The following is a 61,693-nucleotide window of genomic DNA, read 5'->3' as shown; positions in this document are numbered from 1 at the left end:
AGGCAGGGAGCAGAAAGACAGGTCAGCTAGTGGCCTCTCTTCCTCATTAGTGAGGAAAGCCCCTGCTAAAGTAATGGTCTCTAAAGTGGGATGCATGTAAACCCTTTCTATAGGAGACAACCTATGGGGATGTGGGAGAACATAACCTAACTTACAGTTATATTTATTGTTGCAAAAGATTAACAAATCATCATTCAATCATATTTAATGTGGGGATTGGCCTTGAATCCCCAGCTGGGTCAGAGTGTCGGTCAGTAGCATGTTGAGTGGAACCTTTGAGGTGTCCTTAGGAAAGATGGAGATCACTTCACAAAAGGGAGGCCCAGAGAAGCCAGTGCTGGATGCTTGTGGCACCCTGACTCCTGTCTCTCTCTCTCCTCTCTTTTCTTTCCTCCTCCTCCTCCTCCTCCTCCTCCTCCTCCTCCTCCTCCTCCTTCTTTTGGTACTGGAGATTGAACCCAGTCCTTTTTATTTCTTAAATTTCAGACAAGGTCTTGCTAAGTTGCACAGGGTCTTGCTTAAATTGCAGAGGCTGGCCTTGAACTTGCATTCTCCTGACTGAGCCTCATGCATTGCTGGGATTACAGATATGTGCCACTCAGCCTTGACATTTTTTATTTGTTTGTTTCCATGCTTTTTGGTTTGCATGTGCCCAGTTAAATGGATGTACAGATTTTAAAATGTGGCTTTAACTCTCCAGCCCTCACAAGACACACAAGTGCCTTAAAACTATTCCTGCAAAGAAACTGGAATTAGAAGATAATTATGATAACACAATCACAAGTGAACAAAACCAAAGTGGCATGTCAAGTAGGCCTGGTATAAGCTCTTTGTCAGCTAAAATATGAGGCGGAAACAGTAATTATATGATTAGATTGGATAAGAATAACTTTTGAAAATCCTAAAATTATCTTGATGACTCTCTGAAATCTGGATTTACACTTTGACTGAGAAACTTTGACCTTTCTCTATCTACTGTGCCATGGGGTACTGTTTACTGTACATAAAGCAGCATAGGCAGAGGGATGTTTAAAAATGAGTGTGTTCATCTTTATCCCATCCTTTTATGAATTTCTATTCTTTGGGCCTGGCATGGTGGTGCATACCTGTAATCCCAGCAATTTGGGAGGTTGAGGCAGGAGGATAAGAAGTTTGGGCTAGCCTCAGAAACTTAGGGGAGAACCTCAGCAACTTAGTAAGACTCTGCCTCAAAAAAAAAATCTATTTGTTCATGATTGAAATATACAGAATTTTTAGTTAAAATACATATGCAGAAAGCACTAATTCAATAATTTTTTGTGTGCGTGTGATAAAGATGTGCAATTAAAGCAGTTTAACGACTACTTAGCAGGAGGGGGACTGGGATTGTCCTGAGGCTTTAAGAACCGATCACAAATTCCTCGGGGTTGTTCTTAGTGCTAGCATGGCACGTTGTTGGGAATCTTAACGTCTTGACCATATTCCTGGAAGCTTCTTGTGAGAGGGGGTTTGTTTCGCACTTGACTGGCCCTAGCCCAAGGTGTGATACAGGAAGCTTGAGAGCAGAGAGTATTCAAGTCCAAAAGCCTGAGCTCAGCCACAAGGCTGGGCTTTGGGAGCCCAGGGGCAGGATTTTCAGGAAACCTGCTGAGAAGCAAAGGGTGCCTTTGACCCTGAGCCCCTCTTTTTTCCACATTCCCTATAGGAAGGGTTTTGCCTGCCTTTCCCGGGTTCTCGACGGGGTTCCAGGGCAGTGCCCTTCCCTCTCCAGGCCTGAGTCCCAGTCTATGCACGGAGCTGATGGGCCTGGAGGCACGCACTAGCCCTGACAGTCCTGGATTCTGGAGCAGAGCCACCCCAGCCCCAGCCCGCTGAAGACGCGCTCCTGGCACTGAGCGAGCCACTCTAACAAAGAGCGGATTTTACTTTAGTTCCCTTCCAAACAGCATTTTTTGTGCGGGTCTGTCCCAGAGCTCAGGAAATGAGGTGATCATCAGGGTGAAAAAGGAAGGGGGATGGGTGAGGGTGATTGGGCAACCAGCTGCGCAAACACAGGAGGTCAAAGATTGCGCCCGCCCCGCGGCCCCCGCTGGGGATAAAGGCTCCCCGGGCGCTGAGACTCAGCGCAGAAGCAGGTGGTCTTTGCTCACCGCTCCTTGCCACACCGGGAGGATGAGGCTCTCCGTGGGCGCCCTGCTGGCCTGCGCCGTCTTGGGTGAGTGCCTGCGCGGGAAGGACCGAGTCTCCACCCCAGGCATCCCTTGCACCCTGGAAGCCCGGGTGCCTTTTCCGTTCCTCTTCTTTGCCACTCCTTCTGCTGCATCCTGCTTGAGCCTCTGGCCACCCTGCTGACCCTGCTTAATGCCTCTTCCCCCTCCATCCAGTAAATCAAATATAATAAAATAGGGCACCTCTAAGCACAGTTTATCCGGGCGCTTTTCTGCTGCCTCTTTTGTCAAGTCTAAACTCCTTGGCAGGGAATCTGAACTTCCCCTGGATCACTCATTGCCCCTCTTCATAATCTGATGTCCCGTGGGTGCTCTTGACGCTGGTGATACCCTACTAGGGAGGCAGGGCCATCCTGTGTTCAGAGGATGCCACTGGAAACCAGAATTCTTGGGTCCTCATCCTGGCCAGGCTCCTCACCTGTGAGAGGCGCAATCCTAACACCTGCCTGGGAGGGTCATGCAAAGATACCAGGCAAGGTTGGAGAATGCCACAGGTGACCAATGGCTTCCCCCAATCTGAGGTTGTTGAACCCTCTTCCTATATCAATGCCTCCTCCAGCTCACTCATTTTTTGCAGGGAAGGCAGGTACTGGGGATTGAACCCAGGGGTGCTTAACCACTGGGTCACATCCTGAGCCCATTTTATTTTATTTTTTCATTTTCAGACAAGGCCTCACTAAGTTGCGGAGGCTGGCTTTGAACTTGTGATCCTCCTGCCTCAGCCTCCTAAATCATTGGGATGAAGGTGTAAGCCACTAAGCCTGGCTTGCCGCTCACTCATTTGTCACACAGTTGTAGGCTTCCACATGGAGTTATATTTGCCTTCTCTGAAACTGTCAATTCTTCATGAGGGTGTGTGAGGTCCACACATGACTGAGGACTGAGTCTCCCTGTAGAAGTTGGGAGAAAGGTCTGGAGAAGTGGTTTGGGGAGAGTTTGCTACTGGTAGTGATGCCTCTTGTGAATTCCCAGGGCTGAGGTAGAGCAAGGCAGGGAGGTTGGGGCGGTCATTCCCCCCATGATCCTTTCTTTTATCATCCTGGAGAACTGTTGGCTGTGGCCCTGTTGCTCTGTGTCTTGTGGATCTTCCTGAGTCAGCGAGTCAGCCTAGCTGTGTTGACCCAGGGGGGTGGACAATACTGAGGGCTTGGGGGGTGGAGCCAGAGCTCATGGATAGGGACATCTCTCACACACATGGATTTTAATAGCTGTGGGTGTGGCTGGAGTCAGCTTGCTTTCTAAATGGCGGTCAAAAAAGAGAAATGAAAATTGGAGAAGATTTCAGTGGAAAAAGGGAAGACTGCTGAATAGATGGAGTTTTTAGTTATAACTAAAAAGAATGGCAGATGAATGTCACAAGCAAATTCGTGATCTTTTTATGCATTTCCCTCCCCCCCACCAACCCACCACTACTGAGGAAGAAGGGGCCAAGTAACTAAGAGTTTTGTCTTCCCTTGTGCTCTGAGCATCGGACCAAGTGTCTGGAGACCTGGGTTCCAAGCCTGACTTGGCCACAAACAAATGGGTTGACATTGGATAAAAAAGCAATGTTCTTGGGCTGGGGCTGGGGCTCAGCGGTAAAGCACTTGCCTGGCATGTGTGAGGCACTGGGTTCGATTCTCAGCACCACATATAAATAAATAAAATAAAGGTCTATGCACAACTAAAAAAAAGGGGGGGGGGGCATTGTTCTTTGAATCCAGCTCCCTCATTTCTAAAAGGTGGTAATTCCTCCCCTGCTGGCCTCCCAGAGTTGTACTGAGCCAATGGGTTGAGGTGGCTAAAAATCCTATGTGCATACCCAGGAGTATGTTTTGCTGCTAGCCGGGGTGAGGGAAGGAGGCAAGAAGAAGGCAGGCAGTTGGGAGATGGTGGACCGAATGCCAGCATCCCTCTGAGCAGCAAAGAGTGGTCAGCAGAAAACTGGGAAGCCACTGGGGTCCCACTCAGAAAGGAGGGGAGCCTGTTCCCTGCGGTGTTCATGGATAGGAGTGAGATGAAGACAGGACCGAGGATATGTGACCATCAAGGCCCTTCAGAGAACGATGCTGTCTCCCCCTGGCACAGGGAGTGGGTCCCTTATTGGTCTGGCTTCTCACCCCCAGGGCTATGTCTGGCTGTCCCCGAGAAAACTGTAAGATGGTGCGCTGTGTCAGATCATGAGGCCAACAAATGCGTGGCTTTCCGTGACAACATGAAGAAAGTCCTTCCAGCCGATGGTCTCCGCATGGCTTGTGTGAAGAAGACGTCCTACCTGGATTGTATCAAAGCCATCGCGGTAAGTCACTGCTGCCTACAAGAGAGTAGACGTTTTGGAAATGCACACACATTGCTGAATCACTTCAAAAATGGAATTAGGGGAGGTCATCTTTAGACATGTTCATCTAAAAAAAATCAAAAGCCAATGTGCTCTGAAAGTTGACTTTTTGAGGTACAAAGGTCTGTGAATTCTGGGAAGAAATAAGAAAGTGTTCTATCATGATAATTATATAACCTCATTTGGAAGCTGGTGTCCTTTGGTGGTGCAGGGGATTGAACCCAGGGCCTTGCAGTGCTAAGCATGTTGTTCTACCACTGAGCTACATGGCCAGCCCTGGAAGTTCTTGATACATCCTTGGGAAGAAAATGAGGGATGCACACAGGGAGGGAGAATAGTATCCTGATTGCAGATGAAGGCTGATCCCTTTGTTCTCGAGGTCTACAAAAATACTCTCCATCCCTCCTGTATATCCCCTGTGCAAATGAACGTGTGTCACATCTTGTGCGGGGTCATGGGCTGCAGAGGGGAATTCAACACACGTGGTCCCTACCCTGAGGAGCTCACATCCTAGTCAGAAGAGAGGGAAAACACATGCATGAGTAAATGACTCATTTCAAAATGTGGTACATACAAGGAAGGGAAAGAGGAGAGTGTTCTGACAGGGACTCACAGAGAAACCTGCTTTGGCCTGAGTGGTCAGGGACGGTCTCTTTGAGAGGCAAGCAGGGAAAATACACCAGGCTGTGTCTACCAGGCATTGAGGGTTCTACCCTCACACAGAGATAGGGAGACAGATGCCCTGTCCTTCCTGATGGTTATATCTCAAAGGAATGGCTCTCAGGTCCTTGAGAGATGCTTCCGGAGTGCAAGATATACAGATTCACAATTATAAGCCTTTTTCACTGATTGCTCTTAGAAAGGGAGGGCAGGTGTGTTAGTGAGAGGAAATGTGAACATTCCTGCAGTGTCGCACGCTCTCAGGCATGTTGAGAGGGCTGGGGTTGTCCTAGGGACATGGCCTCATGCTTTTAGAAGCCATGCTGGAGTATGGTTAAGCCTTTTGGTGCAGGGCTTTGGATGGGCTTGTCACGCGCAGAAAGTTCTCTAGTTCTCTGAGCAAAGCAAGCGGGTAGAGATGGCTGGAAGGGAAGCGGTGGAATAGGTAGGCTCAGCCAGGTGGAAATCAGCACTGGTTTAAAGAATTGGCCCGTTGTGTCCTACCTGCTCCTATATCAGTATCTTCTTGATGGCTTTGCCTCCCTGTCACCCGGCTTCTCCCCAGCCCACTCGCTGTGGCTCACCTTCTTCTGGGTTTGGTCATCTGAACTGTGAGGTCAGGCTTGACCTCTTACTGGTCCAGGTTGCCCCTGGGAATCGCTGCTGCTCTTGTGTTGGGGCTCCTGTTTTAGATCTGGGCTTCCTGACTTCTAGGGCCTCTGAGGCTCTAGTGACTCCTGTCCAGGGTTTTGGTGTCCTGGCCAAGAAAGTCCAGGTCCCTGACCACTCTCCAACCCCCAGCACACCAGGCAAAGCTCTTATTTGCTATTCACTTTGATTCAGTGGCATGAGGGGTGAGGTTGGGTGAGGTGGGGAAGGTACCAACAGGTTTAAACAGCCACAAAGAGCTTTATATCTGGAGTGTAGTTGTGTGGAGCACAAGAGTCCATTGTGTCTCCTGTTTATGACACTGAAAAGAGATGTATTGACAATTTAAAAATTCTTGATGTGTTTTGTCATATTAAAGATATGCTTTTATCAGGTTGGGTGTATAGCTCAGTGATAGAGAGCTTGCCTATGAGGCCTAGGGTTTGGTGGGGACCACAGCACCGTGAACACATGTGCATGCACACATGCACCCATGCACACGGATATGTTTTTACAATGCAACTGCCCATAGGTGAGCGGACAGATAATCAAAATGTGTGTGTGCAAGTGTATGTATATATATATTATACACACACACACACACACACAATGAGTTGTTTTCAGCCATAAAAAATTTATGAGATTCTGAAACATGCTGCAGCATAGATGAACAGGAAAGTAAGCCAGATACAAAAGAACAAATGCTGCGTGATTCCATTTTCATGAGGTGCCTACAACAGTCAAACTCATAAAGACAGGAAGTGGGATAATAGTTAGCAGAGCCTAAGGTGGGGGTGTGTGTGGAGCGGGGAGATGGGAAGAAACTGTTTCATAGGCACAGAGTCGTTTTAAGAAGATTAAAAAAGTAGGGGTGATAAACAACAATGTAAATGTGCCTAATGCCACTAAAATGTACACTTAAAATGGTTGAAATGGTGAATTTTATGTTACATACATTTTATTAAAATAAAACAATTAAAAATTCCAACAGGGATTGTGGCTCAGTAGCAGAGTGCTTACCTTGCCCGTGTGAGGCACTGGGTTTAATCCTCAGCACCACATTAAATAAATAAACATACAAATAAATAAATAAATAAATGTATTGTGTCCATCGACAACTAAAAAATATATATTAAAAAAATTTTTTTTTCAACCAGAAAAAGAGTTTGGCTTATGGCAGTTTTTGTTTCACTTAGAAATACTTGGTCTTATTACTTACCTGTAACATGGCAAAGATCAAGGTGCTATGTAGTTTTTTGCCTTATAATTTAATCAATAAGAACCGTTTATGGAGAACTAGCAAGTGCTTCTGGAAAAATCATTTTGATTAAAAAATATCTGAAGCAGAAAAAAGGAGTGAAAATATGTTTTAAGGGTATATAAAACATGGTTTGGCTTACTGTAAGAATTCAAGAAAAAAGAAACTGTAGATGTAGTAGGAATGCAGCTATAAAATTTCAAGTGACTTATTGATTTAAAGATGAGGATTCATAGAAGCACAAGGTAAACAAACAAAATCCCTGAAGAAATAGTGAAGTGGTAAAAAGCAAATCCAAGCTGCCTGAATGCAAATCTCAGCCGCTTGACTTACTGCCTGTGGGGCCTGGGAAAGTGACTTAACCTTTATGAGCCCCTGTTTTCTTACTTGTAAAATGGAGCTGAGATAGACAGGAAAGCTTCTAGGTGTCAGAGTAGACAACTATCCCCAAAATAAGCAAAAATGGGGTAATGATGATCACTTAGTTTAACCATGTAGTTAGATCCAAAGATAGTGCTCAAACCTTGAATGAAAGCTTCCTGCAGCTTTGTGGACCCAGGACAGGAAGGAAAAGTATTGAGCACTGAGTCGGTGGGGGGGAAGACAAGTGTCTTTGAGGTCTCCATCCCTGTCTAGAGGAAGGTCCCCATTAAGGCACCTGAGAAAGACCTCATGGAAGTCTCAAGATATAGGGGTCTCTGGGAAGGGAGCACGGCCATCCATAAGGTTCTGAGCTCTTTTTTATAGTTCCCTTCAGAGACTTCAGTGCAATGACTGTGCCCAGGTCTGGGACAGGGAGAGAAGATTTCTCCACCAGACCTGCCAGGTCAACCCTTTGCAATTGCCCAGGGTACAACCACATAGGATTTTTAGCCAGGAGTTGGACACTTCATCAGGGAAAAGAGAAAAATAACCCATTCCTTCCTCTATGCAGGAAAAGAAATATGGTGGCCAAGTGCTCATTTGAGGGCGATGGAGTCCACCAAATCCAGCAGTGTTGTGTGTAGTCTGGCCAAGTTGAGGGTTCTTCTGGCCCTAGGCCTATGAAGCCTTGCTAGTCACTCCCTATTGGCTGGGTTTAGGTGGGCCTTCCTTGGAAGTGAGGGCTTCATCCTCAAGGTCTGGCCTGTTCTCTTGCAGGCAAATGAAGCAGATGCTGTGACCCTAGATGCGGGTTTGGTGTACGAGGCAGGCCTGACTCCCAACAACCTGAAGCCTGTGGCAGCAGAATTCTACGGGACACTAGAGAGTAAGTCCTTCTTGGGCCTCTTAGAGGGAGTCTGTGGCCCTCACCTTCTGGTAGATAATGAGTCTTGTATTTCACAGACAGGCATTGGATATTAAACCCTAATAACTGTTCGTCTTTGGGGAAGAAGAACCCTGTCGGTCACCACAAGCACAGAGCACACCCTCTGTGGGCTTTGGACTGGTTGAGAGCTGGTGTACCTGATCTTGACCCACTGAGCCAATCATGTGCTCACTGGAGAAACAGAAGGCTGGGTGCAGCTTGGCCTGAGGGTCATTGGGGGCTGGTGCCAAGTCCAAGGTCCCTGGAGGTCTTCTAGAACCACAGGTGCCATGTGTGTGGGACAGCCCACTCTGGAACATGCCCTGGGACCTTAACAGCTCAGAAAGTGTGTTTTGAGATCAACTTGACAGTCCATGCCAGTGCCAGGGGACAGGAAATACTTTGAGAGAGGTGGGGAATGGGACCCTTTGTACCCACAGCTTCAGTTCCCTGGTAGCCTTGGATGGGTAGATGTAGGCAAAAACACTGTTAGGGCCAGGGTAGGTAGAGCACTTGGGACACTTTGGTGCTGGCCCCTGGAGTGATTACAAACACACTTTCTGTCTTTTCTTTCTCCTGAAATCCTAGGAAGCTTTCCCTTACGCCCTCTTCATTGCCACCCAACTCAATATAGACAACCTCTAGATTCCCCTTCTCTCCTCAAGAGCCTGGGGGACAGGTGCAGTGTTTTTCTGTGCTGGGTTAAGGATCTTCCACTCATGCCATCCCTTTGCAGATCCACAGACCTTCTATTATGCTGTTGCCGTGGTGAAGAAGGGCAGTGGCTTCCAGCTGAACCAGCTCCGAGGCAAGAAGTCCTGCCACACAGGCCTGGGCAGGTCTGCTGGGTGGAACATCCCCATAGGCTTGCTTTACTGTGACTTACCCGAGCCCCGGAAGCCTCTTGAGAAAGGTAAGCTGGCCTCTCTATCCTGGATATACCTACCTAGGCCACACAGGGGTCACACAGTTATGATCAGCTGAACAGGTGGGCTGAACTCCATGTTGGAAGGCGAGGTGAACCACCTTGAATCTGGCAGGTCTGTTGCACCAGCTGCCCTTGGGAAGTGGCGGCTGAGCCTTTTCTGCTCTGAGCTCCCAACATTTCAGCAGAGGCTTTTCTGAGAAGGGGAAGAAAGAGAGCATCAGGGTCCTCAAAGGGTTTAGTCTGGACCACAGGCCTGGGCCCTCTTGTTTACTTCCCTAGAGTTTCTGTCTGGGATGATGTGTGCCCCATTCTGCTGGAGCCTGCTCTGGTGACTGTCTGCTGGCCATGAGGTTGGCTGGCACCCCTCTGGGAAGTCCTCCCATTTCTAGTGTATGGGTCCCAGAGGGACCTCTGGGAACTGATCCAGCCTCTCACAGGGCAGGGAAGGGGCCCAGGCCTGTTTCCTTGGTTGGGTGGTTGCAGGACAGGGGTTCACTTGTTTCTTGTTTGAAAACCCTGGATCCTGACAAGTTAACACAAGTAAGACTGAGCTGGGTCTGGGATGGTTGGTTTTATTTTAACCCCCTTCACCCTGTTTTCTGGTGAGTGGGGGCTGGGAGATGTCATTGGCTTTGGCCAGCCTCGCTCATGCCTTGTGGTCCATTTCTCTGTGTTGAGCAGCAGTGGCCAGTTTCTTCTCGGGCAGCTGCGTCCCCTGTGCAGATGGAGTAGCCTTCCCTCAACTGTGCCAGCTGTGTCCAGGGTGTGGCTGCTCCTCTGCTCAACCATACTTCGGCTACTCAGGCGCCTTCAAGTGAGTAAGACTGACCACTGCCCCCTGCTGGCCAAAGTGCCAAATGTCCTCAGAGTTCTTTGCTAGCCCCAAGTAAAGCCCTGCTTGCCTATTAAGAAGTCCCAATCTGCTCCCAGTGAGATGGTGGTACCTCTGGGATTCCAGAGGCCAGGCCAGCCCCTTTCCCTGATGATCAGTCCCCTCTTTGGGAGTCCTTTCTTTCTCCTCACAGCCCTGAAGCCTGGCTAATGTCTCTTCTTGCTGGACTGAGCAGAGTCTGAAAGGACAGGCACGTCCCTAGTGACAGACAGGCAGGCACACCATACAGTGACAGACACTCTGCTGTCTATTGCAGCAGTATAACAGGCTCCAAGCACCTACCTCCCCTACCTCCCCTTAATTCCCCTATCCAGAAGCCCATGTGGCTGGTTTTTTGCTTCCTGTTTTTGCTTTGGCTATATCCTAAAGTTTTATCATAAGCCAAGGGCACTTTTCTACCCTCAAGAGAAGGTAGACATACCAGGACTCAAAGAATATTTTTTACATTAAAATACCTTCAATTTGTTCTTGTTGCTTTTGGACAACATAAGGTAAAGGACCTTTCATCTCATGGGAATCAATCACCCCTCCCATCCCACTGATATCCTGAATATCAGCACCCCACGGTGCTGCCTCAGAGGCTTCCCCCAGACTCTGTTTCCATTTGAGGGCTGGAAAGTGGGATCAGACCCTCCTGGTGCCCAAGAGTGTTTTGTAAGAGTGTTCTAATGTGTTTCTTTCACACAGGTGTCTGAAAGACGATGCTGGGGAGGTGGCCTTTGTCAAACACTTGACCATATTTGGTAAGTGATGGAAGAAGATACTGGAAGTTCCTCTCTAAGGAGTGAGAGTTCTTCTTCCTTGCCTGCTTTTCCATGCTCACTAGGTAGACAGGGGCATACAGTGTTTCTCTTCTATCATTGCTTGGGTTTCTTCCTGTACAGAGGTGGGTACTTTTGGGTTCCCCATCTGGATTCTTGGGCCTTTTTGCATTATACAGCCTCTTTACACAAGTTAATCTGCCTCTGGGGCAGTATACCTGTATCTAAGGATTGGGAGCTAGTCTGGCTGACCTTGACCTGTCAGTCATCCTGATGAGATCAGACGCATGGGATGTGGGACAGTTTTGCTGCACGGATATCAGAAGTCTGCAGGCCTTTATCTGACTGTGCAGTCACTTTCCTGCATGTTCCATGGTCCTCAGGGTTCACTCAAAGCCTCTCAGCTCCCACTTTCTGTTATCAACAGGATTGCAGGGGAGAGTAGGGGGCACCCTAGTTCCACCAGCAGTTGGCTCATCTGGACTTTCCCTCCCCAGAGAACCTGGAACAGAAGGCTGACAGGGACCAGTATGAACTGCTTTGCACAGACAACACCCGGAAGCCTGTGGATGAATATGAGAGTTGCTACTTGGCCCGGGTTCCTTCTCATGCTGTCGTGGCTCGAACCGTGGATGGCAAGGAAGGTCTGATCTGGGAGCTTCTCAACCAGGCTCAGGTATCCCCACCCACCATCCTCTCCCCTGCTTAGAGCTCTCTGCTTGGATTTGGGAAATTTTTCTTCTCACCTTCTGGTCACTATGTGCCAGGACACAGTAGGAACCCTGCCACACATAATCAGCTTCTCAAGAAGCCCCTGAATTGGGACTCCTCACACGTCAGAAGGGAACCTCCTTTGGTATTACCATCCACCACCCTTTGCCTTTTTGACTGGTGACATCTGAAGAGGGTCCTGTTGTTCTAGTTCATTCCCTTCCCTCTAAACCAGGCCTTCAAGGCCCAGGGCAAACATCAACACCTCCATGAAGACTCTCATGACCCTCCTTCTGTAAACAACCTCTCTCCCAATGTCTGATTCCCTGATTGCACATCTCCAGCCAGTACTTTGGCCAACATGGGCCATAATGAAATTGGAGTTCTAGAAAGGTGAATCCCGGTCCAGAATTTTCATTGGGTCACTGTGGTTTTGTGTGATCATTCATTCACTCAATGGAAGCTGCTTGCACTGCTCATTTTACCCCTCTGGAGAGGTGGTGTTCAAGGTCAAGCCAACCTCCTCTCCTTCAGCCCTCGCATCTGCCCATGGAGGGTTTATACCCTGCCAGCCTCTGGATGAGACGCATTTCTTGTTCTCAGTGAGCCTCTCTCAACCATTCAGGGAGACAGGCCTGAAACCCACTCAGGGAAACAATGTGGTGTGGTCCTAAGAGGGCAGTGAGCAGAGACAATGCTAGGTGGGCAACAGCACTCCTGACTGTCCTCTCTCCTGACATCTTGAAGTTTCTCTTTCTTTTTTTTTTTTAATTTTATTTCTGAGGTTTTTTTGTTTGTTTGTTTGGTTTTTTTTTTTTTGTCTCCTCTTTGATTCCATTTTTTGGCTTCTCTTTCTCCCTGTGGCCATTCACTATTCATTTTACTGTGAACAGGAACATTTCGGCAAAGGCAAATCTGGCGACTTCCAGCTGTTCAGCTCTCCTCATGGGAAGAACCTGCTGTTTAAGGACTCTGCCCTGGGATTCCTTAGGGTGCCCCCTAAGATGGACTTTAGACTGTACTTGGGCTATAAGTATGTTACTGCCGTCCGGAATCTACGGGAAGGCATATGTAAGTACTCAGGAAGGACCAGCTTGAGAAATTTGGCAAGGGCAGGGGTTAGGGATAGAATCTTTCCAGGGACCAAAGCCTCTCCTGGTGTTTCTTTCTTCTGCCCTTCCTGTGAGCTAAATGGCCTTGGCCATGATGGACCCGACATCACCAAAGGCTTTAAAGGAAATTCATAATGTAAATGACCTGGGTTGGCACTAATATTATTTCCCTTGCATAAATCAGGATTGCCCTATTTCACTTTGTGAATAGGCACAAAATAAGTAAAATAAAAATGAAGTTTTATTTTATTTACATGTGCCATAATAAAGTTGGAGTTCTAGAAAGGTGGATCCCGGTCCAGAATCTCATTGGGTCACTATGGTTTTGAGTGATCATTCATTCACTCAGTGGACATGCATTAAATATATAGCCATGGGCTCTGCTAAGTGCTGGACATACAAACATATATTAGATTCTGCTGCCCTAGAGCTTTCAGACCAGGGAGAAGACAAATGTTCTGAGTAGTCCCATAACTGAATGATCAATTACAAATGAAAGATCTGCTTAGGAGGGGAGTGCAATAACAAGAAATTACTGTGGTCCTAAAAAGAATGCAAAATAAGTCAAAATAGGCCCTGGCCTGGGGGTGGAGGTGAGGCCCCTGAGGAAGTGACTTGGGGACCAAGTCTGAAAGATAAAAAGTTGTCCTTTTTTTTTTTTTTTTTTTTAATTGCACTGATCGGATGCTCCTGCTGCTTAAACACAGAGGACAAAATGCTTATGGCCTATGCCTGTTGAAGCTTAAGTTATCCTCAGGGAAACTGACAGTAAGCAATTGACATAAAAATAAGAATATATTAGGTGATTAAGTGCTATTTTTTGAAAAAGAAGAAGGAAAAACAACAACCCGAAATGATGGAGCCCAGAGGCTGGAGAGGACAGTTGGCTTTTCAGAAGAAGTAAAAAGTTAAATCTAAAAAAAAAAAACAAAAAACAAAAAAAACCAAGGAATTGTATATTCACTTTTCTTTCTAAGGTGATGAATTCTTTGAATGGAATCTGGCAAAACCAGCATTTACATAAAAACAGATAGTAGGTTCAATAGACACCAGGCAACAGCAGGGGGCCTCTCTCTTCTGAATTCTGGTTCTTTTTCTTGTACCACAGGCCCAGAAAGCCCAGTGGATGAATGCAAGACCGTGAAGTGGTGTGCACTTAGCCATCACGAGAGGCTCAAGTGCGATGAGTGGAGCATCAACAGTGGAGGGAAAATAGCGTGTGAATCGGCAGAGTCCACTGAGGATTGCATTGCCAAGATCATGGTATGTCACTCTCCCCTCCCTAGGGCAGCCTCCCTCCTATTGCTACCTGCTGGCCACTACTAAGGCTGAGCTGGGAGGGATGAGGAAACCCTGGTTTCCAGGATCCTTGCACTGACTGTATGAGGCACGGCAGCCCCAGAAGGTTCAGAACCTTAGTTTGTGGATCTGAAGGATGCCTGTAGGACTCAGGCAAGCTAAGCCATGTCCTGCTGATGGTGTGGGTGTCTGGGGACCTGTGGGCTGCCACGATGAGTGGGGTAGGATTCTGTATTGATTTTGTAGGCAGGTACAAAGTTGCTTCATTGATTACAAGAGTATTCCATGTTGGCTTCTAGAGAATTTTGGAAAATCCTGAATGATATAATGAAGAAAATCAAAAGTACTTATAATCATGTAACTCAGAGAAAATTATTGAATTGGGATCATATCATATAGGTTGCTTACCATCTCTTACTCACCTTATGATATCTAAGTAGCTTTTCCCATATTATCAATCATTCTTTAAAAAATGTGATTTGGAGCCTCTGTGTTGGTGCATACATCGAGGTGCTAGCAGGGTGGCATGTTTGGCAAGGGCAAGAGAGCTCCAAGCTTCTGAATCCCCTCCACCCCCCAGTTCTTTGCCCTGTGCATCGCTTCCTGTTGCCGTTCTTGAGTTAGATCTTTTATAATGAATCGGTAAGGTGCATATCTTAAAGGTACTAGGACTTCCTGCCATCATCACTAATTCTTGCTGAAATCTGTCAATTCTACTTTTGAGCACTTATGAATAACCACATAATTTTATGTGAAATTATGAAATGAAAACCAGACTATCAACCTCATTCTTTTACATTTCATACATCTTAAAATATTGCTTTATACTATTTTAACATATATTCCATTTTATTTATTTTTTTTGTCTGAATCAAGACAAGAAAAATCAAACCAAATTAAAGCAAAGCCCACCATCTCAAAACCTGAGTCTATCTACCCATCTGTTAACAGCTTGGATAATTTGTCTTCAGTATTACATGTTGGATCGATGCACTAGCTGCAAAATAAATTCATGTATGCAAAAACAAATTTAAGTAATGCAAGACTCTTGGGAATACATGAAATCTTAAATAAGGAAGACAAAATTCAACCAAATAGAAACATTTTTTTAAGAGTTATTCTTGGACACTATAATTTGTGCTTTCCTAAAATGTCATCATGAGCCTTTACTTTTGGAGATAATTTACAGATGTTGGGACAGAAAGCAAGGACCAAAATCAGCATATTTGCTTAGAGAGCTCAGTGGCTGATTGCTGCACAAGTGTATTTCCTGGGTAACAATCAGCTTATTACATGATATGCTACCTTAAGAGGTCCAGGATTTGTTCATGGATTAGATGAAACAGAAGTGACCAACATCAGTGCTAGTAAGAACTCTTGCAAACAAAATTGAAGGACATAGTTTATTAGGTCCCACACCTATGACACATCACCACTGTTGATGGGAAACCACTGCGCTGGCCAAGTTTTACGAAGATGTTACCATGCATGTCATGATTGCAGGAGAAAGTGAAGGTGAGCATTGAAAACAGATTTCACAGGGAACCAGATTCTTTAGATATTGCAGTAACTGTGCACATAAGTGAGTGCACAGGCTTCTTTAATAAGGGATCCATGATCTCCCATCGTAATGTTACTGTTATAATCAGAATGATGGAACAAATTCCACGGCCACGAGAAGATATTTTCCTTGGATATTTGCCTGTTCCACATTCTAGAATTAATATTGAGCTTGTCTGTCTTTCTTATGGATGTCTAATTGGCAATTCCTCCAGACTTTAGTGAATCCATCTTTACAAATAAAGAGAGGAAACCAGGCGTGGTGACGCATGCCTATAATCCCAGTGGCTCCGGAGGCTGAGGCAGGAGTTCAAAGCCAGCCTCAGCAAAAGTGAGGTGCTAAGCAACTCAGTGATACCCTGTTTCCAAATAAAATCCAAAATAGGGCTGGGGATGTGGCTCAGTGGTTGAGTTCAATCCCTGGTACACCCCACTACCAAAGAGAGAGAGAGAGAGAGAGAGAGAGAGAGAGGAAGAAAAGGGGCTATATCTAGGTTGAAAGCAGCACTGATGGCAGCTGTTCTAGAAATCATAGCTCAGACCTACAAAAATATCATGAAGAAAGTGGATGAAATGATCACTTTTCAATATGATCTGTTTATTATGGCCCACGAGTATAAAATGGAACAGACTTCAAAAGGGCACAGCACTCCACTGTGTAAGCTTTGTTTTCTGGACATCTCAGTGCTTGCTCACTAGGTGGAAATAGGCTTCTTTTGTGTGGAGGTGCTCCACTTTCTGCAGCCATGCAGATTCATGCTGTCTGGTTTTGCTCTCCTGCTGGTCAAGGCCATGGGCTTGCTGGATTTGCTCCAGCTGGATCACTTGGACAAGGGTGGTGGGCTTACAATACCGGGAGAAGTGCGAGTCCCATGAGTTTGCTGTGAAATGAAAGTAAAGAACTGGAAGGAAGGTGGACACCTTCATAGTGGTAAACCACACCCCAGAGGTGAAATTCTTATTGGTGGCCAACATGTGACAATGAGATTTTTTTTGCAAACATGGAGCCAAAACAAAAGCAGATATTTCTGAAGATGAACATGGACAAAAGTGGCTCTGTACTAGAGATCTTGGAGAATTTGACAGTTGTTGAAAGACCTTTGATCATGAAAAGGACTTTGTTAAAAAAAAAAAAAAACTACAGGCAGGAGAATATGTTTCTCTTGGTAAAGTAGAAGCAGCTCTAACACTCCCACTAATAGATGACATTTGTGCATGTGCAAACAGAGATCATTCTCTGTCAGTGGACTTCTGGTGCCAAATCCAAAGGAGGAACTAACAGGACTACCCCAAGAGAAAGGACTTAAAGGGACTTGGGAAGAACTCACAGTTGCCAAAAAGACAATGAGATACAGGTACTCTCTGAAGCTGCTATTTCAGCAAATCTGGAAAAGCTTAAAATGTGTTAAAAATTAATATGAGCCCTGATTTGTGAGCTCTGAAACTGTTCTGGTGACAGAGCCTTCAAACTGAAATACAAAGAGCTTAAAAGGAAGACAGTGAGAAAATGTATGGAAGGAAAGAACTTTGCTCCTTCAGCACTATTTGCTACATTAAGCTCGGACCAAATGGGAAAATACTTGCAACACTAGTCTTAGCCCTCGAGGTACACGCCACTCTTCACCTTCAGCCTAATCCATTATTGCTAGAGATATTACCATTTTTAACCGACAGGATAGGTAGGATATTAAGAGGGCAATTTTTGGTATATCTCTTCTTTCTTTTTCCCCTCCTACACTATGCCACCTATAGTTAGAATAAGGATGTTTCTGAGACGTATTGGGAAAGCAGTATTTCAAAACTTCAAGTTTTCAAACACTATATATGTTGGTCATTTTTTAAAGTTTAGATGTGTAGAGGAAGATAAAAAAAACATGAGCTGGTTACTTACAGTATTTATATATTCATTTAAAATTATGTAAATTTCAAATGCTTATTAATCAAATCATTGTTGAAAAGGTTTTTTTTTTTTTTTTTTTTTGCTGTATAATGATTCTTGTCTGCATTGAGAGAAACAAATATGCCCATAGTTGTCTTTTAAAGAAAAAACACGATATTTTCATGTTGATAACTATTCTATAGTATGGATAGGCTGCCATTTATTTAGCCATTTCTTGTCACTGAGCATAGTTTGGTTCTTCTTTTTGCTTTATAAATCACATTTGTTATTTTTCTCACTTATACATTTTGCCCAAATAATTGTCCACATATCTGATTATTCCTTTATGGTATATTGCTATAAAGTATTTAGCTATAAAGTATAAAGTATAAAGTATTCCAAGGAAAGTGTTGTAAATCTTCTAAAAAATTTTTATTGGTGCATTATGATTATACATGATAGTGGGATTCATTGTGATATGTAGGTACATGCATATAATTTGGTCAGTTTCCTTCCCCAGCACTTCTCCTTTCTCTCCCCTCACTCCCCTGTACTCCACTGCTCTCAGTTCTATTTTTAAGAGATCCATCCCCTCCCCCCACTCTTTTCCCCTCTTTCTAGCTTCCACATGGAAATCTTGCAAATTTTGTTAAATCCAAGCATTTCTGAAATTTGGGACTTATTAGCTCTGAGTACTAGATCATTTGCAAATGTTTGACTCACTCATCAAACTCATCTGTTGGGCACTCAGCACTGAAATAGCACCCGGTCAATGGGACTAAAATGAAAAGTTAGAGCTCCATCCAGAGGTGCTTTGTTCCACAGACACATCCCCGACTGCACCCCTCCATCTCTCAGATGAGATGCTTAGGGTCAAAAAGGTGTTGTCGGAACATCTTGGGGACAGTGAGTCCTATGAGAAGACAGGAGGATTGAATATGGGCTTTGTTCTTGAATAAACTCAGCAAGACATGTGGCCTTGATCATCAGTTCATGATGCTTATACTGGTTGGGTGAACATGAACGTACATTTTATTTTCTATGTTGGGCCTGCCTGACTGATCCATTTGGGGTTCAGTACCAGCACCTGCTGTTTCTCTGGCATTCACAGCTGGTGCTGAGAAAGCCCTTCAAGGAAACAGCTGGAAGGGCAGGTGGCACAGAAAATGGCATCTTTTCATCTGTTGTGATTTATTGTGTCTTTGCAGAATGGAGAAGCAGATGCCATGAGCTTGGATGGAGGCTATGTCTACATTGCAGGCCATTGCGGTCTGATGCCTGTCATGGCGGAGAACTATGGTAAGTACAGAGTGCTGTTTTTATTTTTTTGTTTTTCATTTCTTCAAAGCACTTTATTTTTTTCCCGATGTTCTTGTCTACCATTAACTTTTTATTATTTATTTTTATTTAATTCATTTTATTTTTTTTAAATACACGACAGTGGAATGCATTACAATTCTTATTACACATATACAGCACAATCTTTCATATCTCTGTTTGTATATAAAGTAGGTCGACACCCAATTCGTGTCTTCATAAATGTATTTTGGATAATGATGTCTATCACATTCCACCATCCTTGCTAATCCCCTGTCTCCTCCCTTTCCTTCCATCCCCCTTTCCCTATCTAGAATTCATATATTCCTCCCAAGCTGCCCCTCCCTACCCCACTATGAGTCAGCCTCCTTATATCAGAGAAAACATTTGACATTTGTTTTTTGGGGGATTGGCTAACTTCATTTAGCATTATCTTCTCCAATGCCATTCATTTACCTGCAAATGCCATGATTTTATTCTCTTTCATTGCTGAATAAAATTCCATTGTGTATATATGCCACATTTTTTTTTATCCATTCATCCACTGAAGGGCATCTAGGTTGGCTCCACAGTTTAGCTATTGTGAATTGTGCTGCTATAAACATTGATGTGGTTTTATTCCTCCTGGACCATGGAGAGGAAAGATGGAAAAGACATAGACTGATTCACACCATGGCTTTCTTAAAGCTCTCCTCTCCCGAGTGCCTTCTACTTCCAAGTTGCTGGGTTCCCTCACATAGGATCCCCACAGTCATCTGAAAATATGACAGCTATCATACACTCCAGCTCTATGGAAGCTCTATGCTGTGAAGTTTCTGATAAAAGTGACTTGACTGCACAGAGCAGGTGGGATTCCTGGCAGGTCTTTCAGTTTCCAGAACTCATGCTTCTTACTGCTGCCTGGTTGCAAGGATTTAAATATAGTCAGCAGGCACCCCTTTGTGGGCTCTGTTCAGACAGAGCAGGAAATGTGAGATTCACAGTTTGTGGATAGATTTTAGAGGCCAACAGCTGAATGAACTTGCTGGGGATTTGGTGACATGTATAGATTTAGCTGACTCTTTTTTGTTCATAGTTTCTACATGAGAAAGGCATGATTTTCTAATCTGTATGTGCTTAATGCCTTCTTCATTTTATTTCCTGCAGAAAGCGCCAATTGTCAATCACTGGAGGAAGGTGAGTTGGAATTGGTACCCTTGGGGATTATAAGGTAAATTCCCCTGTTTGGGGGAAGGGGTTGGTAAGTTTGAAATTTAAATCACAAGTAGATAAGGCAATGGAAGAGATAAATTTTTAGAATGCAGAAGGGTTATGGAAGGTAGTAATTAATAATGCTGGTTATTCCTTTACATTTGCCATGACTTATACACAGGATTTCTCATTTAATCCTATAAGGCAGGCATCTTCTAAGGATGCACAGAGGACCCTGGGGCTCAGAGAGCTTACAGATTGTTTAGGAACATATATCTAAAAAGCAAATCCCACAGCTTCCACCATCTTGAATTACATGAGACATGCACATTTTTAGATAAGAGAACTATACAAGGAACCTTGCTTATGTACTCCTTAAAGGGCTGAGAGTCTTACAAAGGTAGGTGTCCAGGAACAGGAAATTACCTGGCCCCAGGAACCCGGCCAACCTGGCTCTTGCCCGGGGCTCTGGCTAGGGGTGAATCAGGAAAGATGGGGCAGGCACAAGTTAGAAAATCTTATACCAAGGTGAGCACTGGGCCTTGTGCTCAGGTCCCTGAAGGTCATATTCCAGATGGCTGTCCATATGTGAGTCTGTCCTTGTCCCTTCTGCTGAGTACAACCTCCTAGTCTCTCCCATCACTCAAGGAGTCAAGCTCTTTAGCAGATCTGGAAAGAGCCATTCTTATCCTATGGATAGTAAATATTATGTTTTAATTACTGGTCTTTTATTACATTCTCCCAATGAGTGTTAATTTGTGAAATGTTGGGCATTACATTAGCTGTTCAGTTTCCACTCCTCTGATATAGTACATTGGAGGGTGAACTGCTGTTTTTTCACTTCAATGACTTCGTGCATTCAGGAAAGGGTTGTACACTAGCTATCGCTTTAATAATAATGTATTCTTAGTATTTGAGGGTTTGTGTTTATTTTTTAACTGATACCTAAAAACATAAAAACTGTACTTAATAATGGGTTGTGGTTATCATAGTATTTTGTTTTTGAAGTTCAGATTCAGCTTTTCCCTACAGAATGCCTTGTCCTTCACCACAGTCAGCTATTGCAGAGATCCTTTCAAGATACTCTGAACGATTCAGGCCATCTTTGCCACCATAGGGAGATGGTGGCTTTAATTGGAAGCAGACACTTTGGAGGCTACACATCCTTTTTGGTGTCTTTCTTATAGGATATTGTGCTGTGGCAGTGGTAAAGAAATCAAATGCTGATATCACCTGGAACTCTTTGAAGGGCAAGAAGTCCTGCCACACTGCAGTAGACAGGACAGCTGGCTGGAACATTCCCATGGGCCTGCTCTATAGCCGAATCAACCACTGCAGATTTGGTGAGCAAATCCAGCAAGGGACACACTGGAAAGAAGGGTCCTGGGGGAGAGGGATGCAGTCCAAGATGCTGTGGGCCCTGGTTCTATGGAAGTAAAATTTGGTAAAAGTAAACTTTAAGGAAATATCAGAAAAGACTAGGAGAGTTGAAGAGCTGGGGAGCTGGGCCAGGATGGTTCATTTCAGTCGTACATCATGGCTTCAGTGAATCTATGTTTACTTTTATCCCTCCTGAAGAAGACCAGAGGAGTGCAGACCATGGTAGGCATGGTCAGGAGGGCTCCTTCCTTCTTTCTGTTCCATTATTCCCAGGACGAGGCTTCCATGTTCAAGGCCACCCTATGAGCCATCACATTCATGATCCAGGCAGCCCCAAGCACCAAGGAGTTAGAGCCAGATGCTATCAGAAAGATGCCTTTTAGGATGCCTAGTTGATTACTTCCGCTAACTCCCCATTGCTCAGAACTTGAGTATATCACCACTCCTAGCTATAAAAGAGAAATATAATCAATCATTGGGTGTGTTCCTATATCAAATAAGACTAGATATTTGTTACTAAGAAACAAAGGGAAATGAACATTGGATAGAGAGCTAGCAATCTTTGCCACAGGGGTTTTGGACCTGTGGGTAGTCCTAGGTCTCTGAAGGTGTTAGCAGTCTCACTGAGTCATTGACCAGCTCCTAGGGTTCTCCTAAGGGGTAGATCCCAGCTTATTCTCTGTGTCCTCTGAGCACCATCAGGTAGGAGTTTATTTCTATCTCCTTAAACTTTTCGGTGTAAATATCCCCAGAGCAAATGTTTTGCAATGCTTTTGATTTGCACTAGCTTCCTGAGTACTTCCTCTCTGCCACCTCCAAATTTGGGCAACTCCTTAAAAAGGAGAAGCCCCTAAATCTTGTATGTGGGGACTGGAGATGGGAGCACATCTCTGCACCGGGGTGCTCTGGGACACCTGTTTGACATGAAGCAAAGTGCAACTGTGGCCACATTCAGAAAGCTTGGGCTCCCTATCAGCAAAGGACTGCTTACACTCTCTTGAGCCTCCTGGTGCATTTACAGTCATGGGTGAGCAGCTGAACTGCAAGGAAAACTCCCCATCTCTTTCTTGAGCTTGAAGACATAGGAAAGTCTCTCCTAATGAACAGCAGGGAGAAGAGATATCTGAAAACAGATGGCACAAGCTCACGAATCCCATTTCTTCTCTCTTTGGCTGGTGGTGACACCATCATGGTGCTCAAGGGCATCCCCTCCACCATGAAAGGCACTGGTCATAAACTCCTTTTCCCAACCTCATTAAATTTCCTTTTAAAACCTATAGCCTAGCAATTCTGAGTTGGTGGGTGGCAGATCACAGAATGAATTAATATGTTCTCTCTTTCCTAGACCTTGTGGCCCTATTATGTGTTAGATAAGAGCTACTTGTAGTGACTTAGAAGAGCTGATTTCTTCTTCTTCTTCTTCTTTTTTTTTTTGGTGGTGCTGAGGATTGAACCCAGGGCCTTGTATATGTGAGGCAAACACTAGACCAACTGAGCTATATCCCCAGTCCTGATTTCTTATCCTTCTTTGCAGATGAATTTTTCAGTCAAGGCTGTGCCCCTGGGTATGAGAAAAATTCCAGTCTCTGTGAGTTGTGCATTGGCCCAAGTGTTTGTGCTTCCAACAACAAGGAGACATATTATGGCTACACAGGGGCTTTCAGGTGAGTCTTTTAATCCTAACACAACTATAACAACATCCCAACCTGACCAGACTCCTTTCAGGAACTAAAGCGAGATTCTCAAATATTAGTTCATTAAGTACCATATGTATTAGGGAAGAAAATTCTGCAACCAAATGTGGAACTGTTTGTGAAGGGGCACCAGGCTCCTCGAGGGCACTGTCTGCTAGACCTGGCTGTCTATGACTTCTAGGTATGGTTTATCAGTTCTCACTTACAAGTTTGTCCTCCGGGAGACATTTGGCAATGTCTAGAGACATTTTTGATTGACAGTGTTGGGAAGAGTGTGCTATTAGCATCCCATGGGTAGCTAAACATTGAATAATGCACAGGACAATACAATAGAAGAAAGAATTATCTAGTTCCAAATGTCACTACTGCCAATGCAAAAATAAACCTTACTCTACACTGAGTCAGGAGTTTGGCTCAAGCTCTTCCATGCACCTTGGGGGAAACCTAGAACTAGACTCCTCTGAAAGTACAGAATAGTGAAGTACATAATTTCTGAATTTCCTCACTACATTCATACTTTATAGAATGTCTATCATTTTTTAAAAAATATTTTTAGATGTTGATGGACCTTTATTTTATTCATTTATTTATATGCAGTGCTGAGAATCAAACCCAGTGCCCACCTGTGCTAAGCAATCACTCTACTACTGAGCCACAACTCCAGCCCCAGAATGCCTATCATTTTTAAAGAGACACCTGTGTACCTTACTACATTACTACTTTTTAGCTATGCTTTCTGCTTCAGGCCTCCTGTCATCTTGGTAGTTCACAAATCCATGAACTGCACATAATGGTGGTATTATACTTGAATTTCCCAGTAGTGGAGGGAAAAACAAAGGTCATCCCTATTTTCCAGTTACAGCTACTATGTGAGTTAACAGCAAGTTCTATTCACACTCCAATTATTCACATTTCTAATTGTACAAAATGGAGTGCATTGTTTTTATGGGGACTTAAGAGTTTAGGGGGACTTAAAGTATAGTACCCCTTTGACGATTACCTTATCTTTTTCTGATGGTAACATGTTTGAGAATTGTAGGTCAGGAGAAATGGCTCAAGCTTTGCTTACATAATGTGCCTTGAAGATTTCTTTGTTCTAGAAATAGCTTATAAAACATTAAGTTATGACATAAAACATATCAAACTGACAGATTCTGAACACAAAAGAAAATGAAATGCAATTAATACAGGGCACAGCAGATGCCCCATTTTTTCAGCTAGTTATCCCCCAAACTCTTAAACAGCTGCAGGAAGAATCAGGTTATTTCCCTGAGGAAATAGGGTCAAGGAAGCTGGAGAGCAGCACTAGGCCTATCATATAGGAATCTGATCCATCTGCATCTTTTGAGTAGGGCCTTGTGCAGATGATGGAGCACACATTAGTTTGTCGTGTGCTGTGCATTTTCAGAGAATTGCAGTAAAAAGCAATAACATATCCACACTCATGCAGAGTTAATTTTGTTAGTATGGTTTTGGGGACTTAGAAGCTTCTTGGGGACAAGAAGCTTAGAAGCTCAGACTTGTGGTTCACAACCTCCAATACCTTGCCCAGGGCTATGTGGATTGAGATTTAGTCGAATTGAGTGCCTTCATACCAGGTTTTGCCTCATTCTCTGTACTTTTCAAATAAATGAAAACAAAATGTCCAAAAAATGTCCAAATTGCTCCCTGAATATTAATTTTTTGGAAGGGATGAAGGGTATCCTAAATTGAAATTTCTAATGGTTTCAGTTTCTCACAAATGTAGTATCAGCATTTACATCTTCCAAAATTTGAAGGAATGGAGTTTTTTTGTCCACATTTCATATACTGGGGAGACATTACCTCCCTGAAAAACCAGTTCTCTCTTCCTTGTGTAGAAATTAGGAAAAGGATGCAATCTGTTGAAGAAGCTGTAATAAAAACTCATGCTTAGTTGGTGGACCCAAGGTTATATCATTGTACAGCAATTTAGAGCCTTTGGTTTTTCATTCCTTATGTTGCTTAGCGACAGAGAGGAAGTTACCATTGCTGGTATCAGCTGGCTATCCTGGATCTATAATGTGAGTGACATGAGTCTGTCTGACCACCTCTCTTCTCTCTCCCCTTGTCTGGACCTCTGCAGGTGTCTGGTTGAGAAGGGAGATGTGGCCTTTGTGAAACACCAGACTGTTTTGCAAAATACTGGTGGTAAGTGCACATACTTTTGTGTCCCCATAAAATCTGGATCACTAGAAAAAAATTGATATGCAGGGATGACTTTGGAGAAGTATCACAGACACTGACAGGTTGCAAAGCTTTAATGCTCAACCTGGGTCTTCAGTGAAGAGAGAAGCATTCATCTGGATAGCACAATAATAAAGCCCATAGTGTTCCCAATGGCCCTAAATCCTCCCTGTCCACAGCTTCAGGCCTGGCTCTCCTTTCCCCTAAATACCTTAGTGCCTATTTTCCAAGAACAAAGCATTCTCTTAGATATCTATAGTACAGTTATCAGGATCAGGAAATTTTACATTATGTGGATTTCATCCCATATAGTACATATTCAGGACTTGTCAATCATTCCAATAATGCCCATGATAGCTATATTTTTTATATTTTTCTGCTCCATGCACTGAGAAGGCCTAGAGATAATTACATACCAGTAGCAATGAGCATCAAGATATTGGCTTCTAAATTCTATTCTCTGCAAAAAGGAACCAGAACTCCTTGGAAAAATAGCTAAATCTGGTTGGGGCCAGCAAACTATATGGCGACCCACTCACACTGAAGGACTCAAAAAATGACAGATGCATATCTCTCTCTCTCAAAAAAAAAAAAAAAGTGATGGCATGAATCAAAACTTCAGGAGACAATTGGAAAGACCTCCCACCACCAAATCTGGGAATTTTGAACATTCTAACAAATAATAATAGCAGAAGAGGATAGTAACCCACAGAATGAAGTAGGAATCCATGAAATGAAACTGCTCAGACAAAGGAAGGAAAGCTCTTCCTCATCATAGAATCTAATTAACAAATGTAGAAGGAATAGGAAAGACAGAAAAGCCCAGTATCTCTATTTCACAAGGTTTCATTTTCAGGCAGAGTACCCCAGCCTTGTAGGCTCAACTTGCATAAGTCCAAATTCCTTGTCCTTCTCTCAGAGTTCCCTTCTCTTCTCATAGTCTCTATCCCTATAGAGAATCTTGTTATACTTCCTGCCAATCACAACCAGATTGAGCCTGTCAGTCAGTCTTATATTATCTCTCAAAAAATGTGCTGTTATATGTTACGGTATAGAAGAAGCAAGACACAAAACCACATGGGCTCTTGATTTTATGTATATATGTGTGTATATGTTGTAATCATGTGTAGTAAAAAGACTAGATGAAATGTAATCATTTTGAAGGAATATGCTATGGAATTATAAATGTTTCAAAATTTTCTTCCAGACACCATATAGCATTCTACAAATTCTTACAGACATGCATTACTTTGATCTTTCTAGAAATAAAACAAGTCTTCACAGACTCATGCTGAGCACCTCACTCACTGCCCTTTAGAGCTTGGCCATCTCATCTGTTTGGCCACACTGCCCAAGATTCTGTTCCAGAATCACCAGGCACACACTTGTTCCTGAGTCTTCCCTGTGTTATCCTTTCCTTCCACATAGAAGGATCCTTTCTCCACCTCTCATCCTATGCATTATACAAAATACACCTAAAACTTTGCCTCCTCCGACTAGCTTCCCTAATCGATCTGCTTTTGAAGCCCTGGTTCTGAATTTGCACAGCATTTAGAGTGTGCTCCACAAAATTTATTGTCTGGATCTTCACTCTGGATTATTTGCCTTTGGTATGTGTGTTATTTTCTTAGCTCCAAAGACCGTTCCTTGCAAAGGGCTGAGACTATATAGTATTACTCAATAAATACTTGAATTTCCAAATAGAACAGAACAGATTTGGATGGAAAGCTGATGGATTCTATTTGAAAGATGTGAATTTTGACCAATAGGCAAGAAAGGGAAGGAGAAGTGTTAGCAAGTGCTCAAAGGTGTTTGTGTATCTTAGGGTTGTGGTGAGGAGGGCATTTGGTTCATTCAATTAACATAAAAATGCACAAATCCTTTGAACTAGCTATTCTATTTCCAAAGTACAATCAAACAATATTACTCATTTTAACCCAACTGTAGTGGCAAAAAAATAAATCATAAACACCCTAAATGTCCATTAATAAAGGAATAGTTTTCAAAATTACTGTCCCTTCCTCTCTACATTGCTGTAAACCCAGCAGGTGCAGGGGTGCATGCCTGTAATCCCAGCAACTCCGGAGGCTGAGGCAGGAAGCTAATGCATTCAAAGCCATCTTCACCAACATAGCGAGACCCTGACTCTAAATAAAATATAAAAAGGGCTGGGGATGTGGCTTAGTGGTTAAGTACCCCTAGGTTCAATCCCCAGTATAAAAAAAGAAAACAACTACTATGCTACGTCCATACTAAGGACTAGGATATGGTAGTTAAAAAGAATGAAATTGATTAACATATGCTGACACAGATGAAGCTACCAGCTGTCAGTGGCTTATATTTGACAAGATCTAATGCAATGAAAAATTATAAATATGTAACATCTTATAGACACAGTAGAGGTAAAGACATATAACAAGTATTGGATTGAAACAAAGTGATATAAAGGATTAGAGCTACAGTATATATATTCCAAAACATATGAGCATGATCTCTTGCATTACTTGCTCAGTGAAACAAAGAAAATTAAATGAAAATGAATGAAATTTAAAAAGGTTGCAATCCCATATTATGGAAGAGAAATAAAAGTTGGTAAAACACATTTGAGAAGTACCTCAGGAGAAGAAGCTGAAACCTTGAGAATGGTGTGTGTGTGTGTGTGTGTGTGTGTGTGTGTGTGTGTGTTTCAAAGAGAGTACAGGAAAGATTGAGGCAAGAGGCTGAGATAAGCCAGGACCTGCACCACATACGCATGTGTGAATTAGAACAAGTTACAGGGGAGTCAGATGGAAAATGCTGGTGCAGATTGCAGAAGTGTCCCCTGGGGAAGAGTTTCTGTTTGGAGATGCCATTTATAGCACAGATCTTGATAAACCTGGCTCAGAACATCATGTTCTTCCTATGCTAGAGCAAGAAATATTGAAGGCTTTGGAATTTAATAAAAATGAGGACTTTTTTTTTTGGAACCACATCTTTCTCACCTGGCTGGGGAGGGAAGATCAGAAGAGGGTAGTCATAAATAGGTCCTGGTGTGAGCCGAGTATCACCTTGTAGACCAAGTTGAGTGTCCCTTCCTCTCCACATTGCTGTAAACCCAGCATGTGCATTTCTGCTGGCCAGAGGGTCCAGATCCTCCCCACCCCAGTGGTCAGTAACATCCTCCCAGTGACCAAGGCCATCAGCTCAGGCTGATCCACTTTCTTTCTCTATCCAGGAAAGAACCCTGATGAGTGGGCTAAGAATCTGAAGGAGGAAGACTTTGAGTTGCTGTGCCCTGATGGTACCAGGAAGCCTGTGTCTGAAGCTAAGAACTGCCACCTGGCCCGAGCCCCGAATCATGCTGTAGTCTCACGGAAAGATAAGGCAGCATGTGTTCGCGAGGTGTTACGTAGCCAAGTGGTATGAACCAGCCAGAGTCTCCTGCCCTTAATTCCTACATAGTTACAGATTGTTTGTGGGAGTTCATAGCTAAGTACAACCCTGGCTCAAGCCTTTTCTTTCTGAAAACTAGAATTGAGAGGCCATGGATTATGGACCAGAATCTCAGTTTGGTAGCTTCCTAGCTGTGCCATCTTAGTTATATGGTTTATCCTCTCTATGCCTCAGTTTCTTCATTGTAAAACAGGAATAGCAATACTTATGCCTGCTTCTCAGTTAATATGAGGATTAACGGTTAGATCCAAAGGGTTTAGGAAAATGTGTGATCCATGGGAAGTGCTCCAAACATGCTAGCTAAGCAGTTATACAACTGGACCTCTCAGGACTGGCATTTCTGTCTCTCGATCACTGGAAATAAGTCCCTGTCTGATCCTTGTGTCCTCAGGACCACGAATATGCCTTCCTGCTCCTCTTAGCCTTGCTTAGGGTACCCTTCTTTTCCCCACATCTGTCCTTTATAAAAGTGAAGAAGATTGATCCTGTTTCCTAGCAAGACTCTTCAAGTCTTGAAGAATAGATTTCTATTGCTCTTGTTTAGGCAGACTGGGCATGATGCTCGATAGTGTGAAGAGCACAGGACCTCTATGCTTAGCAAGCCTTCCCTATGGGGAGGAAAACCATGTCAGGGCCATTCTCAGAGAAGAGAGGGGCTGCTTGAGTGTTCTAATCCTGAAGACCCCTCTATAAGTAAACATCACCTTCCTCTTAGGTGATGAGTCTCCAGTACTTTTTTCAAGAAAATTAAGATAGCATATCTTGAAAAGTCCTAATGTTCAGAAGTGCATGAAAACAATACTGAGTATGTAATGACCATCCCCTAGGTGCTATATGGAATTCTAAACTTTTTATAGTCATCATTTTACTTATAGCTGGAGAAGTTAAATGGCTGGCCCCAGATAAGACTAGAAATGCAATCAAACATGAACTTTCAACAATGACCTCTACTACTCCTCTAGGAGGGGTCATATTGAACAACTTCTTGGGCATTGAAGAACATGTTATTGTCCTCTCATTTCCTATAAGCAGCCCCCAAGGGACTTGGGCAATGAAGCAGGGGAAGAGACCAGAGAAGGCAAGAGTGGGTGGGTGGAAGGAGGGACATCTCAGAAGAAGCTAGACAAGGCCCCTTACAGAGGACTTGCATAAAATCCTGGAATTGGGACTTCAAGTGGATAAATGGTGGATGAGGGAGGTGGAAATTCCCGAGGCATATCTGTAGCTTCCCTTTGTTGCTAGGACTGATTCAGAGCTTTGAACCTCCTCTGATGCATGTTCCCAGCTGCTCAGGGCCACAGGTCCTCATGTTATTTTCTGTCTTTTGACAGGCTGAGTTTGGAAGTCATGTATCGGACTGCTCGAACAAGTTCTGTTTGTTTTCATCGGAAACCAAGGACCTTCTGTTCAGGGATGACACAAAATGTTTGGTCAGACTTACAGATGATACCACATATGAAAAGTACTTAGGGGCTGAGTATGTCACAGCTGTTGGAAACCTGAGAAAATGCTCCACCTCACGTGAGTAGGAGGAACAGCATGAGAAAGTTGCAAATAAAGCACAGTTGTGGGTCCTGGGGTGGTGGATGCAAAGGAGAAGTGGAGTCTGGCCCTCAGGATGTGTCCCATGGGAAAAATGAAACAGTAAGAGAACAATATAACCTAAGCCCAGAACGTATGATAGGTCAGCCTGTATGAGCAGGTAGTAAGGGGGACAGAGGCCCAGGATACTAAGATAGTGAACTTATTGGACATCTTCTAAGAAAATGAGGAGGTTAATGGGTATGAGCACGTGTCATTGCTCTTCAGTAAACTTTTTATTAGAGTTGACTTGTTCAGTATGGTAGCCAGTATCAAGATGTGGCTATTTAAATTTCAATGAATTAATATTGAATTAAATTAGGCTCCCCCTTTTCTTTTTGACGGTAGTGAGGATTGAACTCAAGGCCTCGTGCATTCTAGGCAAGTAGTCTACCACTGAGCTACATCCCAAGCCCCAAACTGAATTAAATTAAAAAATTATTTCCTTAGTCTTACCCAACCACATTTTAATTGCTTGGTAGCCACAAGTGACTCCCTATTGGTCAGCAAAGAGAACATCATTGCAGAAAGTACTTTCAGACAGTAAGGCTCTAGAGATAAGTTCTGGTAATACAAAGTTGCCAAACATACCACTCATCTGGAACAGGTTATAGGAACTGTGATAGAATAAAACACACCTCTGCAGTGTAACTATCTGTGGAATAACCCAATCACTTGGAAGCATTTGGAAGATGGGGAGAATAAGATGTGGTATAGGGTAGTTATTCTTCAACTATAGAAAGTGAATAAGTGAATCTTGGTCCTGATGAAAAATGTGTATTTCCAGGCCCTAAAAAAACACTGATTCAGCAAGTCTGTGCTATTTCAGGATGACTACGCTTTAAAAATTGGCCCATATAATTCTAATGTAAGCTGCCGCAGTCTGGCTGGGCACACAATCACGAGCCACCACACAGCTTGTAGATTCAAACAGCAACTCTTTATTCCCGAACTCACACCAGCCGTCTACAATCACGTTCTGGGGAAATCCACGTTCTCTGCCCAAATCCACCTCCACTGGGCTTCTGTCTCCCAAAATATACTGTCTGAATCCCGTGAGAACTCAAGGGGAACTCAGGCAGCAGGATACGCCCTATTCCCAACAGGAATAATCTTAAACCTGGAACGCCCTAAACCCGATTATCCTAAACCGGGAACACCCTAATCCGCCCTGGTCCTTGAGCAAGGTCACCTACATTCAATGTCACTGCAACATGGGGTACGCTGGCAAGGAAATTGTCATACCTACTTGGCTAATGGCTCCCAGCAGTAAGCAACGTGGTCATCCAGGGCCATGGTTACAAAAATCAGGTTAACATTTACTTAACCTGTATCCTCTAAAGGGAGGTTGTCTGGCTCTGTATTCTGCCTCCATCCCTAGCCCAAGCACAGAAATTGGCAGATGCTTCTTACTATGTAAGTTCCTCACCTGCTTAAAGAGGTCAGGCAGAGAGCAGACTTCCAGGGTGACCCACCCACATGAACTCAGGTGTGTAAGCCCTGCCCATAAGAAACAAGGTAGGGGGATACTATACAGCAGGGAAACCATGTTAAAGCCTTTGTAGCTTTGGTGTGGTGCCTTCCCTGAGGGAGGCATAGGTGCTGTGCAGGCAAGTGGGGAAGGGCACTTGGGAAATGGTCCAGTATGTCACAAGAAGAGCAGGACAACCAGTCTGAGTACCTGCCTCTGTGCTACGCTTAACTGTCTATTCACTCAATGGTTCATAAAGAAATATAAGTACATTCTGAATTTCCTATCTCTCTGCTCTGCTCCATAGGACTCCTGGAAGCCTGCACTTTCCACAAATATTAAAATCCAAGAGGTGGGGCTGCTCCTCGGATGGAGACGGGAGCTCAGGTGACCCGTGGTCTTCCCCTGATCTCGCTAGCTTGAGGGGCTTGTGTCAACCGTGTTTGTCTTCACAGCTCTGTTGTCACATGCATAGGTCACAAAATAAAGACTATTGTTGATTTTATATTTCAACAACTTCATTTTTTTTTTTTACAAATATTTCCACCAGAAGGATTTCTTTATCTGTCTATGTGTGCAGCTGAACCCCTTCTTCTGAGCTTAAGACCCATCTAGATTTTCCCTGCAGTTCTGTGTGGTGCCATAACCATACCTCTTGGGTCCACCGCATGAAGAAACATTTTCTAAAAGGGTCTGTGTGTTCATTATAATAGAATCAAATGTATGTGCTCCTATGTATGTGCACTATGTGTTACCAGGGAAGGGGCAGGAAGGATAGGGAGTGAGTTATAAAGATCAAGTGTTCAGTGAGTATAGAAACAAGTATAGAGGACTTATTTTTTTAGGCACCAGGGATTGAACTCAGGGGCACTCAACCATTGAGCCACATCCCCAGCCCTTTTTTGTATTTTATTTAGAGACAGTGTCTCACTGAGTTGCTTAGTGCCTTGCTGTTGCTGAGGCTGGCTTTGAACTTGAGATCCTCCTGCCTCCGTCTTCCGAGCTGCTGGGATTATAGGCATGTGCCATATGCCTGGATTTATTTTTATATTTTGAATGCATCCTATCTGACATAGCCGAGGTTCTGATTCTAACCTGATTCTGAAACATCTTTGGCTAAAAATCATCCCTTGGACAGTTTCTGCCATCTCCTTCCCTTCTCACCCAGCTTCCTCTAAGAGGGAGGCTCATTTTTCCTTGTGTCATTTATTATTATTGAATGAACACACAGAAACCAGTCTTTGGCTCCACCCACTTACCTGAAGCTACTCTGGTGAAAGTCAGCACCACCTTCCCACTGTTAAACCAACTCAGTCATTTCATTCTTGAACCTGTTTCCTGCACATGATACAGTTGACCAGACCTTCCTCCTTGGGACTCTTTCCCTTAGCTTCTTGGACATGACCTCTCTCCTCTGCTTTGATTCCTACCTCTCTGTTCATTTGTGGTCTTACTGTAGACTCATCCTATCTACCTTGGAATTGGGGGTGGGGGGGGTGGGAATCTTCCTGGAGTTCTTCTCTAGATCCAGTGCTCCTCTCACTTTCCAGGCTCTCCTTCAAGCAATGCTAATGACTCTTGGGCACCCATATTGGTCATTGTAACCCCAGCCTCCAGTGTCCCCCAACACACTGATTCCACCTATTACCAGTGGATCTATATTGTAGAGTCCTACAGTGAGCAGAAACCCAACAAATCAAAATCTGGGCTAGAGGTGTAACCCAGTGATAGAGGGCTTGCCCAACATGTGTGAAACCCTAGGTTTGATTCCCAGCATTACAAATAAAACAAAACAAAAACAAAAAACAAGAGAACCATCCTGTCCTTCTTCCTTCTGTTGCTTCCCTAAACTAACTATTGTTAGTATATTGGCTGAAGACACTGTCATTTACTCAGTCATTCATGCTGCAGACAGAGGTATCAAGTCTCATTCACCATTTTCCTCCATTCCACATCCAAAGTCTATGTTGATTCTGAACCTCTAAATAACTCTCCACTTGCCCCTTTTACCAACTCCTACCACAGCCTCACTTTCCATTCAGATGCAGAACTGCAGACAAGGGGTTTCTGCACAAAATGTTTCACACTTCTCTTAATCTCAGGAATAAGGACTCTGGATGTGCTTTGCAGTCTAGACCTGGTGTGAACCTTTTTATACCAGCCTTGATTCACTCTGAACCTATCAATCCTCAGCCTATTGAAAAGTCACCTAAAGTCCACCGTCACCCCAGATCCTATAATTTCAACTTGTCCTTTGTTGGGATGTGGTCTGTCTCGTTGTAACAGGTCAATACACCTAATTTTGATAGACTAACAGAACTCTTAGGCATTTGGGCTAGTACAACAACTTTTAGTGTCAGGAGTCGCTCTGGAAATACACACCCTTAAGTCCTGAGCAAGAGATACTGAACAATTATTGTGTCCCATAATAACCTGGGCTTTATGCTCAGATAATGAGGAGGCTCCAGGAGTAGGTGTCACCCAGTGAAGTTGAGTTACACTCACCTGTTCCTTTGTAATCCTACCCCTTTGCCCTTTTTGGGATAGAATGTTCTATGGAACCTCCCCTTGTGTGTCCCCTGTATAAGAATAAAGAATTCCAGTGGTTCTCTCTTTTTTTCCATGGACCCCTAAGGTCGGAGAGCCATCCTGGATTATTGAAAAGGTACTTCTTTGTGTTTGTGTGCTTTCTTTGCCATTTTCTTAAGTTATTGGAGTAGTCAGATTTGCGAACCCGGCATAGGTCGCCAGCTAGAATAGATGGCAATAATTCGGCACCCTTCCACCATCCTTAATTACTAAAACAGGATAGGCAGATGTTACTGGGCAGTGGTCTTTTATACATATATCCAAAAGCTAACATGTGCCTATGGTAAAGAAACATTGATTACCACCAACCTTAGATCACAGTGTTTTAGAGCTACTGGCCAATCCAATTACATAAGAAAACTAAATAAGATATAATATTTAAAGAAACATCAAAATTTATAGTGAGAACTATATACTAGAAAATCAATAAAACAAATAATAATGTATTAAAAATAAATTTAAAAAGTAAAATAAAATTCAGTAAAACGGAAAGAAAAATTGAGATACAAAATAAATTTCTCTTACATAAATAAGAGTGAGTTAGAATAATAATGTTTTGTAAGAACAAGTAAAATGCATCACTAAACTCACGAAAACTACATTTAAAAGTGATTTAAACCATACTCAGTAAAAAATAATACAAAAAAGACATAGTGCCTTGGATAGGAAGACTCAGTATTGTAAAGATGCCAATTCTCCCTTAATCAATATACAAGCAATTTTTTAACTCAAGAAAATTATAGTACTGCTCAATTAAAAAATAAACATGAGACAGTTAAGAATAAGTCTGAGAAAAGAGTAATGATAGTGGACCAGTTACCTCTTCCATCTATTAAAATGTATGATAAGCTCCTGGACATTTGCATTAGGGATCATTTTTTGGATATCAAACCAAAACCTCAGGGCACAAAAGCAAAAAATAAACAGGGCTAGGGATATAGCTCAGTTGGTAGAGGGCTTGCCTAGCATGCATAAGGCCCCAGGTTCAATACCCAGCACCACAAAAAACAAAACAAACAAACAAACAACAACAGAAAAAGCAAAAAATAAATAAATGGGACTATATCAAACAGAAATACTTCTGCACAGCATAGAAAACAATCAACATAATGAAGTGACAGTGCGTAGACTGGGAAAATATATTTGCAAATCATGTATCTGATAGTTAATATCCAAAATGTATAAGTCATACAACTCAATAGTAGAAAAACAAATAGTCTGAATAAAAAAATGGTCAAAAGAACCTAATAGACATTTCTCCAAAGAAGAAAAATTGCCAACAGGTATATGAAAATGTGCTCAGCATCATTAATGATCAGGGAATGCTAACAAAACCACTATGAGATACCACTTCATGCCCATCTAGAAGGCTATTATCAAAAAGTCAAAAGATAACAAGTGCCAGTTAGGGCATGAAGAATGGGAACTCTTGTACACTTTTGGTTGAAATGAAGATTGGCACAGTCATTATAAAAATGATAGGAAGAAAGAAAATTAAAGAATTCAAAAGAGAACTACCATACGACCTAGCAATCCCTCTTTGGGTAATACCCACTCATGGATTTTTCTAAAGAAGAACCAATGGTTACTATAAAGGAGCAAAGTGTGTATGTATGGAGTTCTCTCCTCATTATTAGTATTGCAGGGAGTAGCTAAGAGGATGCATTTTTGATCAGGCAGGAAGTGAAAGAAAGATGTTAAGATCTTTGGATGGTTAACAATATGATTTAGGCAAAACCTTGAAAAACTGACCATGGCGAGAAATACAATTTTGAGCATTAGTTTGACCTTGTTGGCAATTGATGCTGAATCATCAATTACAAAATTCATAAAAGTTGGTTAGAATAGCCATTTTAGCAAGAGTGACAGAGGTAAAGCTAGGAAGGTATGTTTGTGTTGGAAAGTAGATATGGAGCAGGAGTTAGGACCATAAGAAAGAATTAGAATGTGGCAAGATCTGATATTTGTAATTGATGATGGTAATTTATAATCAAGTGATTTATTTACTTTCTTAACCCTCACATTTTAAACATCCTTTCTTGATCCAGAGTCCCCATTGTTTGTTTTTATTGAGTGAATCCTACTTTGTTTGAACATGCAGTATGTAGGAGTCCAACCACTTGGGATCCATAGATCTACAGTTAACTATGTCACCCTCAACTGCAACTTCTTATTGCATTGAGACTAAACTCTAAGTTCCTGAGCACCGCTGAATGCCTTCCTAGACTTACCTAGCATTGATTTTCCTGGCTGCTTCCCTTAGTGCAGTCATTTGAGTCTCATGCCTAGGTGTACAGTGTAAGGGACTAAACTACTGTGTTTCCTGCACATGCCGTCGGCTCCTACTTCTTTTCTTCTTTATGGAGCTTTCTTGCCCCTTTAAGCGCCCGCAGCGGCTCACTCATCCTTCAGATGCGTCTCACCTCACGTAGAGACAGACTAGAAATTCTAAGTGGAAATTTCGAGAGCCATTCATTTCATTGATCTTTCCACAGTCATTTAGGCGGCGAAGAATGAGGGTTCTGGCCTTCATAGAGGAGCTGGGTGTATGAGCGAACTACAACTCCCATCAGGCACACGGGCATCCCACAGGCCCGAAAGCGGGAACTACCACTCCCGTGAAGCTCTGCTGCTCGCGCCTGCGCAGAGCATAGGGCCACGTCGCTTTTGCGGCACCGGAGAGCACGCGCCTCATCCATGGCTTCCGCGGATTCCCGGCGGATGGGAGATACCGGCGGTGCCGGGGGCACCTTCCAGCCCTACCTAGACTCCTTGAGGCAGGAGCTGCAGCAGAGGGACCCAACGTTGTTGTCAGTACTGGTGTCGCTCCTCGTAGTGCTGCTGACGCTGGGTAAAGAAGCGGTGGGTGACTATGGTGGGTGCGGGGTGGCCGGGGTCCCGGCCTCCGCTATGCTTCGGCAGGCCCGGGAGCCGAGAGGGCGTTTTAGTGGAGTTTAGATGTGAGATTCAACTTGTCTGTCATCCCACCCTCTTGTCTGACGCAGCCCTGCGTTAAAGGGGGATCCCGGGCGACCCCGGGAGTGAAGTCCTGGTGCTTGGGACACGCGTTTCCCTAACTCCACTCCTGTTAAGCCTGGGCGCGCGGTCCCCTCCCTTTCCATCACTTACCGCCGGGACCCACGGGGTCTGAAGACCAGTGCGGACATCCTATGTTTGCGAGCGGGGTTCTGGGAATACAAAAGTCATAAGATACCCCTTGAGATATCCACGCTCAGGGAAGAGGTGTAGAGACAGAGAGTTGACAGTTGATAGTGGCTGGCACTCAGCGGGTGCCTAAGTAACCACCGTAAATAGTGCTAATAACAAAGTAAATCACAGGTTATCATAGATATCTTTGTTTTATTATTACTTTCCCCTCTGTTCCACAGTGCTCTGGAAGTTCATCTGGAGCAGAAAGAGCAGTCAGAGAGCTGTTCTCCTTGTTGGTCTTTGTGATTCCGGGAAGACATTGCTGTTTGTCAGGGTAAGTGCTTTGATTTATACCTTTGTTAAACTTAATATTATGGCATCCCTGTATTCCTGTGATTTCATGTTTTAATTGGCAAAAGAAACTTATCCTGCCAAATTTGGAGTGAATTCTAGACTTTATGAAAACAAAAAGACTCTTGAAAATCCTATGAACTAAAATTTTATAGCCATTCCTGTTTCTTTTTTTTTCTCCTTACCAGATGCTGATATTTAATTCTTATCACAAGATTTTTTAATAAGTGTTAAATGGCTAAGGATGCCGTTAAAGACATATAAACCTGACCTACTTAAAAGTTATAATTTATCATGTAACAAACCTTTCAGAGAGCCTGTGAAAGACTTTTTTTTTTTTTAATGTTTCAATTTTTTTTGGAATTTTTTGGATTTTGGAAGATTTGCCCCAGTAGCCAAACTGTGGTTGTATTTGTACCATGACTTGACAAATGCAGTTACATCCCAGTCTGCGGATTCTTTCCTCTATAAATTTATTGTCATTAAATCTGACACATGATGTGAATATTAGTTGTTACTTTTGTGTTCACAAGAGGAAAATGAAACCATGAAAATGTATGTCAAACTTTATTCGTTCATCGATGACATGAATAACTTCTTTGATGAATCAGATAATACTAGAGAAATACTTTCTCTGTGTCTTGTGCTAACCACATGTAATGGCTCTGGACAACATGGTTTTAATTTTAACCTTCCTTTGTCACTTTCTTAAGTCTAAACAGCCTATGAAGCAGTAAACAAAGCTCTAAATTGTGGTATTTGATGATTTCTGTAGTGTAAATACTCCTAACATGACCATTTCCAAGTGACCAGCCCAGCTTTGACAAAGTTATTTTTTTGAAGGATGATTCTTCTTTAATAGTTTATGCTAGTTAGGTTTCTTTTCACTAATACTTATTTTTAATGTATACAGCATTTTTATTTTTATGTTTTTTATTATTTTGAGACAGTGTCACACTAAGTTGCATAGGGCTTTGCTAAATTGCAAAGGCTGGCCTCCAATTTTTTGATCGTCTTGCCTCAGCTTCCTGAGTTCCTGGGATTATAGGTGTACCCCAACATACCCTGCTGTTTTTGGTATTTTTAACTGAGTATGTGTTTTACTATGAGAATAGGACAGATTTTCTGCTTTTTATTCTTCCTTTGGACAGTAGAATTTGTTTTCCTTCCACTAAGGAAATATAATTTCAAATTATTTATGATGGTTAAAAATGTTTACAAAAGGGAAGTAAATTTGGCCACTAACTATGGTTTGAAAATATTTTTTTTCTCCTATTGAAGAGAGGGGGAGGAAGTTTGCAATTTTTCTACAGGTTAAAAAAAAATAAAATCTTTTTCAGCTATTGTAAGCAGCATTCATTTTATTTGCTCTTTAACCTGGGCAGGCTAGAACATTATTATTACTCATTAGATTTGCTATTATTGTTAATATGTTCACTCTGATCTCTCCCATCTTATTTTTTACAGTTGTTAACAGGCCATTACAGAGACACTCAGACTTCCATTACTGACAGCTCTGCTGTATACAGAGTCAACAATAACAGGGTAAGATGTGACTGCAGTGTTAAAGAGTCTGACAATCTGACTGGAATGAATTAGTCTGAGGATGTAGATACCATTTAAAGTTTATTTTTATAGGGAATATAAAAATATATTATGTGACAAATTCTGCCCTTTATAATCTGTTGGCCAATGTAGTCATTTCTACCTCTCCTTTGTAGTCACTTATGTACAGTAATGTTATGACTCATTTTATTCTTAATTTTTTTTTTGTCTTCTTTCTAACTTTACTTATTTAAGAATGGACATTAGGGCTGGGGTTATGGCTCAGTAGTAGAGTGCTCACCTAGCATGCATGAGGCACTGGGTTCGATCCTCAGAACCACATAAATGTAAAATAAAGATATTGTGTCCACCTAAAACTAAAAAATAAATATTAAAAAAAAAGAATGGACATTAAGTCTTTTTCTTTTATGTTTTAAAGAAGTAATACATGTACACGGAACAAAAAAATTGAAAAGTAATTTTTCCTTTTCTAATCCCACAAGCCAGTCTTGTTGTTGGAAGTAATAACTGCTATTATTTTTGTGTGTAAGCTTCTAAGTGTTCAATGCATATACAGTTGTATCTATATATCCTTTAATTATATTTTTTCTTAACACACTTTTTTGTCCATATTTTTTTTATTTAACAGTATGACTGATAGAACTTCACTTTTTTCTCCTACATTTAAACACATAGTACTATCTAGTTGACTTATGAACTGCATAGTATTCTACTCTGTGGCTGTACCATATATATAATTAAATTTTGATGTAATCAAAGTACTGCTAATATTTAGTTTTGTTTGTGGTTAGAATCTTATGCCTTTACAAACTGTTGCAATGGATATCTTGAAAAGTATATATGAGCACTTTCAAAAATACCCATAAAGAATCATGAGAAAGACTTTTCTAGAATGTAAACAGTGACAGGCAAGCCAGTTATGATACTTAATGAGTTGTAGTGAGTGAGTGGAATGAGGACTAAGTGACTGACTGGAAGAGTGGAAGGACAAAAGGATAGTGACTTAGAATTGTGATCTTAGGGCTCTTTTCCCTAGAGCCACTTCCCCTTTGTGGTGCCTCTAGAGTTAAACATTGTAGGCAAAGGTACAGGGACTCCATTTAAATATCTAGAGATATTTTTGTTTATTTGAATGATGGCAATTTTTCTGACTAAAACCTTTTTAAATTTCCAAAGATTTGGATTTTGAAATTTCAGGTTTAGGAGATCATTAATTTTTGGGGTCCTGTACTGAATTTTTTAAAGTGGGCTATTTGAGGGTGTGTTAGACCTGTATCTCTCAGTGCAGTAGCTACTGACCCTGCGTGACTGTAGAGCACTGAAATTTGACCAGTCCAAATAGAGGGGTCCTATAAGTATCAAGTACTTACCAGACTTTGAAGAACCAGTGTGAAAAAAGGAATGTAAGCAATCATTAATAATGTCTTGGTTCCTTAGTACATATTAATAATATTTTTGATATACTGGATTATATAACTTATTATAACAAATTTTACTTTTTAAATATTTACTAGAAAATTTAAGATTACATGTGGCTTGTATTATATTTTTGTTGAGAATATAGAACATTCCCCCCTTTTTTCACAAACACTGCTCCCACTCCCTTAAGTTTAGATTTAGTTTTCTCTAGGTAGTAATGTACCTAGTCATGAATCTTCTGAATTGCTAATACTGTGTGGTTCAGTGCTATTTTTGAAATGGAGCAGTAGATCCTAATCTGGGTTCACCAGATTCTTACCAATATTTTGAAAAGGCTAGTAGGTATTTTTATTTGTCTTTCTGAAAGATCATAATGAATCCAGCTGGAATTATGTCAGATCTGTACATGATACTGATTCCCTTCTATTGAACCGTGAGCATGGTTGGAGGTAAACATGCGAGAAATGATTGATGAGTCTGATACTTGTACTAAAGCCACATCTAAGAGTTTTGTCACTGAGCACAGACACATTTACATTGATCATAAGGTCAAGGATGAAGTCCTGGAATGGTGAATAGGACTTAGTATTAGTGCATAATGTGCTTGGTCAATAGGGGTTCAAAAATTGGCAAAAAATTTGACAGATTTGAAACAAATAAATGGGTATCTGGTAAGCACATATTTAAGAATTAAGGGGTGGAAACTATGAAAGTATGCTTTGTTATAATGATTAAGGATCCCAGTAATGGCAATATGTGCTATAAATTCTAAGTTCTTTTTTGCATTATAAGCTTGTGAATATTTATTACAGTTGTTAACATGTTTTTGCTTTTATTCACACTGGTATCTCCTAAACCTCAGATAGACCACACATTCCTGACTCCCTCAGTCAGGTTTCTTACGAAACCTAACAACATTTATCAAAATTGTTACTTTATATGTAATTTTACATCATGCTTAATGTTAGACTGGGAGCCACATCTTTGTTCACTGTTATATCCCCAGAACTTTGACCAGTGTTTTATTTTTGTGGGGGGAGTTTGGTGTTGAGGATTCAGCCCAGGGCCTCATGCATGCTAAGTAAGCAGTCTGCCAATGAATACATTCCCCATCCCTGGGCTGGTGTTTTATTTGAAAATGTTCCATGAAAATTTGTTTGATTTATTTATTAGAGTAACACTTGTTGTATTAATTAATTAACTAGACTCCAGTATTATATGCCTTTAATTTGATCCTGATGTGCACATGGATCTAGATGGAAACATTAATTCAATATTATTGTTGCCATCCTCAGGGCAACAGCTTGACCTTGATTGACCTCCCTGGACATGAGAGCTTAAGGCTTCAGTTCTTGGAGCGGTTTAAGTCTTCAGCCAGGTAAGTAGAAAGAAATGAAGTGGGCTTGTTGAAGTTGGTACTGTGTATCAAGTCTGCACATGTGGGACTGGTGTTTTGCTCTGGTGGGATTCTGGAGGCAGCACACTGTCCTGCAGTAGAAAGAACATGGAGCTTAGAGTGACCCACTTCTGGGTTGCAAGCCCACCTTTGCTAGGATTGTGAAGATTGTATGGGATAATGCTTCAGGAATATTTCTCAGAGTGTTTGGGAAGTGTTCCCTCATTATTATTAAAATATACTCTGAAGATGAATTCAGTGACATAATACAGGATTATTAATATATAGGAAAAAATTTTAAAGCTCTGTTGGGTCCCAGAAATTATTAAACTCCAACATTATGTGTAACTTTATTTCAAGAACAATATTTTCATAATTCTTTCAGTGTCTGCCCTTATGTTATTAACCCTTAAATTCTTTACTAAAATTCTTATGCTGCATTTGCAAGTGTTCTCTTCATGTGTATATCTAACATTGATAAGAACTGGAGAGGGAAATTAGTCTGACACATTTCAATGATTTGAAGACATTTTAATGTCTCTGAATTTTAAAGGCATCTTACAGTTGCAATTATCCCAGGTGTGATAGTTTAACTGGCAGTATTTTCTCCTCTTAGTGGTTCCTGAAATGTTTCTTTGAATTGATGGCATCTTAGGTTTGAGGAATGAGTGAGTTGGTTCTTTCCTTTTTATTGAACACATGTGGACTTAGATTTTGAAATTGTTTCCTTACCCACAAGATGGTGATGATGAGCAGTTTGTTTCAGAAGAGAATGTGATTTTTTTATAATTCTTCAGACAATTTAGACAGATCTAGAATTGGGTATTAATTTACCATTGAATTTTTTTGTTTTTATGTTGTCAGTTATAAATATTTTATAATTTGCAGTATAATTACTCTGTGACTCAAGTATTATAGGTAAATAGAACAAACATGGGGTAGTGGTGCACACCTGTAATCTCAGCTGAGGCAGGAGGATCGCAAGTTCAAAGCCAACCTCAGCAACTCAGAGAAGCCCCAAGCAAGTCAGTGAGACCCCATCTCAAAATAAAAATAAAAAAGGGCTGGAGATGTGGCTTAGTGGTTAAGTGCTCCTGGATTCAGTCCCCATGAAAAAAGAAAAAGAAGATAAAACTGAGTTCAAAGAAATCTTAATCATAATAAATGCATATTAAAGATTATTATGTGCCTTTTATTACAAGTCAAATTTCCTTAATTTCTATTTTTCCCCTCTACTTGTGAAATATGTTATTTCTACTCTTTGTGGTTCTCCACTTGCCCGCCCCCCTTCCTTTTTAATATTTATTTTTTAGTTTTAGGTGAACACAATATCTTTATTTTACATTTATGTGGTGCTGAGGATCAAACCCAGTGCCTCATGCATGCTAGGTGAGCCACAACACCAGCAGCCCCTTGTCCCTCCTTTTAAACGTTGCACAACATCTCATAAAATCAATAATACTAGTTCTTTTTTCCTAAAGCTCGAATGCTTTAACTCTGCTCTTCCTCACATCATTCTTTTTCACCTCCAATGATTGCTGATTTTTGCCCTTATATTCAATGATTACTGAGACATACCTGGATTCTTATGATTTCTTTCGCCAAATTCTGGCATTCTGCTCTTTTCTTTTTTTTTTTTTAATATTTATTTTTTAGTATTTGGCGGACACAACATCTTTGTTTGTATGTGGTGCTGAGGATTGAACCCGGGCCGCACGCATGCCAGGCGAGCGCGCTACCGCTTGAGCCACATCCCCAGCCCCTCTGCTCTTTTCTTTTAGGATCTGTTTTTCCTCTCAGTTTTAGAAATATTTCCAGAGAGTGAGTGAGTAGTAAAATTTCTCATCTTTTGTTCATTTGAAGCTATCTTTATTGGGTATTAGAATGGTGATTTTAGCTGAGTATAAAGTCCTGGGTGGTAGTTGTTTCCATGGTGACATGGAAGGCATGACTGCTGACTTCTGTGTCTGCTGCTGCAGTCTCATTGTTATTTTTCTAGGAAATCTGTCTGGTCTGCCTTCTGTCAAGGGGTGGATTAGCTTTGTCATGTTTGGAATTTAAATGTGCTGTCCCAGACCAGAGATTCATATCTGTCTTCAGTTCTTAGAAATTCTCATAATCTCTTCAGGCTAGTGCTGTTTCTCCATTCTCAGTTCTCACATCTTGTAACTCATTTGCACAATTGAACCTTAGTATTTCTGCCCTTCTTGTTTCTTGTATCTTCTAAATTTTTCTACTTTGCATATTGTGTGATACTCTCATTTGCTTTCTAGTTTACTGCATTTTGTTTTAGCTAAGAATAATCTCTGCTTTTTCATTGAGTTTTTAATTTCATTTACTATGTATGGTCTTTAAATTTTTTTTCCCAAAAAATCGCCTGTTTCTTCTTCTTATAATTCCTAGTATTGTGCGCTTAAATAATTTTAACCATGTGTTTTGTAGATTGCTTCATTTTCTCTAATTTGGGGGTGCTTGTTTTTCTCTGGCATGACTGTTTATTTTCTTCTGTGGTTTGTAATATTTGATCCAGAACCCTTCAAGGGGATGCATTATTGTTGTTGTGATTGATATACTTTAGTATATGAAAGCCTCATTCGAGAAGGAGTTACATATTTCTATCTGTTGGGACCAGAGAGGTTTAGAATATGGCCCAGTTTTTATGTAAATCTTTCTACTTAGGAATCTTGCACCTGGGGAGAGTGTAAATTCACACTCCATACCTGGAGGCCTGGTTTTTCAATTTCTTTTGGTATTATTTTCCAACCCTGGGCCTCTAGTAGACTGCTTTTAAGTTGTAGGCTTCGTGCAGCGGGTTTGGTTCCAGCTCCCCAGTGCATGTCAGCCATTGCATGTCTCCTGCCCCACTGGGCATTTAGACCATTGTCCCTAAAGCCCATCGTCTATAGTTTCCCTGGGCTGTTGTGCTTTAACTCTGATATAGCTTTGTTTGTGGCACATGAAGATTTTCACTGCTGCTGCCTTAAGTCAGGCCCTCCCTGGTCATGCTCTTCTAGTTCATTTGCCTTCTACGATTTCTGTCATTTAGGTACCAGTAGTCTGTGCAAGACAGAAAAACGTAAACTTCATAGGTTGATGTGTCACACTCTTTGCTCTGTGACCTGGTTGTATGTCGTTCTCCATCTCCCTATGTACCAGCTTGCCTTGACTTCTTTAATGTATGTGTTTCCCTTGTTTGTGCCTTCAATATACTATGTTCTGGACATTTTATCTAGTTAAAATTCAGCTCAACTACTCCATCCTCCTTGTCTTTGACCTTGTCTTATGGAAATGATCACCTCTTTGTTCCAGTTACACCATGGGCATAGTTCTGTCCTGGCATTTATCATAGAGCTCTGAGTGATTTCTTGGTCTCTGAGGGTGGACATCATTCCTCAGTCTCTGCTCAGCTTCAGGCATTGACCCACAGTATCATTCAGTACTAGTTTTTGTTAAATGAAGATTAGTGTTGTGTGATTAACTCTACACAGACCTGCATATGTTTCTCTAGTGTGTGATTCACCAATCTGAAGAAATTAAGGCTAGAATTTTCAGGATCATGGTGCACTGATGCAGGCTCATGTGTGAGTTTTTCTTTTTTTTCCCTCTAGGGCTGTTGTGTTTGTTGTGGACAGCGCAGCATTCCAGCGAGAGGTGAAGGATGTGGCCGAGTTTCTGTATCAAGTCCTCATTGATAGTATGAGTCTGAAGAACACGCCATCATTCTTGATAGCCTGCAACAAGCAAGGTGCCATTGTGTTTTCTACCATAATAATTAAGATTTTTCTGAGATCACTACTAAGAATTAGTTCAGTTGTCCACAGTTGTCATTATTGAGGTTTGGAGACAGTTGTCGTGAACTACAAGTGGAAGGATTTTTTTTTTTTTTTTAATTTTTAAAATTTGGGTTTTTTTAGTTTTACATGACAGTAGAGTGTATTTTGACATATATACATGGAGTATAACTTCCAATTCTTATGGTTGTACATGATGTAGAGTTACACGGGTTGTGTATTCATATATGAACATAGGAAAGTTATATCTGATTCATTCTACTGTCTTTCCCATTCCCCTCCCCCCATTGTGAGTCAGCATCCGCATGTCAAGAGAACATTCAGCCTTTGGATTTTGGGGGATTGGCTTATTTTACTTAGCATGATAGCCCCTGGTTCTATCCATTTGCTGGGAATGCCACAATTTCATTCTTTATGGCTGAGTAATATTCCATTGTGTATATATACCACATTTTCTTTATACATTCATCTGTTGATGGGTACCTAGGTTGGTTTCATAGTTTAACTATTGTGAATTGAGCTGCTGTGAACATTAATGTGGCCATGTCATTACAGTATGCTAATTTTAAGTCCTTTAGGTATAAACTGAGGAGTGGGATAACTGGGTCAAATGGTGATTGCGTTTCAGGTTTTCTGAGGTTAAAACTTAAAATTTATTTCTACTCCCATCTTTTCACTCATTTTGTTACCAGGCTTTCCTAAGGGTCCACAACAGAGGAATTGTTACCTATTTTTTTGGGATATAGGTTTTTTTTCTTTTTTTTAAGATTATAAATTATTTTACTTTACCAAATTAAGTTTGTCAGATTTCGATGTGTCATGTCAGTTGCACTATTTTGGAGGGAGAGGTTGGAGTCTCTCCTTCCAAATAAGTTTATCATTCAGCAAATTTTATCAATGGGAGTTTACAAGATTTTCCTTTAAACTGGTAACCATTAAAAACCATTAAAAGCCCAGTTAAACTGCCCTTCAGTTCTGCTACCAATAAAATAAGATAAACTAGTCGTCCTTTCACTGATCTGTTTCTTAAAGTTCTGTGAAGAACTTAAAGCATTTCTCAGAAGTGGTTAGATTATGATACTTAACGAGAGATGTATTTATTAGCATCATTACCTGACTTCTTTTGATTTCTCTTACTTAGCATGTAGAGAGCAGTTAATGTTTATTTGGGGTTTGTGGCCACACCAAGCATCCCTGTAGTGTGAAGGATGCTTTCACATCATTAGTATCAGCTGAAAGCATGCTGAGTTTATTTTTAAGTGACAAGTAGGGTTTTGTCTATTGGAGTGAAAGTTCTTGGTTGAGTCAGAGAACTGGTAAGGTTTTTTTTTTTTTTTTTTTTTTATGTTAAACTGACTGGACTCATACGTATTGAATTGAAAGGTCTGTAAGGTATGGAAAACTTAAGTCCATGTTAGGGTCATCAACATAACATGTTTGTAAGCATTACTTTGGGAAATCCATATGTGCAAATCTAATGTTTACTTTGATAGAGAAAGAATTAGTGATAAAAGCTCTTTTTGAAAAGAAGTGAGAAGAAACTTGCTGGTTCACATTCTGGTTTAATCTACAACAGTGTTTTTACTTTACAGATATTGCAATGGCAAAATCAGCAAAATTAATTCAGCAACAGCTTGAGAAAGAACTGTAAGTGTGAATAAAGCCTGTTGGTTAAACACATTCACATATAGGCTTAAAACAGCATGTTCATATTTCTTTTGTCTGGTTATCAGTGATGATCACAATTATTGTCTGAATATTAGTGTGAGATGTACTTATTAAATAATTTTTAGAATCACCAAAGGAATTGTTAAAAGCATTAATGGGATATTTTTAGGTTATTTAATTTTTTTTTAATTTTAAAATTTTGTTCTTTTTAGCTGTACATGACAGTAGAATGTAATTTGGCTTTTTCAATTTCATGTAGAGAAGATTTATTGAAACCGTTTGCTCAATTTGTTTTACCACCGCTACTGACTCATAATTGATATGAAAGATCTTAGAAACTAAAAAATTGTACACACCAATTGAGATCAGTGTTATTTCAGAAAATGGAAGTGTTTGTTCACCACACAGTAAAACTGTGTTTAAAGGTGCATGTAAAAAAATAATAAGATAAAAACAGACAAAAACCAAGGATCAGGAAAAAAGAAGGAAAACAGTTTTAAAGCCACTGGAAATTATTGTTGACAGAATGAGGAATATAAAAATCAAGGGTAGCATTTTGTAGCTTCTTGTATTGTTTTCATGCTACTTGACAATATTATTTACCCTGCTTAAAAGCTACATGCACCATTTGATGCTTGTTAAATGAATAAAGAAGTAGATCATGATGGGGAAAAATGTTCTCAAAGTTGAATTTATACAGTTTATACAGTTTTTCCTCATCAGATCAGGCGTACTCAGAATTTAGTCAGCTTTAGGAGTAGCAGACTCCTGCCCAGGGCCTGCAAGCTGAGTAGTTTGACATTTTTAAAGGGCAGTTTAAAAAAAGAAAAATACACAACAGAGACCAAATACGGCTCACAAATCCCCAAATGTTTAATTTCTGGCTCTTGCTGGCCTGACCTGTGCTGCTCTCTGTGGATCCTACCCTTCTGAAATTGTGTGTCTGTCTCAGTGCTCTCTCTCTTGAGGCCATAAACAGTACTTTCCTTAGGCTAGGGACATGGGAACAGTTAGATAATTTGGTTTCTAAGATTGTGTTGCATTTGTGGGGAATCATTTTGGGAGAACAAAAGCTATTATAATATTATTTGTGTTTCAGGGTTCTTTTTGCCCTCCCCCCCACTTTTTTTTTTGACAGTGCAGTCCCAAGTTTACCCATATTTAAAACAGGTTTTTCTTTGGTTATTTGCTTTTTACAGTAGGGTTAGAGGAAAACAGTACAGAACTAAACACTGTGTTATAAACAGTGAAGTAAAATGTTGAAAAGTCATAAAGGTTAACATTAGTTAAATTAGAAACCTAATTTTAATTTAATTTTTTATTTTTGAGAATTAGGCCCTATCTGTTTTGAAGGAATTTAAAGTTTTGAATTACAAGGGTTATTTTTTATAACCCTGTGGCAAAAGCTGGTTACACATAATGTTTTGCTCTTTTTTTCTTAAAAATTGTTATAACATAGTATACATATAAGAGTATATAAGGTGCATATATTAAATTTGAAGATTATAAGATGGATACTATGTACTCACCACTAAGCCTAAAAGGCCTAGCTGGCTGTGTGTTCCTTCCCAAAAGCTTTCCCTCAGAAGGTAAATGATATCCTAAGTTTTTTTGTAGCAGTTTTTTACATTTTTTATTGTTTCTTTTTTGGGTTATATATAACAGTAGGATTCATGTTGACATAATTTTAAAAGCATGGGATATAATTTGCTCAAATTCAGTCCTCAGTATTTCTCCTGTCCCCCGTCTCCCTGTTCCTTTTTCTCTGCTCTACTGATCTGTGTGCTATTTACTTTTAGATCTTTTTTCCTTTTTGGTTAGTATCTTGTGGATATAGATGATATGAGATTCACTGAGGTGTATTCCTGTATGAACATAGGAAAGTTAGGTTAGATTGATTCCTCTCTTTTTCTGTTATCCGACTCTTTTCCTTCCCCCTTAGTTCCATTCATTTCGCCTGTTGGTCTTCCTGCTTTTTTGACAGACTCCCCTCCTTCTTTTTTCCCTTTCCCATTCTTTCTCTTTTTCCTTCCTATTTTGGACTAATTTCCACATATCAGAAAAAATATTTGACCTTTGGCTTTCTGAATGTGGCTTGTTTCACTTAGCATTATGGTGTCCAGTTCCATGCATTTATCAGCAAATGCCATGATTTCATTCTTCTTTATGGCTGAGTCATACTCCATTGTGTATATGTACCACATTTCTTTATCCATTCATCTGTTGAAGGTTGGACATAGCTTGGGTATTGTTAATTGTGCTGCTAAACATTGATGTGGCTGCGTCACTAGAATATGCTGATTTTAGATCTTTTGTATATATACTGAGGCGTGGGATAGCTGGGTCATCTGGTAATTCCACTCTTACTAGTTTTTTGAGAAATCTCCATACTGCTTTCCAGAGTGGTTGCACCAATTTGCAGTTCCACCAGCAAAGTATGAGTGTACCTTTTCCCCACATCCCTTGCCAACACTTATTATTATCTGAATTCTTGATAATTGCCATTCTGACTGGAGTGAGATGAAATCTTAATGTAGTTTTGTTTTGCATTTTCCTGATTGCTAGAGATGTTAAACACTTTTTCATATATTTGTTGGCCAACTGTAATTTCTTCTTTTGACCAGTGTATGATTAGTCTTTCCCATTTATTCAATTGGGGTTTTCTTTCTTTCTTTCTTTCTTTTTTTTTTTTTTTTTTAGAGTTAAGTTTTTTGAGTTCTTTATATGCCCTGAGGAACAGGTGGCAGAGATTCTCTCCCATTCTGTAGGGTGTCTCTTCATGTTCTTAACAATTTATCTGTTTTTTGAACTATTTTTATTCTGTTTTTGTTCTTAAACAACGTATTATTTAGTTTTGCCTTTGGTCTTCATTAACTTTTAAGCAACCTTATAGAACCAAGAAATGTTTTCCCTTGTAGGAAAGTTAGTTGGTCTGGCAAGCATTCCTCTGCTTCTGGGAGCAGAAAGGGAGGAGTTAGCAAATGTATTGTTCATGCCCTGTTTTGTCAGGGCCAGCAGGTGGCAGTAAGGTGACTTAGTGGAGAAGGTTTTTGCAAATGAAGAGATTGGAGAGCAGTAAATTTTGTCAAATTAGATATAAGAGTCTAGAGTTTGTGGATTTATAAGTTCCATATCCAAATAGACTCAAGGTAAAATAAATACCCTGTCTACCCGTGCTTAGCTTTCATAAATTAAGTTTTATAACACTTATAGCATGAATTTTAAACTGTAATTTAAAATGGCATCAGGAGATTCTAACAGAAGAGGGCCTTGGCTGAGAGAAAGTTGCTATGACCTGGGTCCACTACTGACCTGGTGTCACCTAGGTGAGAAATTGGAGCTCCATCTTGCAAATGCAAAGGATTGTTTAGTAACCTGAATAGCATAATTTACAGGTTCATGATTATTCTAGTCTTAAATGAGTGCTGACATATTTAGAAGTGTGATTTAATTGCTGTGTAAAGTTTTGTTGCTGACTTGTTTTCTTCTCCTCCTACAGCAACACCTTACGAGTTACGCGTTCCGCTGCCCCCAGCACGCTGGATAATTCCAGCACCGTCCCTGTTCAGCTGGGAAAGAAAGGCAAAGAGTTTGAATTTTCACAGTTGCCCCTCAAAGTGGAGTTCCTTGAGTGCAGTGCCAAGGGCGGAAGAGGAGACACTGGCTCTGCTGACATCCAGGACTTGGAGAAATGGCTGGCGAAAATCGCCTGAGCGTATATCTGAAGCACAGCCATGGTTGTCTGTGGGTGACTGGCAGTTTTGGAGAAAGGGTAGTCTGGCATTGATAAAGAAGGGGCACAAGATGTGGTTAGAAAATTTTCTTTATTTTGGAAACAAATTACTGTTGGCACCAGCTTAGATTTTTTGTTTAAATTTAGTTCTCCCGTATTTCTCCCGTTCAAAGGAGTCACCTCTGTTTGGCTCATCTTCCCTCTGTTAAGGTGTGTGTAACTTCCCTTTAGTGTGTTCTTGATTTAGATTGAGGTCTATGTGACATCACAGTTCACATAGAGAGGACATTATCATGAGACTCTGGTTATCTGAAAACTCTTATCCTCTGCCTCTGTGCTTTGGTTCCTTTTTCTTGGAAACAGACCTGCCTGTGTATGAAACTAGCTGATTTCCAGTCACCTCTGACATTCACGGACTGCGCACTGTCTAGTCCTCTGTGTTCCCAGCTTTGCAGATGCAGTTGTGGTCGTTGCCCCACATGAAGACTGCAAGGCTGAGTGGGCAGTGGGTATGTTCTCTGTCAGCTCAGTGACTTGTCATACTCCAGCCTCAGCATTTTGGTTTTAAAATCTCATCAGTCTTTCCCAGAGGATGGAGTCGTAGATGCCAAATCTCTAAATGCCAAGGATCTCACGTGTTCTAGTGGTCATACTAGAGATTACAGGAAGACTTAAACACTGCTCTGCTTTCTCTGTGGCCGAGGGTTCCTGGGCTTTGTTCATGTGCTGCTCAGGTTATTCCTGTTTTGTACTCTTAGCTAGAATGTTGTGGAACAAATACAAGTGAAAAGTTTTCTGTAGATTTTTGAAGTGCATATTCGTTCATGCTTTAAAAAAAGATTGCCTTTTCAAAGTGATGTTTTTTGCTGTCTTCTTGAACATATGGGTTTTTATTGCTTTTTTAAGTGAGTAATACATTCCTTGATGAATAAACCAACCTGTCCAGCTCAAAATGAAACAGTGACAACAGATGGAAGCATGTGTGGGGTTCAGGCCTAACTCCAAGTTACCTGAGCCCAGCGATCACAGGGTACACAGGTGCCAACTCTCCTGTCCTTACCTCACATGCACAGGGTCTTACTAAGCTGCCTAGGCAGGCCTTCAACTTGTGGTCCTTCTGCTTCAGCCTCCCGAATAGTTGGAATATGCAGGCATGGCACCACGTCCAGCTGGGAAGGGCTTGGGTGGAAGGCGAGAGCGTTCTCTACTCAGGTGGTATCCTCTGAAGCCATCCAACCAAAGCAGGCCCTTTTTTTTTTTTTTCCATAAGATGGGAGGCAGATGTGACCAGAGTAGAAAGTACTGTCAGGTTACAGGGACAGACTAACTGTAAGGCTCGAAACACCTTAGGAACTGGAGGTGTCTGAGCCGCCTTGTATGTGGGCACCTGATGCAGGTGCCCTCCTGTGTCCAGCTGAGGGAAAGCTGCAAGGAGGGCAGTTGCTGTGAGCAAGCCCTGGGCACTCCATTGGTAAACAGGCCCGCTTCTGGAGTGAATCTTCAGTGGTTATGGAGCACACCCACAGACTAGAGGGGTCTTGCCACTGGCTGCAGTTCTTTATTCAGGGTCTTCATTCAAGCCCAGGCCTTGGAGGCTTCTCTTCCACCATTACTGTGGGCCCTAGCTCCTGATCAACGAAAGCTAGAGCATCCCTGGGGCCTGCCACTTCTTCTCAGTGCCTATATGGTCTGCCAAGAGTGATGTACTTGGCTAGGTTCTGTTGACCTGAACATTGTTTGAGCTTTCTAAAAATATCTGAGTGTAGCATATGGTGACCTCTCTGAGCATCCCTGGATGCCACGCTGTGCACTCAGGCAGGACATTCACACAGCTCTGTCATCACATTCATGTTGAGGGAATCCCAGCAGAGCTTCCTAAGCGTGGCAAAGGCAGGGACAGCTGGGCAGCTGTGAGTGGCAATGCCATACCCAGGGAGAGCGCTCACTCCCTTTGCTGTGTGAAGTCACGTTGCCCTGAACACCGTCACCCTGGGAGGACTGCTTGTCACGGAATAGCTTTTCTCTGGCCCATGCAAGCCTCATTGGTGGTCAGCCTCTGCCCCTTGACCTCCCTGCACCGTTCCACCTCACACTTCAAAACTGGAAACCAGAAAAAGGAAGGCTTAGTGGGGAGGCACATCTATTCTAATGAAAGATGGCTTCCTTGAGAGATTGGAGGATGTTCCAGAACCTTTAAAGGGAAAGGCTCTGGTGAAGCTGGACTTGAAGAGATTTCCAGCATTCTCAGGCTATGGCGATTCTGTGCCTCATTTCTGCTTTTAATTCTTTGGAATTGGTCCCAGAACTAAACGGGTTTTTAGGGCACTTTTTTGTCTGGAGATGACAGACTTGAGGGGCCTTGCAGGATTGTCGCCTGGCTGGTGTAGGGTGAGTTAGGAATGCTATTTAGCAGGTTGAATCATCACCCTTAAGTTCTTGTCTCCGAATGGTTCTCTGGAAGTCAGGGTAGGAGCTCCATTCCCTACACCACCACCCCCCATAACCCCTAACCCAGGCAGTTAGAGAGCTGAATGATGAAAAAAGTCACACCTGAGTCTCCGCTCTGCCTGGAACCTCCCTTTCCATCTGCCTTTAGGCAGACAAGATTGTGGGATTGTGTGGATGTAATCTCCCCAGTGTCCCACCCTACCCCTTCAGAGTTGGTGTAGAGCCCAAGTGAGCAGGAGAAAGACACCAGGACAGAAGAGGGCTTTTGGGAGCGTGCAGTTGAGGATCTGTTTTTGAACCCTCCCCCCATGTGTGACTGCCCCCCCCCCCTTAGAAACATTAGACAAGAGGTTTGTGTTGAGAATTAGGACAGTTTATTGTTTGACCAACATGCTGAGTCTTTTCCACATTTTACACAGTTTAATGTAAAGTCAATATGGCCGCTATGCCTTCTGAGCCCGTAACAGATGGAAAGGCCACCCTCTGTGCTCCTCACAGCAGATCGCTTTAAAGGGAGGGGAGAGGGGAAAGTGAGCTGGGGAGTCAACATACACCACAAGATGTAGGCTGGCCTTCGACACTGTGGAGATTTCCCACCTCATGAAGGAAACAGCCAACGCCCCACTGCCAGGTTTTGTTGATAAACCATACCCTAATGGGAAGGTCTGGAGTCCAGGGAGGCTGCACACTGAGGTCTCAAGACTCGGGAATACCAAAATAGTTGATGTCAAGCAGAAATTCAAAGGGTGCCCTGATGTCTGTGGTCACCCCAGATGATCTAAGTAGACTTGGGGACCCCAAATAATATCTGTATTTTCTCCTATCTCACTGAGATACACTGGGAAGAATCTTACATCCTAACCACAAAGCAGAGGTGGCCTGAGGGACACACACAGGTTGGTGATGGATAAAGAATGGCAACACCTTGGTTCAGATCATCCTGACTTGCTGGGTGATCAAGTCACCCTCTTGGTCTTATTCTCCGCCTGCAGAACAGGAAGGGTTATGGGATCTCTGCCTTATGCTGCTGTGGCAAGGTGACGGTGCCTCACATTCTTTGGGGAGAGGTAGTTTGGAAACTAGCACACAACACTCTAGTCAGTGCACACACATACATCTGTTCAGCTGCCCCTCACATGGCTCTGACTATTTGCAGTCCTCAGTGACCTGGTCTCCAGTCCTGACATCCTCACCTGCTTTCATCTGTGAAGGAATGAGGCTGCTCTATCTGTAGGACACCAAAGCCAGTGGTGGCATTCCTTTGTCACATCTGTTACTTGAAGATAGGGGCTCCTGGCACTGGTTAGCCACTGGATAATAGAGACGCTGCACCCTAGATATGTCTGCACTTGGCTACCACTTTCAATTCTTGTTTCTGTTTCCTGAGACACTAGAACTTACCTATCCATTGCTTTCCTTGGGCCTGGGAACACTGCAGTATGGTGACAGAAACAGTGGGGATAGTGATGGCAGAAGGCCTCTAGCCACCAAGCAGATTTTAACCTGGGATCACACAACTGCACACAGCGCTCCAGATACTGAGGTCCCGCCTTCCTGCTGGTGCATACGTGCCTTTGTAAATAAGCCATCTGCTTTTTTTGATCTTGACTTTTCTGATGCCTTGTTTTGGTGTGGAATAGGCGCTTTACTGACAACTTTTCTTTGAGTCCCCTAAAGAGAAAGTGGGCTAAAAGAAGAGGCTCCTGCCCAAATGCCAGGTCAGCTCTAGGCTTTGGGGAGAGGAGCTGAATGACTAAACTGAGATCATGTCCTAAAAGGAACCCTAGGCTTCGTCCTCTGCTAACCAGTGTTGATTCAGCAAAGATGTGGAGTCTCACTGCGGATTTCAAAGCAAGTTCATGACATCATCTTCAAGAGGACCTGGCCATTTATTGTTAAACCTTAATTCTGAGACAAGATCCTCCCTCAAGCAAATGGATAGTAATGGCACCGACTCAAGATGACAGCCAAGGAGCCAACCCATTTCTGTGAAAGAGGTCTGGTTACCATTACAGACCCTAGGGAGAGCAGGGTGGCATCAGGTTGAGAATGACTGGGTCATGGAATGGCAAGGCCCACTGGGGTGGGAGGATGAGAAGGGACAATTGCCCTTACCTTCAGAGGCCACAGGCTCAGGGAAAAGCCTGAACTCAAGAGAGGACGTTGTGTGCAGTCTAGGAAAAGCAGGACTCCAAATGTCAATCCAAATGGTATCTGCCATTCTCTATGCCATCTGCTCCTCTGTGTCATGATGGGAAACATCATGGTGCCTTGGATTGTGTGCACATGAGAAGAGAACTGAGTATCTACTTTGTTTTATAGGATATTTTAAGTAAAGCTACCCTTGAGTGCCAAGAAAACTAAAACCCACCATATATTCATTCACCAAGACCCAGTGCAAATCCCTGTCAACGGAGCTGTCCTAGAGGCCCAAAGTGACTGTCCTCACTGCCAGCCAGGCCAGATGCTGTAATGTAGACTCCCATAGATTCTCACAAGGTAAGAAAGCACTCTTCCAACAAGCACCACTTGGGGGTGTGCCCATGGCGGGGAAGTAGGGAAACCTTGGCCCACGCAGGCACGTGCCCCCTGAATGTAAGTACATAGAGAGGTGGTGGAGATATTCCCTTGGGCTATTTTTGCCTGTAGTTTTAACACATCTATGCATTATTTTTATTGATGGCAAGACAATCACAGATTATTTGACAATATTGAATATTATTTCAACACGTCGCAGTACTTTTGAATTTCCAAAACTTTTATCACAATGCAAGTTCCAACTTGAGAGCAGGAAAGACAAGAATATACATTGATCACATGTATCTCTGTGTGAGGATGTGTCTGTGGAAGGTGTATACACAAGTCTATCTATATATATAATTATGTACACACATATAAAAACTAAACACGTGACATTTGAGTTACACTCATACATTGGTCCTTGCCCTCCAGAAGAGGTGCCCACTGGGATCCTGCTTCCTCTTCACCTGAAGATAGATTCCTCTCTTAAGATCAGCTCTTGGGCTGATGGTGTGTGGCAGACCCACTACACAAAAATCAGCCCTGACACCTGCTGGCTGCCATTTTGGAGTAGTTTCTGAGAAATTCCAGAATTCCAAAAAAACCTTGTTGGAGTTCTGCCTTTGGAGGAATTCACCCTGTACACCTCAGAAGGTCATTTAGCCCATCTAGGACATGTCTATCAGTAGACTGGAGGGAGCCAATGCCAGCTGGGTGGGAGAGGGGTTATTCTGAGTCACCACCGCCCAATACCTGGCATCGTGCAGGCTGGGGGGGGCAGTGGTAAGTCTGGGTCAATTTGGAGTGCCAGCCGAGTGAGTTACAAAGAGAAAGTTTTCTTCCAAGACTTTACAGGTTCTCAGGTCTAAGCCATTCTCAGGAATGAGTCAGAATGGTGAGAATGGCTCTCTGGGGGCAGGTCCCAGTACCCTAGGCAGCCTTCTGGAGTGTTTACCTTGATCCTATCCTCAGGTGCCCACAGTGCAGCCACAATATCCACAAAGGTACGTGCACAAAGATTTCAACTGTACCATGCCAGTGGGGTGAAAACATGAAGAAATTGGTTTTTTTTGTTTTTTTGTTTTTTTAAGAACAACACTCAGCTGTATTAGCAACTGAGGGTCTGAGAACATGTCTCTCTCAAGGTGTTTCTACCAATCGCCTTCCTCACCCAATAACAGATGGACCATCGGCATTCAGTACAGGCCCTATCAGCCTCCCTGACTGTTGGGAGGAGGGCTCCAGGGTGGTACGCCACCCGGAGTCACACACTGAGTTTCTAAGTCAACCCAGCTTTATGTGCTGGTTGACAGGCTGGTTAGAACATTCCAGAACTATACAGGGTGCCCCGGTCTATAAACCACACCATCTCAGCCCACAGTTGCCAACAGCACCCCGTCCTTCCGATGGCCTCTTGCTTTACTGGTCACTGAGTGGGCACAGAACACACAAGGTTTCCTGTGCCCTTTGCCCCCTTGAGGCTTTTGAGGGTAGGAAAAGGGGAGGCAGAAGCAGTTCCTGGGGGGGCTGCCTGGCCTCCCTATGGTCCACAGCCTTTCTTTTCAGCTCAGGGCCCTGCTCATGCCCCTCGCTGCCCACGGAAGGCCCGAGCCTCTCTGGAGGCTGTTTGGTTCAACCAATGTTTGATTTAACCATGTGGGGCCTGGTTGGTCTGGGCTGTATGGCCCGGGACTGGAGCCTAATTAAGTTACTCAGTTAATCGTTTTAATTTACTGGGCTGGGGAGGGGAGGAAGGCAGAGGTGTTGGACAGTTCAAAGAGAACAGGAAGGAGGAGGTGTGTGGAAAAGGTTTTCTATAAGTTTACAAATATACAAAACCAAAAAGCACATCTTTCAAATAAAAATGACTACATTTTTATCTGGCAAAAAGTTGTATACACATGATTTAAATTTTTTTTTTAATTTTAACAGTTTTTGGCAATCTTAATAAAGTACAATATATTACAACCAAACCAAAAAATAGTCGTTTGAGTAACAGCTGTTAAGAGTGATGTGATCCCTGATGCCCAGCCTCCCTCCCCATCCCACCCTACTCCTAGAGACAGAGAGAAAAGAAAAGTCCTCCCATCTTGATGAACTCATTCCCCACCCCCATAGGAAGCTAACCAATAGGAAGCAACACAACAAGCGAGTAGTGTCGGAGGAAGCCGAGGTCAGGCTCCACATTAGCAGGAACAGCCGCCCTCGCTGGCCGGGGGCTCCTGGGGTTTGTCCAGCTTGATGTCGATCACTGCAGGGGTGCCGGCTAAGGAAGATGACTCTCGCTGAGAGCCCTGCAGGCCCTGTCCATCCAGAGCACAGCTTGTCCTGGGCTGTGACATCACTGGCACACAGGCCAGGAGTCCCTGTCCTACCTATCAGCTCCATCACCAGACAGGCCCGAATGCTCACACGAGAGCACAGGAGAGCGCGGCCCTGCCCTGGTGGGCAGCAGGGGCACTGAGCCTGCACGCTTGTCAGAGCAGGTCACTTAGATTCCCAGGTGGCTAATGTGGGAGGCCATACCCACTGGATCTAAACATGGCCCCCTCTCCAGCCCTTTCCTTCGGTGCCCTTAGGGACCGTGGGCCCAAGTAGCACTTATCAGCACCAGAGGAAGAGGTTCAAAACACAACCAGGTTGTTCCTTCCTCTTCTCACCAGGAGGAATAAACCAGAGACTTTCATTATTTAGATCTTCTAATTATGGCTGACCAAGCCCTCGGTACCACAACAGGATCACTCTTCTTGGGCTGGGTTTTAGTGAGGATTTTTTGTTTTGTGTTTTGGTAATGGGGATTGAATCCAGGGGTGCTTTACCACTGAGCCACATCCCCAGCCCTTTCTATTTTTTGAGACAGGATCTCACTAAGTTAGAACCTCCCTAAATTGCTGATGCTGGCCTTGAATTGAGATTCCTCCTAGAATTAAAGGTGTGCACCACTGGCACAGGCCCAGATGGGCTCTAGTTCCTGTAGAACTGCAATGGGGGTGGGGGTGGGGCGTGGGGGGATCACAAGTCCTGCTTATCACTCATTGCTAGCATCCTGGGGAGGTTTTTGTGTCCCCTGTTTGAGGACAACAGGAGAGATTCTTATGCTTAAAGTATCATGAAAAGCCATGTGTGTCCTGAAGATCACATTGTTGCTCCTTGGCTGTTAGGAAGCTCAGAATCAATACTGCCACCTCGAACAACTGCTCAGCTGTGACAGGTATTTTAAGTATGCCTTCATCTCCCACTTTCCTGTGTGTGTGTGTACACACAGTCCTATCTTGTTCCTGTGTATGTATGCAGGTACGTGAACACAGACATACTCTCTATTCCATGGCAGAATACAAACAAAATGGTCAACAGGTCATAAGCGACCGCCTGCCTTCCACTGCCCCGCTTCATCCTCTCCACCCCCATCAGGCAGTCCTACTTTTCTGCTCCCTATTGTTTTAACAAACCCACAGCCAAGAAGGCCCTGCTGTTGGGCTTGGGGTATAGCTCAGTGATAAGGTACTTGCCTAGCATGCTCAAGGCCCAGGGTTAGATCCTCAGTATTGCAGAGAAATAGAATAAAATATAAATAAAATAAATAAATAAATAAAATCACTTAAAAAAAAAAAATAAAAAAACCAACAACCTAGCCTCTCTGCTGCTCTCTGCCACCTGTGGTTCTGTGGCCTCTGCTGATCCCAGACCCCCTCTGCACTGCTGGCCCAGGCATCAGCCTCACTGGATTCTCCTGATCTCCAGGAGCCCCCTCGGAGCCTACCCAGCCTTTTCTCAGCACGGTGCCTTCCCAAAGCCAGTTCTGGTGTGACGGTTGATGAGTGGCCTCTGGCTCATCCCCTGTCATTGATCCCACAGGCTTGGCAGTCAGATCCTCCCCCTGCAAACATGACCTCTGCTCCCCTTCCTTCCCGTGCACAGACTGTTTTTTCCCCCATACCCAGACTCCCTCGCCTGCTCCGCCTGGACAAAGTGTCCTCCTCCTTTGTTCAGGGCTCCTGCATTTGTTGCCTCCTCTGAGGAGCTTTTCCAGGTAAAACTGAGCACCTACTCTGTGCTGGGCACTAGGCTAGGCCCCACTAAGGCGCTGCCGCACTTCAACATCAGACTTCAGGCCGTGCAGTAAAACATGACTGTCCAGCCAGGGGACGGGGGACGGAGGAGCCTGGTGCACACCAAGGCCATCTGACCATAGAGTTATGTTCTTATTCATTCATTTGTTGCTGCTGAGAATGGAACCGAGGGCCTTGCACATCTTAAGCACAAGCCCTGCTGCTGAGCTACATCCCCAGCCCAGAGTTCCATTTTTGAATGACCCAGCTGTGCCACGGTCCTCTTGCACTAGGTTTTCACCCTCATGTCCACTGTGGGTGCCATCCTGTGCATGCCCTCTAACCACGAGATGCCAGTAACATTTTTCTCTTTCCCCCAACTTTCGACAGCCAAAAATGTTTAGAAATGTTGCCAAATGTCCTCTGTGGGGAAGCGGGGAATATTTTCGGCTTGAGAACCACTGGATCTAGCTGAAAGCTTGGTCCTAGTTACAGCATTAATTTCTGTCCAATATGAAAGCTACCTGACTGCCATTAAAAATAAACCTTCTCCAGTGCTGCGGGACTCAGAGGGCTTTTGTACACTGCACAGCGGCAGTTCCCAAGTGGACTGCATCAAACGTCTCCTGGGAAACTTGCTAAAAATACATCTCCCTGGGCCCCACCTCAGTAGATCCGGGGATGGGCTCAGGGTGTAGACTTTGAGCGAGTTCCCTGGGAGAGTCCCAATGCACAGACACCTGGGGAACGGATTCTACAGACAGGCCCAGAACAGCACTGTTCAGAAGAACGGTTTGCAAGAGTGGACATGTTCTACGTCTGACCGTCCCACATGGCAGCCATCAGCAACACAGCAACCAAGGCTAGTGAAGTGAGGAACTGAACTTCAAACTGGATCCAACTTTAACTAAATGTGTACAGCCACGGGTGGCATCAGTATTGGCAAGTACAGGTTTAGATCATCTGCCAGAGATTCCACATATACGCTTGTCACTTAATGTCACCTCTTTCTTGTAATGCCACATACCAGTGCAATACAGTGCCTGCTGAGTGAAAAGGATGGGCAAGAATGAGTGGACCTGTGTCTACATGATCCCCACAAGAGGAAGCCCCTCGTGGAAGTTGACCATAAGCCTCAAGAGGCTTGTTATGTGCCTTCTTGCAGGCAAAGCCCAGAGAGCCCCCCTGTTCCTCTGGCTCAAGTATGGCTCATCACAGACCA

At 42.7% G+C, this 61,693-nt stretch overlaps 3 protein-coding genes and 1 pseudogene across 3 annotated transcripts in view; 3 read left to right on the top strand and 1 right to left on the bottom strand.

Annotated features, from left to right (window-relative positions):
* Nucleotides 1–2,029: 2,029 nt before the first annotated feature.
* Tf (transferrin) lies at nucleotides 2,030–32,296 on the top strand. Its single transcript, XM_015487041.2, has 17 exons — nucleotides 2,030–2,194; nucleotides 4,313–4,485; nucleotides 8,231–8,339; nucleotides 9,115–9,291; nucleotides 9,988–10,120; nucleotides 10,886–10,941; nucleotides 11,457–11,635; nucleotides 12,564–12,741; nucleotides 13,891–14,045; nucleotides 18,729–18,819; nucleotides 19,984–20,013; nucleotides 21,216–21,371; nucleotides 22,943–23,072; nucleotides 25,207–25,271; nucleotides 28,522–28,706; nucleotides 30,071–30,260; nucleotides 32,099–32,296. The coding sequence occupies exons 1-17, from the start codon at nucleotides 2,152–2,154 to the stop codon at nucleotides 32,131–32,133; spliced, it is 2,085 nt and encodes a 694-aa protein (XP_015342527.1). The 5' UTR covers nucleotides 2,030–2,151; the 3' UTR covers nucleotides 32,134–32,296.
* LOC107143081 lies at nucleotides 14,294–17,484 on the top strand (annotated as a pseudogene).
* Nucleotides 32,297–37,020: 4,724 nt separating the features above from the next.
* On the top strand, nucleotides 37,021–52,311 carry Srprb (SRP receptor subunit beta). Its single transcript, XM_015487040.2, has 7 exons — nucleotides 37,021–37,231; nucleotides 37,770–37,864; nucleotides 39,349–39,426; nucleotides 42,162–42,244; nucleotides 45,871–46,007; nucleotides 47,646–47,700; nucleotides 51,221–52,311. Exons 1-7 carry the CDS (start codon nucleotides 37,078–37,080, stop codon nucleotides 51,432–51,434), a joined length of 816 nt encoding a protein of 271 aa, XP_015342526.1. The 5' UTR covers nucleotides 37,021–37,077; the 3' UTR covers nucleotides 51,435–52,311.
* A 1,942-nt stretch (nucleotides 52,312–54,253) lies between these two features.
* Nucleotides 54,254–61,693, bottom strand: part of Rab6b (RAB6B, member RAS oncogene family) — a 31,933-nt gene continuing 24,493 nt past the window's right edge. The window contains exon 7 of the mRNA XM_015487039.2: nucleotides 54,254–58,673. Within this exon, the coding sequence (XP_015342525.2) occupies nucleotides 58,609–58,673 (65 nt within the window). The 3' untranslated portion in view covers nucleotides 54,254–58,608. The remainder of the gene's footprint in view (nucleotides 58,674–61,693) is intronic.

This window comes from Marmota marmota, unplaced genomic scaffold, assembly GCF_001458135.2.
Source record: "Marmota marmota marmota unplaced genomic scaffold, marMar, whole genome shotgun sequence".
NCBI classification, from domain to species: domain Eukaryota; kingdom Metazoa; phylum Chordata; class Mammalia; order Rodentia; family Sciuridae; genus Marmota; species Marmota marmota.
The sequence above is the reverse complement of the archived record's forward strand: the minus strand, read 5'-3'. Positions and strand labels throughout refer to the sequence as shown.

Excerpts from the sequence above, each read along its gene's own strand:
- Srprb (XM_015487040.2), top strand. The coding sequence starts at position 37,078 with ATGGCTTCCGCGGATTCCCGGCGGATGGGAGATACCGGCGGTGCCGGG. Across the intron at positions 37,865-39,348 it reads AGACATTGCTGTTTGTCAGG|TTGTTAACAGGCCATTACAG; the intron begins GTAAGTGCTTTG and ends TATTTTTTACAG. Across the intron at positions 42,245-45,870 it reads CGGTTTAAGTCTTCAGCCAG|GGCTGTTGTGTTTGTTGTGG; the intron begins GTAAGTAGAAAG and ends TTTTCCCTCTAG.
- Tf (XM_015487041.2), top strand. The coding sequence starts at position 2,152 with ATGAGGCTCTCCGTGGGCGCCCTGCTGGCCTGCGCCGTCTTGG. Across the intron at positions 10,942-11,456 it reads CAAACACTTGACCATATTTG|AGAACCTGGAACAGAAGGCT; the intron begins GTAAGTGATGGA and ends TTCCCTCCCCAG. Across the intron at positions 11,636-12,563 it reads AGCTTCTCAACCAGGCTCAG|GAACATTTCGGCAAAGGCAA; the intron begins GTATCCCCACCC and ends TACTGTGAACAG.